Here is a 72,089-nt window from a genome sequence, read left to right as displayed (position 1 = left end):
TGACCAGCTGTTCTTTCCCTACCTACGTTGCTCCCCATCTGTCTTATCCAGCATTGATTTCTGTTGCTTTTCTTCCTACAGTTTTGAACGTTGGTCATGTTATGCAATTTGCCCTTCACCAACATTTCTCAGCGAGGAAAGTGAGCCTTGTTGTGTTTACTGAATGCACCATTTGTCTGTGCTCAATATCCCATTTGGAAGAACAGAGGACAGCAAGTGACGCAGATCCAGAAGAACCTACAGGCTATGGACATGCATGAAGCCTTCTTGTCAAGTTTTCTCACACAAAGAGCTCTTTCCACATGCAGATACTTGGCACTGCTTAGCACATACTGACATTCTGGTTCCAATTCTATAGAATTACACAGAACGTACAGCACAGGAATTAGACCCCAACTGGTCCATGTCAGTGTCTGGGACTCTGCTCACTTTAGTTCATCTCACCCTATCAACACATCCTTTTATTTCTTTCTCCCTCACATGTTTATCTAGCTTCCACTCTCTTTGCAATTCACCATCACTACTCCATGTGGTAGGGAGTCCCACATTCTCAGCACTTCCTGGGTAAAGAAGCTTCTCCTGAATTACCTATTGGATTTATTAGTGATTGTTAGTGAACCACATGTATAACAACATCATTACATAATAAATTACCACTAATCGTGATGATTTACTGATGTGAAGTTTTACTTGTTTAGTTACAAAAAACCAAGGGGGGTTCAAATGTGGAAATTCATCAAACAGATACACCCATTTAGAATACTTTCTAATAACACTTGTTTGTTTTAGATCAGTTTGCAAATAAGGGAATAAAAGCAAAATACTGTGGATGCTGGAAATCTGAAATAAAAACAGAAAATGCTGGAAAAACTCAACAGATTAAAAAAGGGAACTCTTTTGAACAGCGTTATCAGCCAAAACCTCAATTTTCAGCTTAGTACAGTTGGTAAGTCTCAAGAGACAGAGTGGATTGCTCCTGTTATTATATATCTATATATCTTGGTAGGACAATGAAATATTCTAACTTGTCCTGGTGAAAAGTTACTCATTCCTAACCTCTGTTGATGGGACAAAAACAGATTCTCAATCTGTGCTGGTGGAATGGGAATGATTCCTGTCCAGTGGGATGGGATCTTTCTGTTCCTGTGCCATTGCTTGGGCTGTTTGCCCCTGCCTATCTGGGCCTAGGATTCATGCATATACTGTGAATTTAACATTGCATTTACCAATTGCCAAGGATCAATGATAGGCACCACTATCGTGAAGTTGGGTTCTTTCCACAAGAAGTTAGATACATGCTTTAACTGAAGTCATATGTCTACAAACAAGCCATAACCAAGCAAGACGTTTTGTTTAAACTACTGGTCTTCCAGCTCCAGTTGCTTATATAGGACTTTCCATTGCTGTTGAGTAAGAAACAGAAAACATTTTTATAGTGGCTATTTGTTAAAGGATGGCCAAGTTGTAGTATTTGTGATCGAGTTGATCTGCAGGCACTTCTTGGGTGGAAACATTAAGTTTATTTACAATATACTCAGCAGCAACTACACATGTGCTTTCAACTCCAACTCCATCACTACGCTGACTGCTGAAGTAGCCCGCACTACTCTCCTATTGGTTACTACAGCTCATGTGATCTCTCCTAACAAGTATTATTCTTAAAGGTACATTACACACTAAATAAAACCATAATTACTACATTCCTCCCCTCATTCATTCCAGTGAGCAGGGCTTCTCCCTTGCCAGTGAACTCCTTGCACCAGCCTCAAAATTGAGGCTGGCCCACCCACACTCAGGAATCATTCCCATTCCACCAGCACAGATTGAGAATCTGTTTTTGTCCCATCAACAGAGGTTAGGGATGAGTAACTTTTCACCAGGACAAGTTAGAATATTTCATTGTCCTACCAAGATAACAGGAGCAATCCACTCTGTCTCTTGAGACTTACCAACTGTACTAAGCTGAAAATTGAGGTTTTGGCTGATAACACTGTTCAAAAGAGTTCCCTTTTTTAATCTGTTGAGTTATGTGGCCACTTAAAGGCTTCAGTTGGGGCAAGGGTGGGTGGGCCGCTCTTGGCCTCACCCGCACGCTATAGAATTGTGCAGAGGTCAGGGGCAGGAAGGAGGGTAGAAGGAAGGGAATTTTATGTGTTCTCTCATTTGCAATCCCACTGGCGGGAGGCATAAAATTCTGCTCCATGTTTTAAAGGGAGATCAGTGGTTACTGAATCTTCCTGTATCTTATTATTTCTTCTCAACAACTTTGGGTATGTGACTTAGCTAAAATGGGATTATTTAAGAAGTAACCCTTATGTACCTTGTTTGGATCTCCTTAGATCTGCTTCAGGTCACAAACGCCTGAGTCACTTTGAGGTCTTCTGAAGGTTTGAAATCCCTTATTGACATGAGCTGGCCTTAATTAGACTGTGACTGCTGAGTGCCTGAGTAAATAGATATTCCCAACTGAGCCAAAGCACACTACAAAACCCATTAAAACAGACCAGCATTTCATTGTGCCTCATATTTAATCACATCCAAAAAAAAAAACTTTTACAATAAATAATCCACAGACCATTGCAAACCGTCATCAACAGAAATCAAACACAGTACAATTAAATAACAGTGACAGACCTATTGCGACACTGGCCTTTTTAATGATAAACTTGACTGAAAAAATGTATAATTCACTGTTGGAAGGCAAGAGGGTGCATCATTGGCTGTTACAAAGACACAAAGGGCATTGTCATTAAGCTTAGGGAATGAGCATTCATGCTGATAGCAGTAGTAAATTTCTTCGGTAGAGGCCAGCTTGTCAAAGTTGGAATAATCAGCATAAAATGACTCGCTTTCTTTTTCTGATTTAGATTTGTTACACTTTCAAGTGTGAACGTGCGCGGATTAGATTCCTGATGTTGTACACGACTGGCAAGTCTCCTGTGTAGCTGCTCTTGGAAATGTAAAAGAGATGGGTTGCAAAATTCAGCTCAGCATTCATTGTATGAATGCTACAGGTGCCATTTTGGTTTCAAAATGGCATCCGCAGCCCTGCACACTTCTGGTGTGGGCCACACTGGACTCCATCCTGGGTTGAGTGAAAGCATGGCCTCAGGAAGCATGCATCAGAAGTATGCAAAGTAGGCAAGTGTTCAACAGCAGGGAGGAGCTCCACCACCTCCACCAGCATTATTTAAATTATCAGGTTAGTTGCTGATTGATTTCTATACTGACTGTTGCTGAGTTTGTGGCAGTTTTTGGTGGTTGCTTAAAGTTTGTTGTGGAACACATTGTGAAGGACTTTTTCCTGACTTTAATGTTCTGCTCAAAATACTGGCTCCCAGGTATAGGTGCAATAATTTGCATTGCCCTTGGACTATAGCATGCCAAGGTGAACAACCAGAGGTTACATAAAGCAGGACAAAATGATAAAAGATGGAGAGGGAGGAGGAGGAACAGAAGGAGGAGGGGGAGATAGACTCTAAGCAGGACACCATATTTGGCCAGGGTATTCAGGGAACAATTCTTCTTCCTGGATCTCACTGAGGAACTACTTGTCAGACAACTTGACTTCACTGAGGAGGCTATCACCGAAATCTGCCACCTGCTACAGTCACAACTATAGCCTCAGAGCAGGGTGAGGACAGCATTATCAGTGGCTGTGAAGGTGACCATAACCATGAACTATTATGCACCTAGCTCTTTCCAGGCTGGAGCAGGTGATATTTGTACCTTCTCCGAATTTGCTATCCACTGTTTCATTAGGGAGGTCATTGAGGCTCTGTATTCATTGACAGATGAACACATTTCATTCTCTCTATCCAGAGAGATGTAGGTGGAGGGAGCTCCTGGGACGATTTGGCTATTCTGTTCCCTGCAAAACAGTGGAGCCCTGCAGTACTCATTGGAATCTATGCCAAGATTCGACATGGTCAGCTGTATGCTGGACAACCTTGACAAAATGAGGGCATAACCCTTGCCACCAGCTCCATGGTGACCAAATTGAGGAGGAGGAAGAAGAAGAGGAGGAGGAAGGGAGGAGGCAACAAACTTATTTCCTTCCTACCTGTACTGTTCTTGATCAACTCATCCAATTGCAGTATCAGTGAATGTAACACCAATTTCCCTTTCACCAACACTCCCAGTTTATTTCCCCTCTGGCTACCACAGCATTCTCTTGACCATAATGCTGAAATAAAAGCTACCACAAAACAAGCTTTACAAACCATTATTATAAATTAACCTATCTAATAGTGCATAAAAAAGTCAAGGAATCACCCTTGTGCATTTCCATAGTGCCTGCATTCCATGTGCCTTTGCCTGTCCTAGTGATCCTATGCCATCTCCCCTGGTGGCTGCAGTATTGCTGCTGGAAGGCTGCTGACTCTCACTGGGAGGAACTGCAGGTGGCCCTACAGGATGACCTTGTGCAACTCTGGCTCTGGAAGGCTCAGCTTCGGACTGCAGCTCCTCAGTATGGGTGGCAGCAGCCTGGGCTGACAGAAAACAGCAAGGTTACAGGCAGAGTGGTAGTGGTGTGAAGACAAATGCTGCCATCCTGGGAGAGAACAACAGGTTTGTGCTGCATGGAGCCACACACACTCCCCGAGGGCAATGCCTCAGCAATCCGAGCAATGTATTGGAGAACAGATTGCTAGACTTCTGTGATACCCTGAAAGCCCCTTTGAATATGATATCCACAGCCAGCGTGGCAGAAGTCTAAACCTCTGTGTTACAGGTTGAACTTGAATTAGTACAGCCTGAGTTTGTGTGGCACCATGCTGAGCTTGCATGACTTCAGTCCGAGCTCCCACTGTAGCAGCCAGATGTTGGGTGGCTCCTGCTTGTGCTGTGATGGAAGCAGAGGCCTCAGCCGTCAGATACTGCATCATGGATGGGTCGACAAGTGTTCCTATGGAGTTGGTCATGCTTCCACACTGGAAAGGGTAGACTCTAAGCTCTCTGCAAAGCTTTCTGCCAGTTTGTTGCCAGGCTCCTCCATTCTCTACTCTAGATATTGACAACAGCCTTCTGGTGGGTCTGCCAATGCACCAGCAATTTCATAATGCATATTCAGCAACCGTCCTCTGATACCAACCCATCAAAGTCTTCATCTACGTCCTTGGCAACAGAACTTTGCCCCGGAGAGAATTGGCAGCTATGCTACTTTTGTCCTCAGCTTGGCTGAGGTGCACTTGTGCCCAGTGTCTCACCATGTGCAGGTCCCATCTTTGAACTGCTGTCTAAGTACGTGCAGCATCAGTATCTGAGCTAGCTGGTGGCCGTCAGTCTGAGAGTAAACAGCAGTATTTCTTCATCATCACTGTCTTCTTGCACATCCACCTCTTACTCATTTAAATTTCCTGGTCAAGTATCTGAATGGAGATAGGTCCAAGGGTAGTATTATGGTGAGGGGAGGGGGAGGGGAAGCAAGAGGTGCATGCTTACGCTACCTGCAGCTTGTAAATCTGATGAGATTGCAGGATGAAGGGTAGGTGGGATGTGAGAGGGTGGATTAGGTATGAGCATATTGCCATCTTTGATAGTTTTAGCCCTGCCACTGGACACGGCCTCAGTGATGGTTGCACCAAAGATGGTGAGCACCATCTCATCCATTGCCATAAGGGCATGCGGTTTATCTATCCCTCACCAGTTAGTTCCTGCAGCTAAGCACCATGTAGTTCTGCAAGAGAGAAGTAAGTGTGTCAATAAGTGTGGTGCAATGTGTTTGAGAGGTGTGGTTGTCATAGATGAATAACTGGCAGCGTGTGGAAGCTGTAAGATGTGGGTGTGGGTCCTGCAACAGTGCTAATTGTGTGAATGTTTTGTATGATTTGTGATTGATAGGGGTTGCTGGTATTTGAGTGAAGGGTTGTGGCGTATTAAGCAGGGTCTGAGACCAAAGGTTGAGTCAGTGGGGTGTGGCATTTGTAGATGAAGAATTCACTGACCTTGCCCAATCATTTGAGACCAATGAATTCCTTGTAATCTTGTTCTTCAGGGTTATACTATTGGTATTGACCACGACAACTACCTGTCTGGCTGAAGAGTGTCATGACCCCCTGCGTATGGATGATATTTCCCCTAATCTACACCTGCTGGACCTAGATCTCTAGAACTGTATCTGAGAACCTTGGAGCACAATATATCCAAACACAGACTGGGTAACTGATTTGTGGAACACCTCCGGTCTCTCCGTAAGCATGACCCAGACCTTTCTGTCACTAGCCATTTCAATGCACCATCCTGCTCTCATGCCCACATGTCGATCCTTGGCCTGCTGCAATGTTCCAGTGAAGCCCAATGTAAACTGGAGGAACAGCACCTCATCTTCCGATTAGGCACCTTACTGCCTTCTGGACTTAACACTGAGTTCAACAACTTCAGATCATGCACTCTCTCCTTCATCTTCACCTCCTGTTTTAAATCCCATTTCTTCTACATTCATTTTTATTTTGTATCGAATTATTTTATTTTTATTTTTATTCGTTTATCTGTATTTTTATTCAATTTTTTCATCCCATTTTCTAGCCTTTCTTTCCCCCCCACCACCACCCCCTCCCCCCAACCCCACCCCATCCCCTACAGGGCCCTCTGTCACTTGTTCCACATTGTTCTTTCACACAATGCTCCCCTTGTTCTGCTATAATGACATTCTGCTTTCTTACCTTTATGCCACTATTAGCACCTTTTTTTAAGCACTAACTACTGCCATTAATAATCTCTTTGTCCTTTAGTTCATGACATCTTTGTCAATCCCTCCTTTGTCCCCACCTATCACTGGCCTTCTAACCAGCTCCACCTGCCCCACCCCCCTTAAACGGTATAAACTTCATCATATTTCCACTTCTCTTCAGCTCTGAGGAAGGGTCATACGGACTCAAAATGCTAAATTTTGTTTTTCTCTCTCCACAGATGCTGTCTGACCTGCTGAGTTTTTCCAGCACTTTCTGTTTTTGTTTCAGATTTCCAGCATCTGCGACATTTTGATTTTACAACATATCCACTGTTGTGTCATTAGTTATTCTTCTGGCAGGTCAGGATCTATCTTCCAGCCACTTCCAGGATCTGCCCTAGCAGAATTCTCTTCCTCTTTTAGACGTGTGGGCTGGCTTTAAGTAGTTCAGATAGCTTGAAGTGGTACTAGCCTCCTTCAGAGCTGCCCCCTTTGTGCCAGCACAAAGTTTGCCTGCATTGGAAGTAAAAGGGTCAAGTTTATCTAGAACCAGGGTGCACAGTTTAAAAACAAGGGGTCTCCCATTTAAGATGGAGATAAGGAGAAATTTCTTCTCTCAGAAGGTCATTAGTGTTTGCAATTCTCTTCCCTAGAAAGCAGTAGAGGCTGGGTCATTGAATATATTCAAGGCTAAGTTAGAGAGATTTTTGATCTTCAAGGCTTATCGGGGACAGGCAGCAAAGTGGAGCTAAGGCCACAATCAGATCTGCCATTATCTTATTGAACAGAAGAAAGGCTCAATGGATCAAATCACCTACTCCTGCTCCTTCTCTCATAATTCTATGATCATGAGTTGCAATCCTCCTGTCTGTTTCTGGTAGCTATCCAATATTACCTTTACTATGTTTTAAAACCTTGAATATCATACTATTAAAAAATAGAGCTTTAATTTTGACAGTCGGGGGATCGATGAGCAAGGTGTGTGAGGCCGTTGTAATTCCCAACTCAGTTTAAATGTACGAAGTCTGACTCCTCCGAGCCCAATGTCAATGATGGGTGGGAATCAGCTGACCTGTGTGAACAGTCCTCGCAGTCAGGCAAGGCAAGTGGTGGGTCTGTCGCAGGTGGGGCAGGGGGTGGGAATCTTGCTTCACTGCTGCTTATCCTGGCCCACAAGTAAAAGTTTTAAGGAAGAAATTTGATGATCTTTCCAGCTTTCTTCCTGGTCTGCTACTCCCAGTGAGGCCGCTGCCAACCCCTGAACATGGCTGTCAAGAGTCATAGTATAGTCAGGGTCTGAATTACATCTTCCGACCCGGACATTTGTTCCTGAATTTGAATGAGACCTTAGTCTGGCTGGTGTGAGAGTCTCTAGGATGCTTAGAAGATGCTTTGTTAAAATGTTGAGCAATGTGAAGGTTGGGTGAGCAAGTCGCCACCAAGATCTTAACCCCTCATACATCCTGTTCTTATCAGGTGCAAGGAGTTAAATTGGGCCTTTATGTTTCTGTCTAAGGCTGCAAAATCTGATGCGGATAAACACTGGATGAGTTCACACCCAAGCTAATGAAATAGTTGCATACATTGTGGATTTTCAAATGGCAGTGCAGTTAGGACCTAGTACGGGCGCAATTTGAAAATTACAGTTCCAGATGGTGTCTCAGAATTCCAAGGCTTCAAAGTGCTGGTGGGGGTTGTGAGGGTCGGTGAGGGGTGGTGGGGGTGGGTGGAGGGGGAGCTGGGGGGGAGGCGAATGGGGAAACTACTCACTACCAATTTATGCTCCATTAGCCAATTAAGGGGCCTGTGAGGTCAAGAATAATTTTTAATGTTATTTTGGTGAACCCCCACATTACTCCACAGCTGTCGGGGTCACCACAGGGTCAAATAAAATGTCATGTTCCATTGGTGAACATTGTTGGGACCTTGGGTAATCTGCTCTAGAAGGTGTGCATTCCCTTTGTTTGGCCTGGTTTCCCTTACTCTGAAGAATATTCCTGCTGGCCCCCTGAGCAGTTACCTTCTCTCCTCGGCAAGGCAACAGCAGACCTCAGCATGGCTGCCGCCTGCCTTTGCTGAGGGACCAAGCAGGTAGCTCTCACCCCATGGAGGCGTTTGGCTCAGTTCCCTACCCCGGTTTCAAAATCCACCCCTGCAGTTCTGGTAAGCTTAGTTGCTAGAAGATATTAAAAATAAAAATGTATACATTTGATAATATATTTTGATTGTTGATGTCTGGTGTGATGGATTAAAAATGTGAGCATATGTGATGTTTTAGATTGCTGGCACACCTCCTGTGGTATTACATAACTGTGTTAAAGGATACATGATTTTGGAATAATAGGGCAGAATCTTGCCCTTGGATGGCGGGCGGGCCCCACCGGCTTGGCGGCGGGCAGGCAGCCGACCCCCACCACTGAAACGGGGCCTTTCACCATTTTAAGTGGGCAGGCCAATTAAGGCCCGCCCGGCGGCATCCCCGACGGGAAGCGCTATGTGCTTCCTGTGCGGGGGGGGGAGGGATTCCCCAGCTGTCAAAGTGCGCTCTGTCGCACATGTGCGCGAAAGATCGCACTTCTCCCTGAGGCAAAGTCCTGTCTCAGGGAGAACAGTGACATTGCAAAAAACTTTAAAAATAGAAACAATAAAAAATTATTAACATGTCCCCCTCATGTGACAATGTCACACGAGATGGGACATGTTAAAAAAGAACACATAAACTTTATTATGTTTGATCAAAATGGACATGAAACTTCATCCCGCCAGTGGATGAAGCTTCATGAATAATCAGAAGCCCGCTGGGGCTCCTGGCCTGCCCGCCAGCCTTAAGCTTGGCCAGGCAGGTCTTTAAGTACTTTAACTAGCCTGTCAATGGCCTCAATTGGCCATTGACAGGTTGGCGGGCGGACAGCTGATTTCGCTGTCCGCCCGCCTTCCTACAAATTTAAATGGCCCGGGATGACGTTGGGGATTCCTCCCGACGTCATCTCGCATCGTTTTTCCCTCGGCGACAGGGCCCCGCCCCCAAATCGCTGAGTGGAAAATCCTGGTCATAGAGTTGCTGTGCCTTTCAACACATAGGGAAGGATTTTACCCTCGTCGGGCAGGCTCCAGCGGCAAGCCGACCACTGTTCGTGATTGGGGCTGGACTGCGATTTCATGCTGGCAGCCCAATTATGGCCCACCCAGCATGAAATGGGAGTGACAGTGCTCAGCGCTGCCTGTGTTGTGGGGGAGAGGAGGGCGAGCACGAACTTTGCGCATGCCCGGGGGTGCATGCTGGAAAATCTCCCTGAGGCACAGAGCTGCCTCAGGGAGATGAACAGCTTAAAATATTAAAAATAAAGATTTTAAAAATGTTATAAAACATGTCCGCTCATGTGACTGTGTCACACGAACAGGGACATGCTATAAGTGAAACGTCAAAATTTTTATTTTAATTTTATTTGCTGTTGGAAACCTCATCCCGCCCATGGATGAGGTTTCCTAAAAAATGCAAAGGCCGCTTGGCCTTTTTGCCTGCCACCAACTGTGAGGTTGGACAGGCAGTGAAAAGCTTCTTTCAATTATAACTTTAATGGCCTTAGCAGGCCTTTTAATTGTCGGTGGGTGACTACGGCACGTGCCCGCCAACCAAAGGATCATGCGAGTGTGCAATGACATGGAGCTGCTCACCCGACGTCATCACACATGATTTTACACTTGGTCAGGCCAGGATCACACCCACCCAACGAGTGAAAAATTCTAGCCATAATATGCCAGCTCATAATAGAACAGATGCAGCTGTTAGGGTTTTACATATGAAACGTACCTGAAATAAAGCTTTGAGAATTCAATCTCCAGTTTTTTGGATGTCTTTTGGTGAGAAAGAAAGGAACTATAAAATTCTCACAGGACTAGGAGACATATTTTATTTTACATCAGGGAACTTTACTGGTGCAAACTGTTACGATCTCTGTGGAGACCAATAACTTTTAAAGAGAAATTCGAACTTCCAGTTAACAGCTGAAAGAATGACACATCAAGATTTCAATTTTTTTAACTTTAACTGTAACACTATTTTCTTTTGTAGTGTTAGTGAGGTGTGTTGATGTCAAATATTAAATTTTCATTTTACCGGCTGGACTCACATATGGAACCATGCAGTTTCAATTGGTGAAACAAAAACAGTGACCCAAGATGGCTGCAATAGGTCACTTGACCCTTCTGCAACTGCAAATTGGTCAAGCTCCTGGAAACTCCCAAAGTGGATTACAAATGGACAGGCCTAGACAGCCCTCCTGGGGCATTTCACATCTGCTAATGCCAAGGATTACTCCAAGAACACAAGAACAATACGCCCAGATGTCTTGACTCTGAGCTTGGTCCAGTAACCAAAGAGAGCTATCAAAAGTGCTTATGCACAATGAAGTGCTCAAAAGGTATCTATTACCCTCTATTGTCTTTCTGGTGTCTGGAGAATTCTACATCATTAACCTGCTGACTGTTAATTGCCTTCCATTGTGTATCAATGAACACTCATCATGTGACCAAGACTGCTTGCCACCTTTTGAAAGTATTTTAACAAAGACACTGCTTGTTTTTGAAACTGATTACACTAGCAACAGGGCAGAAAACTGCTTCTCACTTCTCCCATCTAAATTAAGTTTGGGCCCTGCCTGCTTATATCAGACTGTGGGCAGCAGACAGAAAAAATCTAAGAAGACTTCGATCTCCACAGCAGCATTCCAGGAAAGAAAAAGCAACAGTTACAACTTTGAACTTTGATAGCTGAGAATCAAAGCTGTGGATTGCTACAGTCAGACCAGCTAGCCACTTACGCCCAACTGACACTTTATATCTTTGTCTTTTCTGATTGAATCTTAATTTGGCCAAAAGTTAACCTCCTTTACATTGTAACCTGTATTTTTGCATGCCTGTGTGTTTGTGTGTGTGGCTGTGTGTGTGTGTGAGTGTATGTGTTGTGACAGTCAGAACATGTTTTTACCTTTATAAATATATTTTTTAACATCTTTACCTGTGTGGGTTTTGAGCACAATAAAAACCAACCCCTTACTTCTTTAAACTCAAGCAAACCTGCTTGACTGGGTTCTTTATAATCAGCATGTAAACAGTTAAGTACATGTATTGAATTGGTAGATTCATACTTTTTAATTTCAAAATCTGCTGCAATCAACCTAGGAGTTGGAAAAAGGGGGGAGTCCTTCCATCCTCCCTCACCTGGTTGTAACAGTAGGCAACTTTTACTTTAAACTACACCAATAAATTGTTCCTTTTTCTTATCACACATCACACTCTCATGGAATGACAGTTCTTACCGCAAACAGTTCACAGTTCCTCCCAGCTTTTTACCTTCCCAGTTGCGTAACATGTCATCCAAGAACTATCTTTCTCACTTTGAGGATTACATCATAGGTTCCTTCCTCTAGCTCCAAGCTAGGCCAATCTTCCAGCCTCCTTTAATTCCTCACAAACTTGGTCTTCAATCTGAACACAAGCCCCCACCCACATTTTGTGTTGTGAACGATAGAGTCAGTATTTCCTTTGTTTAAGATGCAGGCCTGGTTGATTCTACCTCTTGGCTTTCTACCTCTCAGTTGGCTAAAGACGACATGAGATTAAACTGCACCTGCAAGAGCATAACAACACAAGAATACGAGAAATAGGAGCAGGAGTACACCATATGGCCCATCAAGTCTGCCCTGCCATTCAATACGATCATAAATGATCTTGGGCTTCAAATCCATTTTCCCACCCAGTCCCTGTATCCCTTAGTTCCCGGAGAGACCAAAAATCTATCTAACCCAGTCTTAAATGTGTCCAATGCTGGAGCATCCACAACTCTCTGGGGCAGAGAATTCCAAAGATTCACAACCCTTTGAATGAAGTAATTTCTCCTCATCTCAGCACTAAATGATTGGCCTCTTATCCTGAGACTGTGCCGCTGTGTTTTAGGCTCCCCAACTGGCGGAAACAATCTCTGAGTGTTTACCCTATCAATCTCCCTCAGAATTTTGTAGGTTTCAATGAGATCACTTCTCATACTTCTAAACTCCAAAGGATATAAGCCCAATTTACTTAGCTTCTCATCATAAGATAACTCCCTCATCCCAGGGACCAATCGGGTGAACCTTCACTGTACCACCTCCAATGCAAGTATAACCTTTTTTAAATGCGGAGACCAAAACTGCACATAGTATTCCAAATGTGGCCTCACCAAAACTCTGTACAGCTATTGCAAGCCTTTTTATTTGTGTAGTCCATTCCCCTTGCAATAAATACCAATATGACATTTGCCTTCCTAACTCCTGCCTATCTGTGATATTCATGGGTTTATAGGGAACCTGTAACCTGATCTCAAAATGGCTTCCTCTACCCTCTTCCCATAGCTTTATATCTAGATTTTTATCTAAGTAGAAATGCTAATTAGTTATCATTGATCCCAATTCTCTTTCAGCCTAGAAGTAAATGGATAGTTTATATCACCACTGTTTACAACTTAATACTTATAACATCTTTCTGGGACTTTGAGAGAATCAGGGTCTACTCATTTTAGACTTAGAAATTGCTATCATTGTCTCCAAGTGTAAATACTTTGCTCCTTCCTCTTAGTAAAACAATCTGAGCCCCTTTGATTTCTAACAACTAAACCACACAGGCTTACTGTCAGACAGACTCTAGCACAGGTCACATGACCCCCTTCATCTAGCCTACCTTTAAAGCTACAGTCCCAAACTATAATAATCTTATAAATCAAAAGACACAGTCCTAAAACCTAATAACCTTATAAGCCTCATAATTGTAACAAAGCCAGGGGATTGACTAATTCATTTCAGCTGTTCTGGGAAGAAAATGTCCAATCGAAGGCCAGGCTTTTGAAGTAGAAACATTCATAAAACTATAGCTAGTCTTAAAATAATTCTGTGAGTGATTTTCATCATATTAGTCTCAAATATCTGAAACTTTTCAAGTTTCTGTAGTGCTGAACTCTTATCTTGACCTTTACATATTACAGCTCTTGAGAGAAAATATTGACAAAAGGATTTGGAATTGTTTTTGTGTGGTTTGCTTGTCTGTCATATAAATTAATATGAGTGCTAAATCCCAATGGATCCATATCCATGACATCCAATCAGCTGGAGAAAGTTTGCTCGAGTGAGATTAAGTCTCAGAAGAACTATAAGAGGTTAGATGGGTGGAAGGGAATCATCATCGCCTGAAGTCAGGGTGTTAGAAATCCTTGCTTACTGTGCTATGTCATGACACATGTTTCTATGTAATGTGGTTGTAGGACATGCCAATTACAGCAGAAAAGCTTGCTAATGGTAGACAGTGTCCCTCAGATTACTTTTCGCCATAACTTTGTCATATGTGGAGTGGAACTCCTATAGGTGCTAGTGTGGTTTCTGTCACATTCAAAGTTAGCCATGACAGCGCAATGGCAGAATGTCTGAGAAAATTCAGGGCCAATAAGTGCACGTGGAGCTTCTTATCTGGAAAGGAACATAGGAGCATAGGAACAGGAGGAAGCCATTTAATCCCTCCAGCCTGTTCTGCCATTCAGTGAGTTCATGGCTGATCAACGATATTTCCACCTTTGGCCCACATCCCATAATATCTTTGATTAACAAAAATCTGTAAATCTCAAATTTAAATTGAACAATTGATCTAGCATCAATTGCCTTTTGTTCATAAGTTCAGAAGTGGGGATTCTTGCTGATCATTGCATAATATTCAGCACCACTCAGATACTGAAACAGTCCATGTCCAAATGCAGCAAGAGCTGGACAATGCCCAGGCTTGGGCTGACAAGTGGCAAGTAACATTTACACCACACAAGTGCCAGGCAATGACCATCTCCAACAAGAGAGAATCTAACCATCCTCCCTTGACATACAATGGCACTACCATTGCTGAATCCCCCGCTATCAACATCCTGGGGGTTACCATTGGCCAGAAATTGAACTGGGCCAGCCATATAAATACTGTGGCTTCAAGAACAGGTCAGAGGCTAGGAATCCTGCGATGAGTATCTCACCTCCTGACTCCCCAAAGTCTATCCACCATCTACAAGGCACAAGTCAGGAGTATGATGGAATACTCTCCACTTGCCTGGATGAGTGCAGCTCCAACAACACTCAAGAAACTTGACACCATCCAGAACAAAGCAGCCTGCTTGATTGGTACTCCATCCACAAACATTCACTCCTTACGCAACCGAAGCACAGTGGCAGCAGTGTGTACCGTCTACAAGATGCACAGCAGGAACTCAACAAGCCTCCTTAGACAGCACCTTCCAAATCCACAACCACTAGCATCTAGAAGGACAAGAGCAGCAGACAGATGGGAACACCACCTGGACATTCCCCACCATCCTGACTTGGAAATATATCACTATTCCTTCACTGTCACTGGGTCAAAATCCTGGAACTCCCTCCCTAAAAGCACTGTGGGTGTACTTATACCACATGGACTAAAGCAGTTGAAGAAGGCAACTCACCACCACATTCTCAAGGGCAATTAGGGATGGGCAATAACTGCTGGCCTTGCCACCAATGTCCACAGCCCACATCCAATGAATGAATAATAAGAAAAGATGAGAGTTCCAGATATTTCCTGATTTCACTCCTGATATGTATGGCTCTACCTTTTAGACTATGGCCGGAATTTTCCGACGCTGTTCAAATCAGGTGTCATGGCGGGCAGGTGAAGGACAATATGATGAGATGGCCAAAAATCAGTTTCACGCCAACGTGCAGTTTGCAATTGTCCACTCCGCCCATCAATGGTGGGCCCATTTCCCACCGCCACACGTTGGGAACCTAATTTCAACACTTTAGCTTCTCATTATAAGCCCTACTCGCTGGAATCATCCCCCCACACTGGATCATCCGGACCCACGCTGACATGTTTCACAATTGTACATAAGCGGCGTCCACCTGACGAGCTGCACTTTGCTCGGGACTTCGAGATTTGTTTGCCTACCTTGCTTCGGGCAGCACTTACAGTTATCAGCACCAGGCTTCACAGGCAGCACCACATCACAGGCAGGTCTCTACCTACAAGACCAGGCATAAGGCAGGAGTGGCTTTTTAATGGCTGCAGGGCTAGGGCTTGTTTGGGGAAGTGGCATAAGTGGCAGAAGTGGCCTCAGGCAAGGGAAGAGGCTTCAGGGCAAGGGCTGTACTGGGGAAGTGGGGTATCAAAGGATGTGTGTGTGGGGGCATATGTTGATCTGTGCAAGTGGCCTCAAGATGGTGAGGGCTGAGGAGACAGTCTTCAGAGGAGATGAGGCCAAATGGAGGTGTGAGGGTATGTGTTAAAATGGGTGGTGAGTTGAGCTGGTAGTGAGTGAGATGCTAGTGAATGTGTGATTTTAGAGTGATAAGATGGTTGCCTTGACCTGGCGGCAGATCATTCATCTATTTTCTGCACTGGATGGTCGACCTCTTCTGAGCAGCATTGACACTGACCACCTCTACCACTACCTCCCAAGCTGGAGTGGTGAGACTGATGAGCCGCTTGCAGCCAGAATGGGAGCAGAGGATATCATGGCAGGCTTCCACAGTGTCCAAAAGGTGTCCCGTAGATGCATCACTGAATTGGGGTGCACTCGTCTTGGCTTTTGGGACCATGTCTTCACTGGAGCATTCCTAGGTTGCAAGCATTGAGAAGTTTGCACATGGCTGCAGTTTCCTGGAGTGAGGAAGCGGTGAGGTAACGGTGTGACGAGCAAATCGCCAGTGAAACCGAGTGTTTCCTGTGGCTGCATAATTATTGAGGCGGGAATGGGAATATAGGACCCAAAAATCCGCCATTGTGGGTGGCAGGCAAAATGACTTTTTTCTACCTGCCACCGCATTTTGTGCAAATCTGGGACGAATCCACCTATGCCTCCTGGTCCTAGGCTCACCAACTAATGGAAATAGTTTTTCTCTGTCTACCCTATCTGTTCTCTGTAATATTTTGAAAACTACAGTCAAGTCATCTTTTAACCTTCCAAATTTCATGGAGTACAACACTAATTTGTGTAACCTTCCAGTTCAAGGGAGCTAGAACAGCAGACTTGAGGACATGTCCATGATATCTGATCACCTGATTAATAGTGATATTCAATGTTATCAGCCCAAGCCTGAATGTTGTCCAGGACTCGCTGCATGCAAGCACGGACTGCTTCAGTGTCTGAGGAGTCATGAATGGTACTGGACACTTTGCAATCATCAGCAAACGTCCTCACTTCTGACCATATGATGAAGGGAGGGCCATTGATGATGCAGCTGAAGAGGGTTGGGCTGAGGATACTCCCCTGTTTCAGATAGTGCTGTGGGATCTTTTACATCCATTTGAGAAGGCAGACAAGGCCTCAATTTAAAATATCACGCAAAAGACAGCATCTCCAATAGCACTGGTGTGTCAACTGCAGATTATGTGATCAAGCCCCTGACGGAGGATTTAACCTACAGTCTTCCGGCACAGAGGTGAGAGTATTACCACAGATCAAAGATAACAATAGGATATAGACTGCTTTATAGTACAGTATGTGTATTAGAATGCCCTGAGCAATAACTGGCTTTAGTTGGCTCTTTTTGTGTCATCCAATTATAGATGGCACATTTTGTGAACTTCAGATTTTTAAATTCTCATCCCTGTTTTAAAATTTCTCCATATCCTCACCTCCTCCAGCCCTGCAACCCTCCAACCTCTCTGTGTTTCTCCAATACTGGCCTTTTGCACATCCCTGATTTCCTCCACCCCACCATTGACAGCCATGGCCTGGATTTTTGCCACAGTGGAAAGCCTCTCCATTGTATTGAAAATGGAGGCCCAAATCCCAAAGTCCTGACCCCAAACATGGCGCCTACCATTTTCACGAGGACGGGAATGGGCCCGGGTCAGGATTCGATTATATGCATTTCATGGAGGCAGCTGCCCATAATCATCAGCAACTGTTTCCATTCATATGTGGTATTGGTGCGAGAGGTGTCTGAAACCCAACAGACAGTAGGAGCTGGTCTGAACTTTGTGAAATTGATTGGATAGCCAGGGTACCTTTTTGGAGAGGTAAGGTAACCCTTTGGACATGGCCCCTGGACATCTTTGGACAAGGTCAGGTGCCCATTGCAGGAGGTCAAGTACCCTTTGAGATTTCTAAAAGTAGGCATGAATGTGCCTTAAAAATGCATAAACTCAGTTTATTGTGAAGCTCATTGGAACTGTCAAAACAACTGTCAAAAATATCAAAATGAACTGTCAAAGGTAGATATCAAGCTGTCAAGGCATTTAAAAACCTTGTACTTTATCTCTTTGAAAAAACTGGAGTGTTAAAAAAATGATTGAATGCTATTTCACCCTGGCCAGGGTTGTCCAGCCCTGCTGTGGCGAGACCCGCCATGGAAGATTTGACGGCCCAGCTAAAAGTCTATTGACTTTAGGCGAGACAGGATGATCCCAGTGGTGGGCAGGGCCAGAAACTCCAGCCCTCTGTCTGTTGACATAAGTCTTAGGGCTTCCATTACTGGATTAGTGCTGCATGCCTGACTTCACAACAGTCCATTATGACTGTAGGATGCCTGCCATTTCACAGCTTGATTGACAGCTCCAAGTGGCTAGAGACGCTCTAAAGTGGGACGACGAATTTCAATGCTTGTTTTTATAAGGGATTATGCAATCAAATGAAATGTTTGTTGTTATATGGGATAATGTACTTGAAGGAATGTAAATTAATAAATGGGTTTTATGAATGAAATTTAAAAAAAAAATTCTGCAATAGACACTTGGAGCTTCGTCCTATTTAATCACAGCATGGGTCCTGATGTTTGCTCGCTGTGGATACTAGGTAAGTTGGCATTGGTATCATTCTAGAATTCGATGCACTAGTTTGAATACAAATGTTGTAAGGGTGAATGGTGGTGGGTGGGGAGCATGGGTTGGCATGAGTTGGTGCTAAGTTGTTATATTGGCTATAAAAGGCCATCAGGGTTGGGCATAGGGGTATAGGTTGGCATAGGGGCTATAAAGGGCCATGGAGTGGACAGGGGGGCATGGGATTACTTAGGAGTTATAAAGGGCCATGGGGTGGGCAGAGGGGCAAAGGTTGGCATGGAGCAGTTTGAGGGGTCAAGGGGCATGAGCAGAGGGAATGAGGCGGTATGGGTTGACATAGATTGGACATAAGGATTATGTGGGAGGGTAAGTGGGTGTGAGGGGTGAGGGCTGGAGGGCAGGTCTTCTGCCCAGCCCACCTTTGCACTGGGAACCCTCTGCACTTGTTCTAGGATCTCCTAGTCCAACTCCCAAGGAACCTCACCACCCTGGAATGAAAACCTGACATTCTGTCAGATATTTTAGAAGTCAGGCTTGCGGAGCCTGGAATTCTCCTTACTGCGCACCTGATGCGCGGACAAAAATCAAGGCGTATGGCTTTAGCTGTCTAGGCCCTAAATTCTGAAATTCCCTCCTAAACCACTTTACATCTTTATCTCCCTTTGATCCTTTAAGACCCACCTTAAAACCTACTCTTCAACTGAGCTTTTAGTCACCTGTCGTAACATCTTCTTTTGTAGCTTGGTGTGAAATTTTGTTTGATAATCACACCAATAAAGTGCCTTGGAAATTTTTACAATGTTAAATAGGTACTATAGAAATGTAAGTTGTTGTAAAAGGGGCAGTCACAGTCTTAGAAAGGAATAGACATATGCTATACGATCCTGTTATTGGACATCTAACAAGCAGTCTGACTCATGGCAGGGGGAGAGCTTTTGTATTCTTGCCAGCTACACCGCACTGACATGATGAATAAAGTACTGTTGTAAAGGTTGAGTCTGTCAGTCATAAACACCAAACAAGACGTGTCAGATATGAAGTGTAAAGTCATTAAATGAAACTGTGGAGGCTATATTTTATGAGACAGGTCATTCCAGAGACTGCAAAGCTTCATGTCTAGTTTATTTATGCTGTTTAACGCAACAACAGAGAGGACATCAGGAGATACGAGCAAGTTTTTAATGAGAATGTAAATGAGGTCATCAAGGATTTGATCCTTACTGAATTCAATAGAAATTTAGCAAGGCTGTATTTTTTCTGACTGTAGTCCTCAAAAAGAAACACGTGCAATGAACAGGAAATTGGTTGCTAATCCTCACAGCATGTTCAGTTGCTGATGATTACTGTCACTGACTTTTCAGCTGGTTGCACCTGACTGCCTGAAGAGGCTCCAGTGCTGTAAATGATAAGGACATGAATGGCAGATGCCTCTGCCCGCAGGTTTCCTTTAATAAGGGTGGCGACGCCCAGGGACACACTGTTCCCAGAGAAGCCTCATGTTTCTGTTTTCAGAACTGATGTTTAGATGAGGTCTGTGGCACAGAATAATTGTATAGTGAGGGAAGGGGAGAATTCCTCCTCTGTGGAAGGAAGTAGTTGTTCGGAACTCAAGAGGAGCCAAAGCAAATTTCATCACCAGCTATTGGCTTATGGTTGTTGTTTTTACTTGCCTTCAGATAAACCATATCACACTGAACAGGGCCTCCAAAAACTAACTGTATTCTGTTGCAAGTATTTATAATTCAAAAGGCCAAGATAAATACCTTTCTTGTTAATACCAACCTGTCCAGAATACAGTGCAGGTGGTAGAAGACAAAAATCTATGCCAAGAGCATTTCTGGTTTGTTATTAAAACATTATAACAATGCCACACCCTTGAGGAGAAGTTAAACTCACCACATGGTTGTTCTTGGGAAAACTTTGTGCATCGGAGCCACTGTGAGTAGCACTGTGGTTCCACATTCTGAGTGCCACTCAGGAGCATCAAGTTGCTGGGAGATCTCCCCACATAGGCTGAGAAATCTGAATCTTTGACCAATAGCATTGTTGCCTGGTGTCCTGTTGTCTTGCATGACTTTCAGCTCACTTTCAAAATTGTTCCTGGCAGTTCCTATCTGAGTAGATGTCAGCAGTTCAGGTAAGAAGGCCCACCGGCACATTCTCAATGGCAGTGTGAGTGTCAAGACTGAAGTGTTCACAGCCATCTTCAGCTAGTGGTGCCGAGTGGACGATCCATCTTGGTCTCCTCCTGAGGCCTCCGCCATCACAGATACCAGTTATTCAGCCAGTTTGATTCACTGCACGTGATGAATGACTTGGGCATAACAGAGACTATGGGTCCAACAGTATCCCAGCTATATTGCTGTCGACCTTTACTTCAGAATTAGCCTCGCCTGTAACCAGACTATTCTAGTACAACTACAACATTGACATCTACCCAACAATGTGTAAAATTGTCCAGCTATGTCCTGTGCACAAAAAGCAGGTCAAATCTAATCCGGCCAACTTCCGTCCTATCAACCTGCTCCCGATCATCTGCAAAGTGATGGAAGAAGTTGCTAACAGTGCTATGAAATGGCACATACTCCGAAAGGAGGAGGGAGATGGAGATGCAAAAAAGGTTTGGGAAAGGACTTCCAGAACTTAGGATCAAGATAGCTAGTGGTGCAGCTGTCAATGGTGAGTTGGAGGAATGCACTGTTCTTACTGGACTGTATGGCTGGGGGAGCTTACAGAAATATAGAGGGATAAGGCCATGGAGAGATTTGAACATAAGGATGAGAATTTTATAACTAAAGGTGTTGGCGGACTATAAGACAGTCGACATTACACTACATACCTGTTTTTTTAGTCAAGCCAGAACTGTTCCTGTGAGACTGTCAGCCACTATTTGATCAGCAGCAAGGGAGTTGTCTCAATAGCCTGATCAATACTTATCGCTTAACCAATACCAGTAAAATAGATTATCAGCTGATTTATCTCATTGTTGTTTATGGGGCCCTGCTGTGCATAAATGACAGTGTGAGCTTTACCTCAAAAGTAATTCATTGGCTGTGAAGTGCTTTAAGATTTTCTGAAGATTTGAAAGGCGCTATATAAATGCAAGTTCTTTCTTCCATGTGCTGATAATCTCCTTTGATTTTTCTCCCCCTTTACCGATATATTTAATCATTTCATCTTTGTTACTCTTTTGTTAAAAAAAAACATTTTGTTTCCAAATCTAAAATCCCATGCTGATGATGAAAAATGATAAATTTGGTGAATAATGATAACTCCTGCGATGGCAATACTTATCTATCTGATAGGATGTAAATGGGAGATTTGTGACCAAACATTTTTGTTACATAGAATAATAAAATCATCGAATGGTTACAGTACAGAAGGAGGCCTTTCAGCCTGTCATGTTCATGCTGGCTCTCTGCAACGCCTACTCAGTTAGTCCCACTGTCCTGTCCCTTCCTGATAGCCCTTGTAGGGGGTGGTGGTGTGTGTGTCAGCTTCACCTCTGACTTCTGAGTGGTTCCAATCGCTCCCACTCCCTGGGTTCTAGACCTTGGACTTATTTGGGTGTTGTGACAAAGTGCAGCAGACAACTGGTTTTGGTGCAAGAAAAAAAAACTGGGTTTATTGAAGTCACAAATGAACTTATAACATTAGGATTACACTGAGATTATACAGACTTACAAAGTACACTTAGTTAAGAATGGGGAACACACGGCATAACGAGGGAAAATCACGTTAGTAATCCCCTTACCCTTGTCCCACCCCCAAAACCTAACTAAATTGAACTAGGAGAGGTCAGGGATCATGCTCACCAACCAGGGTTCCTTGACAGTTCAAAATCCAGCCAAGTAAGCCGGTTGCAGTTTTGGGGTACGCTCTTTGTGTACTCTGGGGCCTGCCGTCCCCACGTGGTCCTGTTCTGTGGAATCTGCGAAGGTTCTTCAGTTGGGTGGAGGGCGCGGTTGTGGGTGGTCGATCTTCGTGGAAGGCTGCGGCCTTGTTGTCTTCAGTTGAGCCTGCCACCCCGTGCCCCTCACCGTGATGTTGTCTGCAGGCCTGCAAACCTCCAGATCTCCTTCCTCTGCTTGGCTCAGCTCCCTGCTTAAACTCAGCTTCATCTACTCCCAACTGCTCACTGCCCAAAAACTGCTCACTTCAGATCTCCTGGCCCAGTTATACTGTATTTTTCAAATTTCTTATCTCAATCCAAATCAAGGTTAGTTCTTTGTTTGATTTTGGTGGGCTTCCCCAGGTAATTGTTGTCTCGTTGTTTTTAATGGGCTCACATGATGTTTATCATTGTCTTCCTGCCCCCATAACTAGTCTTGAACTGAAAGCCATTGTATATGTGGAGTATTGATGGGTTCGCTTATTGGAATTAATTATTGTCTTCCTGCCTAAGTAGTTAGTAGCGATTATTTATGCAAGATTTTGATGGGCTTTAGTTTCATGTATTTCTCTGGGTTGATTGTTTTAAAGGGAAGAATGTGTATTCTGTTTCCTCTCATTGTCTGGTTTCAAGTAAAAGTCCAAAAGTCATATCCTTGTTGATGATTTGAAAAATGTGGGAATTTTGAGAACCCTTCACCCTACATTTTTTATATCTTCAGAAATTATATATTCACTTTTTGAAAGCCACTACACTCTCAGGCAGTGCATTCCTGATCCACGTGCTGCCTAAAAAGTATTTTTCCTCATATCACCTTTGGTTCTTTTGTCATTCAGCTTAAATCTTTCCACTCTGATTCTTGATCCTTCCTCCAATGGGAACAGTTTCTCTTTATCTACACTGTCCAGGCCCCCTCATGATTTTGAACATCTCCATCAAATCCCCTCTCGACCTTCTCTCCTCTAAGGAGAACAGTTCTAACTTCTCCAATCTATCCATATAACTGAAGTTTTTCTTCCTTGGAACAATTCACATGAATCTTTTCTGTGCCCTTTCTGATGCCTTCACATCTTTCTGAAGGTGTGATGCCCAGAATTGGACACAGTACTCCAGTTGAGGCTGAACCACTGTTTTATTTCGGTTCACCAGAACTTCCTTCCTTTTTACTTTCTGCCCCTCTCTATAAAGTCCAGATCCTGTATGCCTTTTGAGCCACTTTACCAATTTGTCCTGCCACCATCAATGATTTATGTACATATACCCTCAGGTCCCTTTGCTCCTCCCTCTGCTTGAGAATTATATATTTTATATTTTATTGCCTCTCCTCATTCTTACTACCCAAAATGAATCACCTTACACTTCTTTGCATTAAATTTCATCTGCCATGTGTTTGCCCAATACCAGCCTGTCGTTGCCCTTCTGAAGGTCATCGCTCACTATCCTACTTACAGTTCACAGTACTTCAAGTTTAGTGTCATCTGAAATTTTTGAAATTGTGCCCTGCACATCCAAGTCTAAGTTATTAATGTAGATTAAGAAAAGCAGTTGTCCTAGTACCGACACCTGGGAACCCCAAAAATAACTTTGTCTAGTCTAAAAAACAACCATTCACAGCTATTCTCTGTTTCCTGTCACTCAGCTAACTTTATATCCATGCTGCCATTGTCCCTTTTATTCCATGAGCTTCAAATTTGCTAACAAGCCTGTTATGTGACATTTTACCAAATGCCTTTGGAAAGTCCATATACACCATATCAACCTCATTACCTTCACCATTACCCTGATCAACCCTCTCTGTTACCTCATCACAAAACTCATTCAAATTACTGAATTCATGGCTTCCATTAATTAATTCATATTTTCCCAAATGCCGATTACAGAGAGAGGAATTAAACACACCTTGTTTAGCGCTCGGAGAATTGATATGCAGTCACTACTGGGTTTACTTTAACCTAATCCACTTCTTTATTACTTAATTGGTTATTTTCTACTTGAATGGTAATGAGTAAATCACAGTGATGAATGCAACCAAGAAAAATGCTCAAGGTAGATTTAAAGTCAAAAAGAACAATAATTAATTGTGTGCCAATTGTGCAGTAACACCACACATGGATGATTTCATCAAGGATATTTTGTCTTTTCTCCTGTCCTGTGGTTTGAGTTCTAACTCACATTAGTATATAGATCCATGCACTCAATATGACATTATTTCTGTCCCTGTATACTAACTGAAATGTTTTTGGTTATGTTAGCACTGCTATCCTCATGAAAGCTAGGACAAGTAGTGACAAAAAAAGTAAAAGAAGGACATGTATTTTTATAGTTCCTTTCATGACCTCAGGAAGTCCTAAAGATTAAGAACTTTTGAAGTGCAGTCATTGTTATAATGTAGGAAACATGGCAGCCATTTTGCACAATTTTGCAAACTCCCACAAACAGCAATGTGACAATGACCAGGTAATCTGCTTTCGAGATGTTGATTGGATGGATAAGTAATGGCCAGGAGGACTCCTCTGCTCTTGTTTGAAATAAAGCCATGGAATATTTTATGTCAACCTGATGGTCTCATCCAAAAGAAGGCACCTCCTACAGTATAGCACTCCTTCAGCGCTGCACTGGAGTGTCAGGTTTGATTGTTGCGCTCAAGTCCTGCAGTGGACCTTGAACCCACAGCTTCCTCACTTAGAGGCAAGAGTACTATCATAGCTGATGTGGAGAGCATTTTGATAGGTTTATTGATATCGTCAAAGACTTCCTTTGCTCAGGGTCTGTCCCACTCCAACCCCTGCCCTTCAGGACTGATGTCTTCATCCTTCCCTATCAAAACAACCCCTTCAATATTTTTGTCCTCTCCAATTACTACCTCAACCTCCCGAAAATCCTCAAACATGTGGTTGACACCCAGCAAAATGCCAACCTCTCCCACCGTTCTCTGTTCTGATCACTTCAGTGGGGATTCCATCCGTCTCCTCATTATGTGCTAGAATCAATTCCATTGTGCTGCCTCCTCCCCTGGCCCCCTCCTTTTCTCGCCTCATAATTACAGAATCACAGAATTATTATGGTGCAGAAGGAGGCCATTCAGCCCATCATGCCTGCACTGGCTCTCCAAGTGAGCATTATGACTCAGTGCCATTCTCCTGCCTTTTCCCCATAACCCTGCACATTGCTTATATTTAAATCATCATCTAATGCCCTATTGAATGCCTCGATTGAACCTGCCTCCACCACACTTCCAGGCAGTGCACATCCACATCCGGAACACTCGCTGTGTGAAGGAAGTTTTTTCTCACAACACATTTGCTTCTTTTAAATCTGTGCCCTCTCATTGTCAATCCTTTTCCAAACATGAACAATCTCTCCCTATATACCCTGTCCAGCCCTCTCATGATTTTGAACACCTCTATCAAATTTCTTCTTAACATTCTCCTCTCCTAGGAGAAAAGTCCCAACTTCTCCAATCTATCTTCTGTGTGCTAAGTGCTGATTCTCGGTCACATTATTCATAAGAATTGAGTGAGGTAATACACAACTCTGTTACCGCCCTTCATTCCATGACCTTCACTGTACAGTTTGAGTGCTTATCAAGAATAACACCAGCTTGCATTTTTATAGCACCTTTAACCTTTTCACCTGCTTCATCAACCATCTTCAGCTGCTTCATCAATGACATTCCTTCCATCAGAAGGTCAGAATTGGGGATATTCAGTGATGATTGCACAATGCTCAGCACCATTCATGACTCCTCAGATACTGATGTAGTCCATGTGTAAATGCAGCAAGGCCTGGAAAATGACCAGGCCAGTGGGTAAAAGTATATTCGTAAGCATCTAGAATCAGTGTCACCTTTGGATGTGTGCTGAAGCAATTGGGGGTATTGCCTTATCTTCTCCAAACAAGCCCAGTAGTGGCTTGTGATTGGATATGATGGTGAAGTGGCGACCATGGATGTATTGGTGGAACTTCTTAATGCCAAATATGATGGCTAAGCCTTCTTTCTCTATTTGTGAGAATTTTCGTTCTGCCACACTGAGTGTTCTTGAGACGTAGCCAATGGGCTGTTCGGAGCCATCCGCCATCCGATGGGAAAGGACTGCCTCTACTCTGTAAGGGGATGCATTGCAGGTTAAAATCAATTCTTTCTTTGGGTCGAAATGTACCAACAGGGTCGATGAATGTAGTAATTGCTTTACTGCTGTAAAAGCCTGTTGTTGTGGAGCTTGCCAAGTCCACCTGTGGTTTTTCTTGAGTAAGCCGTATAATGGAGCCAGTACTGTTGACAAATTTGGGATAAAACGACCGTAGTAGTTAACCATTCCCAAGAAGGACTTGAGTTATGTGCCATTTTTCGGGACTGGCGCCTCACAAATAGTCTTCTACTGGGTGAAAGTCCTTCGAGTTGACTCTATGACTCAGGTAAATAACTTCTTTTGCTTGGAAGATACAATTTTCCCTTTTCAAGAGTGCTCTGGCCTGTGAGAAATGCTTCAATTCTTCCCAATTAGCCAGCTGTTCTTCATCAGTTAGTCCTGTTACTAGGACATCATCAATATAAGCCACAACATGGGGTAGACCTTGGAGTCAATTTTCCATAGCCTGTTGGAAATGGCACAAGCCAATGAGACTCCGAAGGGTAACCTGGTATACTGGTATAACCCACGATGTGTGTTGATAGTCACAAAATCCCAAGAGGCCTTTTCTAGCTTGACTAGCTGCTCAGTGTGGCTCATGTCGAGTTTCGTATATGCAGTTCCCCCTGCCAGCTTGGAGTACAATTCATCAATTTTCGGTATAGGATGCCTGTCAAGTCTGGCCACTTTGTTAACGGCCAACTTGTAGTCCCCACATATTCACACACTCTGGTCAGGCTTTAGCACTGGAACTATGGGAGATGCCCATTCGGAAAATTGTACAGGTTGTAAGATTCCCGACCTTTCCAGTCTGTCTAATTCAATATCCACGTTTTCTCATAATGCATAGGGGACTGGCATCACTTTCAAATGCCTGGGGCCTGCTCCAGGATCCATGTAGATTTTAGCTTACAGTCCCTGAATCTTCCCAAGCTCTTCCCTGAACACAGAGGCATATTTCATTCTGAGCTGAAATATCTCAATCCATTCCATCTTTATTTCCTTAAGCCAGTTCTGACCAAGTAGAGCTGGACCCTCCCCTGCTACCAATATCAGGGGTTTCTGGCTTCTATGTTGTACTGGAACCTTGTATATACATTTTACTCCTACGTCTTCGCCAGTATATGTCTTTAACCTGGAATCTGAGTTTTCCAGCTTTAGTGAGTGGCCTCCTCCATTCAGATACTTAAACCTGTGTTTCCCTATGACTGTCATGGATGTGCCTGTATCCACCTCCATTTGGATGGGTTTTCTGTTGACTTCTACTGTCATGTAGATTAGCTCTGTTTTACCCATTTTTAAGTTGTGTAGCTAGTAAATATCTGACTCTGTTTCTTCTGGTTCCTCTATTATATAAATTTCACAACTTCTGCCTTTTTGTTTGGAATTTGCCTCAATCTCTCTTTACAATTTCGCATATTGTGTCCATTGCCATGGCAGTAGAAATACTCGGTTTTTCTAAATTGTTGTTTGTTTGCAGGCTGTCTGGTTCCAATTCTGCCACTATTAATGTTGTTTTTATCCATTAAGCCATTGCTTTTTGCTGGTCTGTTAATGGCAACTGTTTCCTGTCTTTCCACAGAGCCCAGCACTTCCGTGCCATTTCTAACCGGTACCTTCCTCCCAACATGAAGGAAGGCGCCATTTTGTGCTCCCTTGATTTCCCTGAATCCCTGACTTCCATTGCGAGCGCTAACTCCATCACCATGCTGAAGTCTAAATTTGTTTCTGACAAAAACCTTTTTTGAATGGCATCTTTGTTAGTCCCACGCACTAAGCGGTCTCTTAACATGTCATTAATCGACATCCTGAACTCACAGTGCTCTGTCAGTTGTTTTAAGGCTGCTACATAACAAGTGACTGTCTCTCCAGGGGCACGACACCTCAAATTGAATTGTTACCGAGGGCTTCGGCTGAAAATGACTTTTCACTAGATTCACCAACTCATCAAAGCTCTTGGAATCTGGGGTGTTGGGTGCCATTAGACTACGAATCAGGCCATATGTTTTACTGCCACATGTTGATAAGAGGATTGCCCGCCCTTCTCCTACCCCGATATGTCATTGGCCAGAAAGAAAAACGCGAGGTGTTCAATGTAATGTGACCAGTCATCAGTATTCTGGTCAAATGATTCGATGCGGCCAAATTGTGGCATACTGGAGGGGGATAACTTTGACGACTATGGTGAGGGCTGTACTTACAATCGGCCTGCAAAGCATGGCTGATTCAGTTCAGTTGAGTTTTCGCGGCTTCCTTGCTGTTGTCTACTGGTCACGTTTTGCCTCATCGCCAGTTGTTATGTTCTACTATGGGTCACTTTGCTCGTGAATCGGTTGCACACTTATCTGTTGGCAGGTGAGTCGATTACAATATACTGCAGACACAGGAGACCAATATTAAATGAAGAACATACTTTTTATTAAGACAAACAACCGAGCACTAACGTGATGCGTGCTTCTCTAACTGAACCCTACTCCAGACTAACACTAATATGTAGCCCGCGCTACAAGCTATTGAGTCTTACAGTCACGTGGCTAATCCTTTCACATTTTCTTAAATGTGTATTACACCTCAGATTACCACACCAATTTAGTCTGAGCAACGCTGGATCCATCTTACTTAGGCGTTGCCAAGAAAACCTCCACATCCTAACCAAATTCGATCTAGTTGAATGGCTGTTCACTCAAGAAGAACTGACAGTGCTCCAACTTGGGCCAACTGTTCACAGGTCTGCCTACCTCCACCCTTTGTTCACTCTCAATGCCAGTGAAAGCCATAGCCAGCTTTGTCACATCCTCTGATCTCCTTGTTGGTCTCTGCGTTCCACTTTCCATAAAGTGTAATGTGTCCAAAACTCTGGTAGAATATTCCATCCCACAGTTACGTTGCATTTCCTTATCATCCCTGTCTCAGCCAACTTCCATTATTTCCTGCCCTCTTTATTGCTGCAAACACTATTTTGATAGTCAAGGGAGTCCAGGGTTATGCGGACAGACAGCAAAGTGGAGTTGAGATCACAACCAGATCAACCACAATCTTATTGAATGGTGGAGTGGGCTCAAGGGGTTGAATGGCCTACTCCTGCTCCTAAGTCCTATGTTCTTATGTAGTCACCTGATTCATTACATTTAAAGTCCATATCATTATCAGTAAAGCCTTCCTTGCTCTCCTGCCCTCTTTATCGCAGCAACCCCTTCCACTCCTGCGTGCCAGTGTTTGCCCTCTGTTCTCCCTTTCTCCATTTCCTCTTTGGATACATAGCCATCAGCTATCTGGGTCCCGTACTCTGGAATCCTTTCCCTAAACCTCCGGCTTATTATATCTCCCTGATTCCTCAAAAGCATCCTCAAACCCAACTGTTGAGCAATGCCTTTGGTCACATCAGTTAGCGCTGCTGGCCTCAGTGTTCCAGTCGCTGCCTCTCTGAAGTACGTATGAATCCTTTACTATGTTAAAGGTGTTTTAAAAAAATAGCTGTTGTCGACATTTACAAGACTGGAGTGTGTGGCAATATAGAGCAGGGGAACCCGCAAAGGTACATCAATATTTGCATGGGAATCACTGGGAGTGTTTGAATATAAAGTGCAGTGGGGGGAGGGGACCCTGAGAGTGTAGTCTGGGACTGTATCACCATGTAACAGCAGTTCAAAAGGAGTGTACCAGTGTTTGCAAGGTCAATATTATTTACCCAATAAAGCTGAAAATCAATATATTTGACAAATAATAAAAATAAAGCCAATATAAATTCCATACATAAAACACCAGTATAAATCTCAATCATATTTCTATAGGTGACAAAGCTACATAACAAAACAGTTTTTATAGACCATATCGACAAATGGCCAACAAGCTTCCTGAAACTTATTGTATTCTGTTAAAAGTGCTACAGATCTTATGAAGAGTATATTGTCACAGTAAGCTGTGTATCAGGAGATATGTAGCTCCACTCATGGAATAACTATATTTCACAAGGCAATTTGTCAATTGTGACTTATAGGACTCATTTGTGGAAATATTTATCGAGCAATAATGTATTCTTGGTTTCAGTCAAATGTTAGAACCGGAATATCAAAATGACAACATGCTTTATGTAAGTGAAGTTTCAATGGTTTAAAAAAAGAGGCCCAGAATGACCCGGTATAAATGGATCTGTAGTGGAGCTTAAATGCCTGTGGTGAGCATAGTGAGCCATTCCTGCTTCCCATCATATCTATTGCTTTTTTCCCATTGGGCAACCAAGGTAGAGCCTGAACCAAGTGGGAGCTTCATTACAATAAGCAGATCGGGGTTCTACATACATGAAAAAGAAGAAAGACTTGCATATATACATCATCTTTCACAACCTTAGGATGTGCCAAACTGCTTTACAACCAATAAAGTGTTTTTTGAAGCATGGTCATTGGTGTAGGAAGCTCAGCAGTCAATTTGTACACAGCAAGCTCCCACAAACAGCAATGTGATAATGACCAAATAACCTGTGTTCATTCTTTTAATTAGTGTTGTGGATTGAGGAATAAATATTGGGATAACTTCTCTATTCTTCTTCAAAATAGTGTCATCCACCTGAGAGAACAGATGGGGTGTTGCTTTAACATCTCATATGAAAGGCAGAATCTGAAGCCCTCTCTCAGTACTGCACTGGAGTGCTAGCCTAGATATTTGTGCTCAACTGTCAGGAGTGACATACAATTTTCAGGGATGATTGAGTGTAATTTGCTCAGTAAAAACTTCTCCTACGTGTAGCCAGCAGTGAAAGGGGAGATGACCCTCAAATAGGTAAGTGAAAGATTATTTTTCTGGGGTTCGGAAGGTGAAGAATTGCTGTTCTGGGTGAAACAGGAATAACAGACATGGGCCGCTGCTGCCGGCCTTAGGTTTCTCCCCCCACCCTGTACTGGGGTAACAGTTGGGTCACTACAATAGCCTCAACAAGCCAGTGTCAGGGAGATGCAGAAATTAGCCGTACTTCCCACTCTTAGTCATTCCTTAGTGATGTTGAATTTCACTGTCTTCACCTGTCATTAACAGGGCAGTGAAGGTTGTCCGTCACCGCATGGTTTCATTAATACCAGCGGAGCAGTTGACTCCATTTTGAAAGTGGCCTACCAACAGGTGTCCAAAGTGTCCGCTGGTTTCAAATGATCATCACTTTTATTCTGGAAATTGGGGTGCCTTGCTGAAAATAGGATCACAGTTGCCATTTTAGGTTGGAACTGGACGGACCCTGCGCAATGCACACTCTGACCAGCCTCACGGACAATGGAACTAAGAAGGCCATCAAAGGTAACTATCAAATTGCTTCAGGAGGAGAACAACCCCACCCCCAACTAACTAACCGATTTGAGGTGAATTCCACTAGAAAGTTAGTTTTGTGCCCTGCAGCTCACCTACCAGAGTGAAATGAGGCCAGGGCGCCAAAACCATGAAGGCCTCCTAAATGCCAGAGATTGGGCGCTGACCAACTCTGCCAGTCGATTGCTCAAAAGTCAAATTAAACTCCATTATGTGCTAACTAATATTACATTTCAATTCAAAAATGTGTGTATTCTAAATGCTCAAGTAGCTGCCAACATTCCATATCCAGGCTGGCACATCAAGGGTGCCACCTGGCGAAGGCATTTCAAGAGCAGCTGGTAGTCCTAGAATACATTCAGGAAAATAGAGGAGGAAATTTGTGGGGGTGGGGGTCGGAGTGGCGGGGAACGAGGAAGAAAATATAATGGAAGAATGTAAGTATAAAAATGACGGCCAGCAGTGTGATATGACACATATCTCCACTAATATGACCTCGCTGATGATTTTGTCACTTGTGAACTGTCTACTCAGCTGTGGTTACGGAGACATACATCATACCTCAGCGTTGGCCAGGACATATCCTCAATATATTCTGCTGTTGGTCTCATAAAATGTATTAGCTTGATTGTTGTGCTTTGGTCCTTCCAGCTTAGCACAGTGATGCATATTGATTTGAAAGCAATTTGATGAACGAGGTATCCATGGGCACATTTACATGCACAGGATGCTGGTTTGCTGGGACATCAATGAATCTTCCCAAAGGATTGAAGCTATTTACGTGGCGCTGCTTTAAGCATCTGTGGAACAGGCTGACAGGAGCAGACCCAGTCGAGACAGCTATAAGAAGGCTGCGCATATTGATAGACACTCACAGTTAGGGTTGCTAACTCTGATTGGAGACATTGATGGAGGAATAATCAAAAGGCATTCAGACCACATGATATTTGATCATGTGATGCCTGCTAATATGTCATCTGATCACGTGGCCCCTGGTCACATAACATCTACAAATGTTATTGCGTTCACCATGGGCAGAATTTTGCCCGCGGCGGGCAGGCCTGGGAGTGGTCGCGAAGCTGACTGCTGCCCGCAGTTGGGCTCCGACATGGATTTCACGCTGGCTGGCTAATTAATGGCGAGCCAGCATGAGACACGCACTGCACCGCTCAGCGCTGCCAGGGTGGGGGCGGGAGGAGCGCGAGCGCGCAAGTGTGTGCATGCGAGGGGCTGCGCGCAGTAAAAGCTCCCTGAGGCACAGGGAACTGAAGATTTTTAACAATAAAAATAAAGTTACTAAAAATAATAAAAACATGTCCCCTCATGTGACTCTGTCACATGAGCAGGGACATGTTAAATGTGAGTGTTTTTAAATTTAAATTTTGTTTTAATTGCTGGCCGAAACCTCATCCTGCCCGTGGATGAGGTTTCGCCAAAAATGCAAAGGCCGCTTGGCCTTTTCTCCCGCCCACCAACCGAATAGTTGGATAGGCAGTGAAAATTTTGAGTCAGTTAGTTCATTAAGGGCCTTAATAGGCCATTTAATTGTCAGCGGGCGTGCTGCTGACTCCCGCGTGCACCCGCTGAGCGAAATATTGCGTGAGTGCGCGAGGATGTCAGGATGCTCACCTGATGTTATCACGTGTCATTTTATGCTCTCTTGGGTCGGGCGAGTGCCCACCCAACGAGAGTAAAATTCTGCCCCATGGGTAAACCTGGAGTTGACCATATTGCTTGTGGTTTCACGCTTTTCCCTTTGAAATGATGTTTCACTTCATCATTTTATTGCAATAGTTGCAATAATCTGTGGATTTTATTTTTCTAATCCCCTGCATGGCATTGTAACCTCTGGAACTGGCCACTGAAAGTAAGGGCTATGGGCTGTAGTTTATGTGCCCCCACTGGGTGGTGCTTGTGTGGGGGCAGCACATAAAATAGGGCATGTGCCACCCACCACCTTCCAACACACCCATGAGCTCACCCCGTGATACGGGAGGTTGGCGAGCACGAAAATTGGTCGCCCACCCACCATATTTAAATAAGTAATCAAGGGTCAACTAGGGCTGTTACCAAGCCAATTAATCCTGATAATATGCTGCCCACGCCATAAAACATTTGAATTGTCAATTGGACCACATCAAGCAGCCCGATCTAAAAAAAAAGTTCTTCAAAGGTCAGGAAAGAAGGAGGAGTTCAATTTTTCGGGGTTTCCCTTTGCCGATCAGGGGGTAACCCCCTTGAGATGGAACCTCCCGCTTTCTTCCTACTTGCCCGCAATCTTATACACACCCCCTTCAATCCCCTGCCCTTGTCTCTGATTTGACCAATACTTCCCTGCACAAGACGCCAGACTTAACTGCTCCAGGGATCTATGAGCCTTCTTCCTTCTCCTCTTGCAGTCCCGGCAGCGGCCACTGACCCGCTGTTGGTGTTGCCGGCACTGTCGGAATTGTCAGCCAATCTGATTGGCTGGCAGCTCTAGAGGGTGGGACTTCCTCCCCGGTGAGGGGCGGAAATTCCACTTGGCCATCGTTCAGCCCGCCTGCAGCACTTTATGGCTACGGGGCAGATCTTCATGGAGCGGGTCGGTTTCACGCTGGCTTTGCTTCCAGAGGGGGCGATCTGTCTACCCGGCCCTATTCCAAACCCCATCCCCATATTATTCAGCCCCATGTCCAAAGAAATGTTTATACATCTGTTACTTATCTCTGAGGCATGATCCCAAATGCCCAATAATATCCTGCTGTTAGATTGGTCAATGGGCAGATAATGTGTATTGACCAGCCCACTTGCCACTGCCCATGACCGGGGCTATCAACAGGCAGACTGGAGAGGCTGGGAAACCTCACTGGGAAGGGGTACTGTGCAATTACTGGATATTTCGCTCACAATCATCAGCTGCAAATAGGATTGCCAACTGCGATTCAATGTATTCCTGGAAGTTTCATCACGTGACTTGCCCCTATGTTCCAGGCATTAGTCGGCCAACACATCCATCCTTGTGACGTATTGCCTTCCTATGCCAACTGGAAGACAAAAAGATTCATTACCCAATTGTATGATGCTTGACTGTCAGCCAAATAGCCATTATTTCCCCATTTTCAATATCTTTATATCTGGTATAGAGAAAATTTCAACAAAAATGACATAAAAAAGCAATCTTTTTAATGTCCCAATGATTTTTCTCCAGGGTTGCACAAGTACAACAGTATCCTGGAGATTAATCTTCAATTCCTGGACACTCCAAGCCAATCCTGGAGGGTTGGCCACCCCAGCTGAAAGCTTTCGCTTTGTTGGTAAACCAGTTGCCAACTGTGCTGCGTTTAACATATTCATACCCATTTATGACTATTCAAGTGCGTGATGATGTCATTAACCATGTGATCTGGTCATCTCGGTGTTTTTCTCCCTTTACAAGTTGCTCCTAATGTAGTAACAGATTTTAGCAACAAAATTGTATTAAAGTGCACATCACAGTAGAAGCTGTGATGAACAAAGTTAAGTAGCTCCCAGTGACCTACCTGCTAGGATGGTGAAGATTTTCCACTAGATTGTGTTGAACCTCATTATTCCTGAAATATGTGGCCGCTGCAGAATCCTTGTGTCCATCGGAATCAATTCCCAATGACACTTGCTTTGATTAGTTTATTCTAATTATGTTGATTTAGCTTTTGTATCACTGCTACAGACAGTCAAGTGTTTACTGGGTCACTATTACATTTGAAAACAGGACAATATGACTGTGCCCACGAGATTTATCGGAAGGCCAGGAATGTATCATGAAGCTCAAGAATCTTTCAGTTCATACATTGAAAGAATGGATAGAGCTAATATATTAGAACTCAACTGGTGAAAGTGAAAAGGTCCAAGCTCAGAATAAGGTAATTATTGAGCACAAGAAAAGCAATTTTATGAATGGAGATTGTTTCACAGGTGTACGGCATGTTAACAAATCTTCTTTCTCCCAACACGGCCAAAGACTTGTAAATCAAAATAATTATCACCAAGTTGGAGGAACATTTTAATCCTGAGCCACTAAAGATAGTAGAACGCTACTAATTTGGAACCAGAAATCAGAAAAGTAGTGAAATTGTTGTTGAGTACATTGTGGCACTGAAGACTTTATCATTTCATTGCAACTTTGTACATTCTTAGACTATGCATTATGAGACAGATTCATGTGTGAATTGGAGGACAAAAGAATCTGGTTGAAGTTACTAAATACACAAAATAGTACATTTGAGTTCCTGTGTACAATAGCTCTTACCACGGAGATGGCTGTTGTAAAATCACTTTAAGAGTGTTGTCCCTTTAAGAATCTCAACATGCTGATGAGCCAGGTAACTGGACGTCATTATGTGACCAGGAGCCATGATCTCTCTCTGCACTATAGTATCCTACACAACAGGATGTGTCTAGAGATTGCTCTACTGCTTGTACTAATTTAGCTGTGAATAAACCTCACCAGAGATTGTCAAGCAAATGGAATCCTTGTATCTCATTTGTGTTACATATACATAGCACAAGGATATCACTACAATGGCATCAAGGAATGCACAAGAATTTTGTCCTAAGCAATTGACCATCACAGCTTCTGTCCACTGTCAAAAGGCTTCTTCTGCCTTTTGGCAGTAGGAGACCTGATCAGATGAATGCTGGTGATAACAGTTTAGTGACTTGTAATCACTGTAATGGCAACCACGCAGCACAGGCATGTCCATACAGAAATGCCAAATCATTTACCTGTCAAAAAATTGGCTATATTGCAACAGCTTGCTAAAAAACTAAGAAGAGAACTCTTTGCAGTAGTAATGGGGAATAGTGCCATCACAAGGGTGGAGTTCATAATCTTGAAGTGAACCATGAGTGCCTAAGCAATGAGGAGACACTACTGGTCTTTGCACTACTAATAATGACTCAAATGACAGACACAGTTATACACATGTTGGTAAATCAACAGTACAGCAACATGCGCATTGATACGGCAGCAGATTGTTCAATTATGAATAGAGACACGTATGAGAGGAAATTCAATAATTAACCTCTAGCTGAGAGCTCAATTGAAAACCTACTCTGGGTGAGGTGTTAGAAGCATTTGGGCAAACAGGGGAAATTTTATGCCCCCTCTCGTAGCATGTTTGTAGGCAGGGAGGGCATTTAATCAGTTGGGGTGGTGACATGCGAGCACTCTGCTGCCTTCCTGCCTCTACCAAATTTAAGTTCAGGGCAGGAAGGCCCGTGGTTGGACCTCATGCCCAGCTGTCAATTATTGCTGGTAATAACCCAATGGCGGGTGGGGGGCTTGCCATCTGGGGGGCACGACAAGCAAACCTGTGTGGGCTGCACACATGGGGGAGGGGTGGGTCTGTGGTTCAAAGGCACTCAGTGCCTAATCAAGGGACCAGGCATCAGGAAGGGGGGCCCAGTGAGAGCCACCGCCCTGCCCTTGCTGCCGACCCCCCTCACTGTCATGACTTATCCCTGGCCTAGGTCACTCCTTGACCCTAGGCTTCCAGTTGCTGTCGTTCCCACAGCGGCCACTGGCTCCCTCATGACACTGGTGAGCAAAAGAGCTGCCAACCTCTGATTGGCTGGCAGCTCAAGTTGGGTGGGATTTCTTGGCCCAGAATCCTTGACCCTGGTGGTCATGTACCTGAGAGGCACTTAAACTTGCAGGCTGCCAGGAGAAGGCAACATGGGCCTCTCGCCGGTCCATCAGCTGGCAAGCGAGAGCCCCGACAGTTCCATAAAATCCCCCCCTTGGAGTGCAATGTCTAAAATAAGGGTTACCCATTGTTGTAGCAAGATATGTCAACAAATCAGTGTTAATGGGCAAAGACTGGCTTGTAAACTGAAGTTAGGCTGGAAGCATGTTTTTCAAGTTGAGATAACAAAAAAGCTTGATCATCATTGAATATCTACAAAAATATTTTCAAAAACAGTTATGTAGGTACAATTGGTGTGAAAGCATACACCCAAATCAGACTTGATAGAAGGCAAGTGTGTTTTTGAAAAGCTCACGGTTTATAGTTAGTAAAAGACTCAATACCTCATTGGAGGGCAATATATAAAGGTTAAGCCAGACCTTTATGTTCTAAAAACCCAATTTGAGGAAGAACTAAAGAGGCTTGAGAGAAATTATGTGCTAATGAAAACTAGTCACAGTGATTCAGCAACCCCAATTTTAATAGTGACCAAATCAAAAAAAACCATGGGACTATGTAGGGGTTACAAAGTCACACTCATGCAGGCAGTGGATGATGGAGCAGTGTCCAATTCTGACATCTCAGTATTTGTATGCAGAGTTAGCAGGAACCAAACTATTCATCAAGTTGGATTTGTCCCATGCTTATATGCAGCTCAATGTAGATCGAGAAAGGCAACAGCATCTTATGTTAAACACACATATGGGGCTATTCTCTGCACAAAGCTGGTGTGAAGTCTTCTCCAAACATCTTCTATGCTACAATGGATAAGATTTCATAAGGAGTATCACATTGCTTGTGTAATAATTGCTTGTGTGACCGCGCAGAGTAAGAGAATCTTCAACTGTTGGATGAAGTGTTAAGAAGGCTTAATAATAACAACATGAAGTTGAAAAGGAAAAAGTGTGCTTTTATGCAATCGGAAATAGTATTCCTTGGCCTGAGAATCAATGAAAAAGGGCTACATCAAGTGAAAGAGAAGATAGAAACTATAGTTGATGCTCCAAAGCCAAAAGAGGTATCCTAGGCTCAGCGCAGACTGGAGGAGTAGCACCTTGTCTTCCGACTAGGCACTTTACAGCCTTCCAGACTGAATATTGAGTTCAACAATTTTGGATCGTGGGCTCTCTCCTCCATCCCCACCCCCTTTCCGATTTTCCCCCTCCTTTTAGTTTTTTCCAATAATTTATATGGATTTTTCTTTTCCCACCTACTTCCATTATTTTTGGGTGTATTTCCATCCATTGTTTTGTCTCTACCTTTTAGCCTGTTTCGATCCCTTCCCCCCACCCCACTGGGGCTGTCTGTGCCTTGCTTGTCCTGCTTTCTACCCTTGATTAGCGCATTCCTTTAGATAATATCACCACCTTCGGCGCCTCTTTGTCCTTTTGTCTGTGACATCTTTTGGTTATCTCCACCTATCACTGGCCCTCTATCCAGCTCTTCTTGTCCCACACACCCCCCCTCCCCCCCCACTTGTACCGCCTTGTATTTCACCTCTTTTCTATTTTTACTTAGTTCTGTTGAAGGGTCATTCGGACCCGAAACGTTAACTGTGCTCCTCTCCACAGATGCTGCCAGACCTGCTGAGTTTTTCCAGGTACTTTTGTTTTTGTTTCAAACTATAGAGTTGGGGCAGGGATCAATCACATCAAGAGAAAGTCATAGCATTTGTGTTGTGTATACTGACTAAGAGTGAACATAATTATGCACAGATAGAAAATGAAGTGTTAGTAATCATTTTCAGAATCAAAATGTTTCATTTACTTTGGGGGTAGAAACTTCACACTAGTTACAGATTATAAACCCCTAGGTCCAAAATCTGCAAAACAGATAATGCACAGTCGAAGAAACAGTGGTGAGCTGAACTTCTCTCCCGGTATGACTACAACAGTGAATATTGCAGTTTAAAGGAGAATGCTATTGCTGATGCACTGTCACCTTTGCCGTATGAATACTTAGCTGTAGGTGCTAAAGGTCCAATCTTCACAATAGGAGCTATGGGTGAGGACATTCAAATCATTGCAACTAAAAGTGCAGCAAAAACTGAAAAAGAATTGGGCCTCTATTTTTGCTCCTAGGTTGGGTGCACAGAGGTGAGACAATTCCCTACTTTCCCAACCTGACCTGGAAAACGTGTCCAGGGTATTCTGAATTTTGGTCCGGCAACGCAGGGAGGTGGGTATGTGAAAATGGGAGTCATGGTGGGTGACCCCGGAAAGAATTCAGAGGCGCCCAGGTGTGGAGGCGAGCTGGGCTGAAGGCCTGCCTTGGCACTTTAGTTGAGGATTTCAAAAAATGAATAAAGCAAAAAACCCTCACCCCTCACACCCCTTCATCCTCCACACACACACCCCCATGCCCCATCTATGCCAACCCATGCCACCTCATGCCACCCCATGGCCATTTATAGCCTCTATGCCAACTGCTGTCCTCCATCCACCCTGCATGGCTCTTTATAGCCCCATGCCAACCTATGCCCTCCACTCACCCACCATGGTCCTTTATAGCCCCTATTCCCTCCATCCATCCCCAAAGGCCCCTATGTCAACTTAGTGCCAACTCATATCAACCCATGGCTCCCCCAACCAGTTGGAGCTGTCAGTCAAGCTGTGAACTAACAGGATTCCACTATGATAACAATAGGTTATAAAATCAGCCATGCAGCACTAATCATGTAATGATAACCCTCAGACATATATCAATGACAGAGTAGAATAGCTAACACTGATATTTTTACCACAGCTTCAGACATTTTTTTCTAATATTTACAGGGCGGGACATTTAAATGCCTTGACAGCTTTACATTCTATTGACGGTGCTCTTGACAGTTACAATGAGCTTGAGAGTCCAAATGCATTTATGCACCTTTTATGCACATTCATGTCTAATTTTAACAATCCAAAAGGACACCTCACCTCTTCCAAGTGGTCAGTTTACCTCTTTCAATGGGTGCTGACCTCTCCCAGAAATGCCCCAGGACCATATTTGAAAGGATACCTTTCATCTCCAAAAGGGTACCCTACCTCTCCAAAAAAACATGGCAGCTTTAGACCTTCTCCTACCAGGTTTAAAGTGCACAAGTTGTGTTCTGGACATCCCACCAGCCAATAACAGATCTGCTTCAAGCAGTTGCGCTTTAACATGTACAGTTGCCCCCGTGAACCACAGATTAATGTGCACATTAATACCTATCCTTATTCCCCATCCCTCTGCAAAAATGGCAGAGGCTGGACTTGGGGCATGAGACCCCTGGATCCAGGCCTCTGCCACCATTTTGAAAAAGTATCTCTGCACAAAAATCTTGGCCCTAGTTTTAAAAAGAGCTAGTAAACAGACATTGAATGGTTGGACTGAGTTTGACAGGTGTATAGGCAAGGAACTGAAACTGTTCCATTATTATCGTAATGTGCTGTCATGGTAACAGGGTGTTAAGTGGGGTCACAGCTTGGTGGTAGCTGGTTTTTTGAGAGACAAAATTCTGACAGAGCTTCACACTGAACACACAGGGTTAGTTAGCATGATATCCATAGCCAGAAGTTTTGGTTATTGGCCTGGTCTACACAATGATCTAGAATCATTGGTTAGCAGATGTATATTTGCCAAAATTGCAGAAGTAAGCCACCAAAAACTATTCTACAAACATAGCTATGGTCGAGTCAACCATTCCAAATAGTGCATATGGACTTTTGCGAAAAGGAAAATGATAATTTCTTGTTGCTTATTGTCAGTCACTCTAATTAGACTGGAATAAAGCATGGGACAAATTAGCATTGCTGAAAAGAGTTAAGATCCATTTTTGCCTGTCACGGTTTACTGGAATAACTTACCTTAGATAATGGCCCTCAGTTTTATTCTGCTTTGTTCTGGAATTTCATAAAACAGAATGGTACTGAACATACCCTTACTCCCCCTTATTATTGAAGGGTTCTCAAAATTCCCACATTTTTCATATCATCAACAAGGATATGACTTTTGGACTTTTACCTGAAATCAGACAACGAGAGGAGACAGAATATGCATTCTTCCCTTTAAAACAATCAACCCAGAGAAAGACATGAAACTAAAGCCCATCAAAATCTTGCATAAATAATCGCTACTATCAACTAAGGCAGGAAGACAACAATCAATGCAATTATGCAAACCCATCAATACTCCACACATACAATGGCTTTCAGTTCAAGACTAGTTACGGGGGCAGGAAGACAATGATAAACATCATGTGAGCCCATTAAAAATAACGAGACAACAATCACCTGAAGAAGCCCAAATCAGACAAAGAACTAACCTTGATTTGGATTGAGATAAGAAATTCAAAAAAAAAACAGTATAACTGGGTCAGCAGGCACAGAAGGGTGAGCAGTTTTGAAAGCTGACACAGGGCAGTGAGCAGTTGGGAGCAGTTGAAGCCGAGTTTAAGCAGGGAGCTGAGCCAAGCAGGGAGGAGATCTGGAGGTTTGCAGGCCCGCAGGCAACATCACGGCGAGGGGCACGGGGTGGCAGGCTCAACTGAAGGCAACAAGGCTGCAACCGCAGCCCTCCACCAAGATCGACCACCCACAACCGCACCCTCCACTCAACTGAAGAACCTTTACAGATTCCACATACCAGGACCACGTGGGGACGGCAGGCCCCAGAGGACACAAAGAGCATACCCCAAAACTGCAACCAGCTTACCTGGCTGGATTTCAAACTGTCAAGGAACCCTGGTTGGTGAGCATGATCCCTGACCTCTCCTAGTTCAATTTAGTTAGGTTTTGGGGGTGGGACAAGGGTAAAGGGATTAGTAGCGTGATTTTCCCTCGTTATGCCGTGTGTTCCCCATTCTTAACTAAGTGTACTTTGTAAGTCTGTATAATCTCAGTGTAATCCTAATGTTATAAGTTTATTTGTGACTTCAATAAACCCAGTTTTTTTTTTCTTGCACCAAAACCAGTTGTCTGCTGCACTTTGTCACAACCCCCAAATAAGTCCAAGGTCTAGAACCCAGGGAGTGGGAGTGATTCAGACCACTCAGAATTCAGAAGTGAAGCTGACACACACACCACCCCCTACATTACCTGGCATCAAATGGAGCAGCAGAAAGTTCTGCGAATAGTCAGGGAAACATTCATGAATGTTCAAGTTTCAGCATGAAACAGAGATTACTTAATTTCCTGCTGAAGTATAGAACAATCCACACTCCACTACAGGGTATATCCCTACTGAGCTCTTAATGAAGTATAGATTAAGAATCTGCTGGAGTTTTGTTCTATCAAACTTGACTGCAAAAGTTCAATGAAAACGGTTCAGTCAGAAATGTTAGTGTGACGAAAACAAAAAAAAAACACACTTTCAGGGGAAGCGCACATCTTTGTGTTCATAGCAACCCTCGCTAGTCACACAAGTGGGATATGGGATATATGATAGAAGTTTGTGATAGGAAGAGATACTTAGCCAAAGCTGAGAAAAGTAAGAAGTAGATAGCATTCTTCTAAAGAGGGATGATCCAAAGTTCGAGCATGATCTATCTGATGGCAAGGCTATGCCAGACTGTGAATCAATTCAGACTGCAGTGACTGAAGTACAAGTTTCAGTAAAAGAAACAAGGGACAGAATTTAATGCAGGCAGTGTTAAATCCTGCCCCACTTGCCTCTCTCCTAAGGCTCCAGTGATGATCCCTAAGCCCCAGTGCAGTACCGACTGTGGCCAACACTCCCAGTGTAGCTGTCGTTACTGGAGGACTACCAGCCTTTGATTGGTGGTGGAATATCCTCACCACACTAAATAGTATAGTGAATTAATGTCACCGGATGGAGCCAGGAGCCCAGCAGCAGTGTTCCCGCTGATAATTAGGCACTTTATTCTGTCAGGGCTCTGGGAGATCAGGTGGGTGGGTGTGCCACCAGTTTGTGTTTCATTGCCTGCATTAAATTCTGCCCAAGATGTTCTGTGAATCCTGAATTGAAACCAGTCAGCCCTGTCTCTACACCAAAACCTGTACAAAGATCAGGAAGGCACTGCATAATCCTTGTGAAGACAAAGTCCCATCTTCACATTGAGGACACCCCACATCATGTTGTGTGGCACTACCACCGTCCTAAATGGGATAGATTTCAAACAGATCTAGCAACTCAAAACTGAGCATCCATGAGGTGCTGTGGACCAATAGCAGCAGCAGAATAGTACACAACCACAATACTGTAACCTTATGGCCTGGCATATTTCCCACTCTACCATTACCATCAAACCAGGGGATCAATCCTGCTCCAATGAACAGTGCAGGGCAGCATGTCAGGAACAGCACCAGGTATACCTAAAAATGAGTGAAAACCTGGTGAAGCTCTCTTACAGGACTACTTGCATGCCAAGCAGTGGAAGCGGCATGCGATAGACAGAGTTAAGTAATTCCACAATCAACAGATCAGATCTAAGCTCTGCAGTCCTACCACATCCAGTCATGAATGGTTAAGGACAATTAAGCAATTCAATGGAGGAGGAGGCTCCACAAATATCCTCATCCTCAATGATGCGGGAATCCAGCACATCAGTGCAAAAAGGTTGTAGCCAATGCAACAATCTTCAGCCAGAAAAATGAGCAGATGATCGATCTCAGCCTCCCCCAGAGCTCCCCAGCATCACAGATGTCAGTCTTCAGCCAATTCGATTCCCTCTAAAGGATATCAATAAACAGCTGAAGGCACTGGATACAGCAAAGGGTATGGGCCCTGACAACTTTCCAACTTAGTACTAAAGACTTGTGCTGTAGAACTAGCTGTGCCCTAAGCTAAGCTGTTCCAGTACAGTTACAACAGTGGCATCTACACACAAGTGGAAAATTGCCCAGGTATGTCCTGTCCACAAAAAGCAGGACAAATCCAACCTGGCCAATTACTGCCCCATCAGCCTACTCTGGGTTATCAGCAAAGTGATGAAGAAGTCATTGACAGTGCTATCAAGCAGCACTTATTCAGAAATAACCTGCTCACTGTCGCTCAGTTTGGGGCCTGCCAGGGCCACTCAGCACTTGACTTCATTACAGCCTTGTTCCAAACACGGACAAAAGAACTGCACTCAAGAGGTGAGATGAGAGTGCAGCAGGTGCAAGGGAACACAACCACCTGCAAGTTCCTCTCCAAGCCACACACCATCCTGACTTGGAAATATATCACCATTCCTTCACTGTCGCTGGTTCAAAATCCTGGAACTCCCTCCCTAACAGCACTGTGGGCGTACCTACACCACATGGACCGCAGCGGTTCAAGAAGGTGGCTCACCACCACTTATCAAGGGCAATTAGGGATGGGCAATAAATGCTGGTCTAGCCAGCAAGGCCCACAACCCATAAAACGGTAAAAAAAGACTTTGTAAACCAGTTGTTACACTTGATTTATAGATATGGTTTAAAGGGGGAAGTTGTTATTTTGTCGTGTACATTTCTTAAAGATTTGTTTGTTTTTAATGTTGTATAGTTAGTGTAATTCTAAACAGTTTATGATAAAGAAATCTTTCTTATAGAATAGGGGAAGCAGTATAATGTATGTTATTAGCACGTTAAATGCATGACGACATCATTAAACATGTAATGTTTATCTCGGTGTCTGTCTTGCTCATCCCAATATATAACACTGTTCCCAGTAGCTTGATACCACGTAAACTGACACATGTGAGCTCGATTCTATGAAGTTCTTTCTTGGTGTACACTCTTTACAAGCATGGAATTTCAAATCGCGCAATTCTTGTAATTCTAAAATGTATCTCTTACATAAGTCACCATCCTTGAGTGTGTGTCTATGTGGTGCATATCTATGTATGGGGCATTTTTTTGTGAGGTTGTGTCTATATATCGCCACGTCTGTGTGCGCAGTGGATGTGCTTGTATGTGTAAGGGGAGGTATAGGAGGATGTGATTATCTATGCGTTTGTGTGACAATGCGATGCATGTGTGGGGAGTGGGGTAGTCATGTGAGTGTATGTGTGTGTGTGAGGAGAATGTATGGTGTGTGAGAATAATTAAGCTGCGTATATGAAACAATTTTTCACTTGGAGTACAACAGGTCAGAATGCTAAGTGCTTCCAGTGGGATATACGTCAACATATCTCTATGTAGGATATTGCATAGCTTGGGCAATATATTGGTTCTATCCTGGTTAGTTCTGCACCTGAATATTAGAGAAAGTAACAGGTAAAATTGGAGTTAAGTCATTTATGACTGAAATTAGAAAACACTTTTTCATTCAAAGGGTGGCTGAAATCCAGAAGGCTGTGGATGCTGAGACAATTGCAGCTATCGAGATAGATCAATAGATTTTTGTTAGCTAAGAGTATCAAGGGATATGGATTAAAGGCGAATAAATGGGGTTGAAGTGCAGATCAAGCACGGTCTAATTGAATGATGAAACAGACTTGATGGGCTGTATAGCCTCATGCTGTTGCCAAGTAACTGGTCACCCCATTTCATAACATGCAGTAATACTAATATGAACCTTCTACAAAGAGATATAGAAACTCCAAACAGATAGTCAGACACTGCTAAAGCACAGCTAGCAATTTCCTAAACAGGATTTCAGGATTACATTAAATCTTCTCACTGCAATAAACAACAAAATCAGTGTTTTACACTGAAGAGAACTCACTGCAAAAATACTATGGAAACAAGTATTACCGTTAGTTCCAGATTAAAAACTTCTCTTCATCTCTCAATATGCTCTGAACTTTCATTTCAGTTGCAGGAAGATTTTTAATAAAAATACACAGCAATACTTAAGACACAACCACAAACTTACAACTAGATTGGGAAGAGTAGTGGTGTAGTAACGGGAGCCCACTGAAAGGATGAGTTAGACAAGGTACTACTGGGTAAATCGGTTAGAGCAGTTATGAATGTATCTGCAGTAAAACACAAGGCCGCATTTGATCGAGTGTGGCATCAAGGAGCCCTAGCAAAACTGGAGTCAATGGGAATCAGGGGGAAATCTCTCCGCTGGTTGGAGTCACACCTAGCACAAAGGAAGACAGTTGTGATTGTTGGAAGTCAGTCATCTCAGTTCCAGGACATCGCTGCAGGAGTTCCTCAGGGTAGTTTCCTCAGCCCAACCATCTTCAACTGCTTAATCAATGACCTTCTTTCCATCATAAAATCAGAAATGGGGATGTTCGCTGATGATTGCACAATGTTTAGCACCATTCACAACTCCTCAGATACTGAAGCAGTCCATGTCCAAATGCATCAAGACCTGGTCCACATCCAGGGCTGACAAGGCAAGTAACATTTGTGCCACACAAGTGCCAGGTGATGACCATCTCCAGCAAGAGAGAATCTAACCATTGCCCCTTGAAATTCAATGGCATTATCATTGCTGAATCCCCCACAATCAACATCCGGGGAGGGTTACCATTGACCAGAAACTGAACTGGACTAACCATATAAATACTGTGGTTACAAAAGCAGGTCAGAGGCTAGGAATCATGCGGCGAGTAACTCACCTCTTGACTCCCCAAAGCCTGTCCACCACCTACAAGGCACAAGTCAGGAGCGTGATGAAATACACCCCACTTGTCTGGATGAGTGCAGCTCCCACAACACTCAAGAAGCTTGACACCATCCAGGACAAAGCAATCCGCTTGATTATCACCACATCTACAAACATTCACTCCCTTCACCACCGATGCACAATGGCAGCAGTATGTACCATCTACAAGAAGCACTGCAGGAATTCACCAAGGCTCCTTAGACAGCACCTTCCTAACCTACGACTACTACTATCTGGAAGGGCAGGAGCAGCAGATAGATGGAAACACCACCTGGAAGTTCCCCTCCAAGTCCATCCTAACTTGGAAATATATCGCTGTTCCTTCACTGTCGCTGGGTCAAAATCCTGGAACTCCCTTCCTCACAGCACTGTGGGTGTACCTACACCACATGGACTGCAGCTCACCGGCACCCTCTGAAGGGCAACTAGGGATGGGCATTAAATGCTGGCCCAGCCCATGATGCCCACATCCCATGAATGAATAAAAAGAAAAATTAAATGTAAGCAGACCATATTTGTGAGGTATCACTTGAATAAATGCTAGACTACACGAGGAGCAAGTTGTGAGCAGCATCTTTCCATCTTTATTTTCATTCTGAAATGGAACATATTTTGAAGTGTACTACAGATGGTTGGAACACTTCACCTGAAGCACCTTAAAAACAGGACAATCCACTTGGACATACAACGGCTGCACTCAGCACATGGTTCCGTAAAAGGAATATTAGTAGATGTTGATAAAATGTTTCCCCTACAATTATTTTTTAATTTGTAAAACATAACCCAAACTTGGGAACTACCCACACTGACAATAGTTATGACGTGTTCAGGACAGAAGGAGACCGTTCAGCCATCACACCTGTACTGGCTCGCTAAAAGAACCATACACTTAGCCCCATTTTTGCGTAAACTGCTAAACTTTCATTTGAAAATATTTATCCACTTTCCTCTTGAATGTTTTTATTGTGAAAAGTTGGGGCTTTTTTCATTAGAACCAGATTTCAGCGAGATAAGATAGAAATGTTTAAAATTATGAAAGGGTAGGAGAGAACAGATAGAAGTAGGTGCTTCCAGTAGGACTGGAATCTGGAAGTAGGGGCTGGAGATGTAAGGTTAAATCAAGAGATTTAGAAAAAAATGGCAGGAGAAAGCTCTTATTTTTCCCCATTGCTTTTTTCTGTGGCAACACCTCAGCCAATCAGAATGGACTTGCCAACCAATCATCACCCTTTTCTCCTTTAACATAAACTGTTGTGATCATTTGAAATTTGGCATTCCAGCATTTTTCCTGATGAGAGCAAGGTGGAAAGTTTGGGAAGCATGTCACAATTTTCAGCAATAATCAAGAAACCACTTTGCACAACAATTTCTAAGTCTATGGAATTCAACTCCAGGGTGAGTGGTTAAGCCCGAATCTGTGCCAACGTTCAATGTCGAAAGATGGATGATGGAAAAAGAGGATGAAGGCACATGACAATAGGGTGAGTAAGTTTGGTTTAAATTATTTGCTCACGTGTCAGGTTAGCATTAAAACAGACCAATTGGGCTGAATCACCTTTTTCTTTGTTGTAAATTCTGTAACAAGTGGCACTATTAATGGCTCCTCAGGCAGAAGCCTATACTGTGTTACTGCCTCTGCAATGGGAAAGAACTGATGACACAAAACTTGGTGGGAATGTGAGTTGTGAGGAGGATGCAAAGAGGCTTCAAGGAGATTTAGACAGTCTAGGCGAGTGGGCAAGAATATGGCAGATGGAATGTAATGTGGAATATAATTTGGAAAAATGGGAAGTTATCCACTTTGGTAGGACAAAATGAAATGCAGAGTATTTCTTTAATGGGAAGAGATTGGGAAATGTTGATGTCCAAAGAGACCTTGGTGTTCTTGTTCGTAAGTCACTGAAGGCTAACATGCAGTTGCAACAAGCAATTAGGAAGGCAAATGGTATGTTAGCCTTTATTGCAAGGGGATTTGAGTATAGGGGTAAGGATGCCTTGCTGTAGTTGTATAGAGCCTTGGTAAGACAACGCCTGGAGTATTGTGTGCAGTTTTGGTTTTCTTACCTAAAGAAGGACATACTAGTCTTAGAGGGAGTGCAACAAAAGTTCACCAGACTAATCCCTGAGATAGTGAGATTGTCCTATGAGGTGAGATTGAGTAAATTGGGCCTGTATTCTCTAGAATTTAGAAGAATGAGAGGTGATGTTATTGAAGTGTACAAAATTCTTAAAAGGCTTGAGATGGTGGATGCAGGAAGGATGTTTCCCTTGGTTGGGGGGTGTCTAGAACCCAGGGACACAGTTTCAGAATAGGTGGTCAGCCATTTAAGACCGTGATGAGGAGGAATTTCTTCAGTCAGAGGGTGGCAAATCTTTGGAATTCTTTACCCCAGAGGGCTTTGGAGGCCCAGTCATTGAGTATGTTCAAAGCAGAGGTTGATAGATTTCTAGATATCCATGGCATCAAGGGATATGGTGATAGTGTGGGAAGATGGCATTGAGGACATCACTGCAGGAGTTCCTCAGGGTAGTATCCTTGGCCCAACCATCTTTAGCTGCTTCATCAATGACCTCCTTTCCATCATAAGGTCAGAAGCGGGGATGTTCCCTGATGATTACACAATGTTCAACACCACTCGCAACTTCTCAGATACTGAAGCAGTCCATGTCCAAATGCAACAAGACCTGGGCAATGGCTTGGGGCTGACAAGTGGCAAGTAACATTTGCACTACACAAGTGCCAGACAATGGCCATCTCCAACAAGAGGGAAGCTAACAATCGTCCCTTGTCATTCAATGACATTACCATCACTGAATCCCCTACTACCAATATCCTGGGGTTACCATTGACCAGAAACTGAATTGGACTAGCCATATAAATACTGTGGTTTCAAGAGCAGGCCAGAGACTAGGAATTCTGTTGCGAGTAACTCATCTTCTGACTCTCCAAAGCCTGTCCACCATCTACTGGCACAAGTCAGGAGTGTAATGGAATGCTCTCCACTTGCCTGGATGAATGCAGTTCCCACAACATGCAAGAAGATCGACACCATCCAGGGAAAGCAGCCCGCTTGATTGGCACCCCATCCACAAACATTCACTCCCTCCACTACCGACACACTGTTTGCAGCAGTGTGTACCATCTATGAGATGCACTGCAGGAACTCACCAAGGCTCCTTAGACAGCACCTTCCAAACCCATGATTGCTACCATCTAGTAGGATGAGGGCGGCAGACAATACCACCTGGAAACACCACCACTTGGAAGATCCCCTCCAAGCCACTGGGTCAAAGTCCTGGAACTCCCTCCCTAACAGCACTGTGGGTATACCCATACCACATGAATAGCAGCAGTTCAACAAGGCAGCTCACCACCACCTTCTCAAGGGCAATTAGGGATGGGCAATAAATGCTGGCTTAGCCAGTGATGCCCACATCCTATGAATGAATAAGAGAAAGGTAAAAGATCAGCCATGATCTAGCTAAATGACGGAGCAGTCTCAATGGACCATATGGCCTACTCCTGCCCCTATGTTCCTCTGTTTCTAAATCAGAGTGTTTTAACTGGAATAGAGATGGTGCTTGAGGCTTACAGAGGACCTTACAATGGTTGATAATTATACAAGAGGGGGAAAGAGGAAATGACACAGAGAAGGAAGGAATGAGTGAGAAAGAGTGATCCAGAGCAGTGGGGGAGGAACTGAAAAAATCCCAGAAAGAGGGAATGAGAAAAAGGGATGGAGGAAATGAGAAAAGAGCATGAGGCAGATATTACATATTTGAGTCTGCCATCGCTGCTTTTCTGGTTTGTGTGGTGTCGGTCTCCCCTGTAAGCAGTCTTAATGTCCTTCATGAAAGTTGATCCATACAACCAATGTTGACTTGCATAACAATATAACTCTGGGGTATAACTACACCATTCCTTTGCAACCTAGACTTGATTCCTGGGTCTTTTGCATATGCACGACAGATAAAGTGAGGAAAAAAGGAAAGTGAGAAAATTAAATGTGCTTGAGTGCACACAATCTGGGTTTTAAGAAACTACTTGTAAAATTAGCAAATCAAAAGTCAGGTGGATGCATTGGGTTTCAAAGTTTCCTGTAGCAGGTGTCACATAGGAAACTACAAATGCAGATAATGTCAATGTACTTCAGTTAGGGTGTGGGGAGCCTCCTCGGGAAAGATGGGCTATGCAACTCCTCACCCACTTTGTACATTGGCTTGGTGCATTGTTGGGTCTTCTCATGTATATCCACCATCTCCGCGCCCGCCCTCAGCCCCACTCTCAACCCCACCCCCATCTCTTACACTGTTGCTCTCATGGACAGTGTATCTGGATCCAGGTCTAACTTCTGCCACACTTTCCCTTTAGTATGCAAGAGACACCAAAGATTTTCAGCTCCAGACCTCCTGTCTGATTAGAGACATCTTACACTTTAACTAGGAAATAGTAAACGACCCTGAACAGAACATGGGCTAAAAGTTATGTCAACCCTGGACAACAACATACATAAAATGGTTAAGGTTGATATGATCTGAAACTCAACTCCACCAATGACTAATGTCCAGCTATGTAAATTTAAAAAGGCCAATTTCAAGGGAATGAGGGAATGCCTTGAACAAATTGACTGAGCATATTCGTAGTAACACATCAGCTGAGGAATAATGGGATAAATGTAATGCTGTAACTCTAAGCATGTTGGAAAAATATGTACTTTGGTATAATAAGTGTTGATTAAATAAATATGAACCTAAATGAGTCAAAAAGGAGTGAAATAAGAAGAAAAGGAAAATCTCTGTAATGCCTATAATGAGATAGTTGGAGAGGTACCAGTAGCAGGAATGCATGAAGCTTCAGTTGAAAGAGCACAGTAGACCACTGAAAATTCTAACAACGAGCTGCAGACACTAAACATAAAAGCAAGATTTTTTCCAGTACAATAACACCAGGAGGGCTTTTGTAGGAAGTGAGCTGATGGTAGCAATGTACAAGGCAACAATTCACTGTTGTCTGGCTCTGATTGATGCCTGTACATCATTTGTGTTTGCATGCTGTAAACTGGCTAACATATGCATGGAAAAGCAGAGTTACTACTACTTAAGAGAAAACAAATGTACTACTGATAGAGTAGCTTCTATTGATCTGGAGTCTCTGAGACAAACATCTTCTGTGTGACAGTTGTTGTGGCTTGACATGGTGATAATGACATAATTACAAACATAAAGCTACACAGTAAGGCAATATTTTAACGTGCAGTGAAAGTGCACCGTTCAATTTTTTTTCATTCTTTCATGGGTGTGGGTATTGCTGGCAAGGCCAGCATTTGTCATCTATCTCTAATTGACCTTGAGAAGGTGATGGCGAGGTGCACTCTTGTATCACCACAGTCCCTGTGGTGTAGGTGCACCCACAGTGCTGTTGGTGAGGGAATTCCAGGATTTTGACCCAGTGACAGGGAAGGAATGGCGATAGAGTTACAAGTCAGGATGGTGTACGGAACGATGTCGCCATTCCTTCACTGTGGCCCAATCAAAATCCTGGAAGTCCCTTCCTGACATAACTGTGAATGAACTGCATGGACTGCAGCAGTTCAGGATGTGAATAAAAACACAGTCCAAAATAACACTGGGCTACGCAGTCGATGTAGTTCTTAGATTCGAGCCCTGGTCTACGCTGAATCAACTGATCTCAACTGGGAAAGCAGTTGGGGTCCAAAGTTGTTCTGAGCATCCTTTGCTAAAGAAAGGGGAAAATCATCCTTGGTCCTCACCCTTGATTATTGTCTGCTGACACATGCTGGGAAGTGCATGTGCTGACCTGATGTGTCAGGACAGAACAGAGCTGTTATAAAGCCCTCCCCAAGGTAGCTGACACTGATTTAATAGGGTTTCACTTTTAGAATGGCCACTTAAAACAGAGAGCTGTGAATTCATGGACAAGCATGCAGGGTACTTAGGAATGGAACAAAGGCAATAGTAAATGGAAGTTTCACTGCACAGTGTGCCATACCAGATGCTGCAGGCTCTGAGGGAAATCTTCACAATAAGGCAAAGCAGTGCCAAATCCTTATTTCACCAAATTGGACTGTAAGATATAAATAGAAATTTCTGTCTTTACTTTCATCTGCACTGAAACCCATATAATGGGACTCCCCCAGCAATGGGCATCACAAAAAACAGGTACTTCCTGATAGTCCCAAATAGCTTACATTGTAAACAATACAAACACGATACTCAGAAACCATAGACACTCACAAATTACAACTATTGACAGCCTTCAATGTACCGCACCTTTTTACACGTTAAAACGTAGGACGTAGCCTGATGTTACATTTTCAAATGTTCAAAGTACTTAAGCATTTATCCCCCCCTCCAACCCCTGCCATGCCTATTGCTCCTGTCTGCCCCTGGAATTATACTGCTGAGCTGCTATCCCTACTGCTCCCAGGGTTTGAATACCCCCCCCATCCCACCCACCTACCCTGCCTATAATTCACACTGTTCCAAAAGACAGCTGATGATCATTTTTCTGCCTCACATAAGCAAGGAGATTAGAGAAACACTTTAAACAAAGTCTGTCAATAGATTTAGGAAATTGCTTCGAGAAACACGCCAAGGGCTATCTATTCCATCTGCAGTGCTTTCTCATGGAATGTCACTACTGTACATTGTTCTTCAACTTCACACACTTAAGTCATTGTCATTTTAAAAAGTATGAGACTGGTCCCTGGGGTTTGAATAAATTTGGGTCAGGCACCCAGGGTGCTGGAGCCCATTTAAGACAGAGATGAGGATTTTTTTTTTCCCCCAGAGGGTTGTGAGACTTGGAACTCTCTTCCTCAAAATGTAGTTGAGGCAGAGTCTTTGAATATTTTTAAGACAGAGCTAGATAGATTCTTGGTAAGCAAAGGGGTGAAAGGTTATCAGGGATAGACAGGAATGTGGAGTTGAGGTTAAAATCAGAATTGAATGGTGGAGTAGTCTTGAGGGGCTGAGTGGCCTACTTCTGTTCCTAATTCATATGTTTGTATTTTACAGGGGGGCATACTGCTCACCTCTAACTTAAACGTTGGTTAGAAACCTAGCAACAAAGAAAATGTCTGCCCTGCAGCAATGACATACTGCAGGTGGCAACAGCAAGGAAAGTGTGGAACTTCTGTCCCTTGCTGGGAGGAAGCCCCGCCCTTGAGAGCCTCCAGCCAGTCTAATTGGCCGACAGATCTTACAGTCCTTGCAGTGTCCACTGCTGAGCTCTAATGCTGCCAGGACTGCAAGAAGGGCAAGGACGAAGGCTCCAATGGATCCCAGCCTCAGGTAAGTCAGCGATATTGGGTAGGGAGGGTTCGGGCACCTTTGGTGGGGGAGGACAAGAGGGGTGGGGGTGTGGGTTTTGCATTGCAGTTGGGGAGGAAGGGAGGGGGTACTATCTTCAGGGCATGCCCCTGATGTGTTAAGGGCAACCCCCAAAGATTGAACCCCACCGCCCTTCCTTCCCGTCCTTTTAAAAACTTTTTTGAAAAAACGGGCTGCCCATTCCTGTCTGCCTGCCCACACCAACTGTGTTATTGCATGGGCAGCATAATATTGGGATCATTTGGCTTGTAAACAAGCTCAATTGACACTCATTATTTATTTACACATGGTGGGCAGGCTGCCGACCCTCCCCACCCCCGTATTATGGAGAACAAGCTGGCTGAGAAGGTGGTAGGCTAGCCACCCCTTGTACTTATGTATATCCCCCCACCACCTCTGAAAGCACACCTGGCGAGGGCCATAAAATCTAGCCCAGAGGCTGGCTAATACCCATGAAATCATACTCCAGCAGAGTTTGTTGCCTTTAGCAGGACAAAGGGACTTGCCAAGTTACTAAAGAAAATAAAGGCCAATTTCATGCTGGGATCCAGCAACAATGTAATGTTGATGGGAGAAGGTACCAGCACCCTTTTATCTACAAATGCTTAGATTCACGGATGCAACTAGTGGTGTTGCAGTGAATCCCTATGCTAACTGTGCATTGTGGAGCAGCAATAGTGGGGAAAGAGGAGCTGTCCCTGGCAGTCCATCAGGGTATGAATCCTCTCTGTAGGAGGTGAATGGTTTTGGAGTTTCTCCTCCTCCTCCACTGCAACTTCAGCTTGACAGAAGCTTCATTTACACATGTAGATGGGTTTTCCAATGTAGTTATGGCGGAGAGAAAAGTCTGAGGAAAATTTACCTCTACGGTTGAAGCAGTCTAATTCTGAGGAAGGTGACCTGGGTAACCCCTTATGTCAAAGGGCTACAGACTATATACCAAAGAAAGAGAGGGTTCTTTTCACATATTCAAAAGCAGTGTGACAGTCTAAGAGGCTTCAGGGGACTGGCTTACTAAAAATGATATATTAACTGGTGGATTCCAGTTGCCCCATACAGCCTTAGGATGATCAGCAGCTTCCTGGCTTATTTTTTACTTCAGTGCATAATTTTGCATATAAATAAATTGAATTCATGACTTAGCCTGTGTAAAGTTATCTAGTAGTGCAACTGTCCCTTATCTGATGTTCTAAGAGAAAATGTGATATCCTATATAATCTGGAGTAAGGAATTAACTGGTGCTGGACTGCACAAACTCAAATATGGCAAGAATAAAGATACTGGATGCAATTCTTTCTTTATAGCTTGCCCTTCCATCCAAGCTCCCTTATAGGATATAGTGGAACAATCTCTATATCACATCCTGCAGAAATAATAATTTTTTTTCACTATTTGCCTTTCCACTGGCATAAAGAAACTATTAACAAGGTATGCTTTTCCCTCTTTTTTTTCTATTAATTGCATTTCAGCTGTTCATTGACATTAGCATATTGAGTTTGATTATGGAATTTATCAACAAGTCATTTACATGGAGGAAAGATGCAGAAAAAACCCATTAAACTGTAAAGCTGGGCTTGATCTGACTCCATGGGAGCAACAAAAGATTCACAATCTGTTCTTATGCAGAAGAGTGCAACAAATTAAAACAAAATTATTCTCATCTTTATAGAGCAATGTCAGTAAATGGCTCCATTCAGATTAAGGTTTACAAGTTTAGGGCTTCTGTAGATATCAGTCAGTCACTCCCTTAGGTGCTCTGATCTTCTAATGGAAGTTAACTCCTGCTATCTTGTGTTTGCAGTACCCAGGAGAGTAACAATGAAAATTGCTTGTGATGGGGTGTGGATTGCTGTGTCTTATGCATGTACATTATTTCAATGTTCCCATAGGTGGATTGAGAAAACTCAGGGTGCAATGAGGCTCAGTTTGAATCACAAGCTATTTGACAGAAGGTTAATGACAGGGAACAATGGCAGTCACTGGATACAATCAATACATTTCTGTCTCAGTATCGTCACAAAAATAAAGAGCACACGTAACCCAGTCCACATTAGAGAGTTATCTAATGCAATTAAAAGAGCAATCTCTACCTTGTCCTACTAGGCAGGAATGCGGTTTGCTCTTTTCACAGCCTGCTGTTGCTCATTGCCCAAGTGGCTGCGTTATCATTCATATAAATGGCTCCAACAGGGTCCACAGTGATATCGAAAGGTTTTCAAAATCGCGGCATGAAGTGTCATTCTGTTAACCAATGGTGAATGAATTGTCCATTGTTTGGGTTCATGAGAGAAGCAACTTCCTATTTTGCATTGTGATTGCTACTTGGCTGCCGACACATCTACATCTCAATGTGGGACCATCTTGGAAAGGTAACTCTATTTTCGGTAAAGTTGTGCTAAAAGCAGAGCTTGCATTCAAGTCCTTTCCATACAAACATGGCTGATAATTATGAGCCATCACATCAAGACTCTACAAACTGAAATATCTTTTGCTGTACAGACGATGTGTTAGGTATCCTCCTTTTTTCTCTTTCCAAAAACATACTTTATTCATAAAACTTGTATGAATTTTATACAAACTATAACTGTTCAAATAACAGTTCGAATTCTACATTACATAAGGTGCAATACACATCAGTTTCTTCCAATACAATACATGAGGAAAGGATCACTATATTTGCCACTACAGGTTACATTTGCAATGTATGTCATACATTCTCTGGTGCATACAGCTCAAGGGATTTTACACAGTTCCCAGCCTCTCTGTGTACTATGGTGGGAGGCCCTTAAGCCGTAACCTTTCCCCGGTTAGGTTTCCTCTGGTGCTGAAGACGTTGACTCTTTGCTAAACTATAATTCCGCATATTTCAGGTGAGCCCCTGTACCTAACCTGAGTGGAGTTCTTCACTGTGAGCCAGAACAATGATTTCTTCAGTCCCCAGGCAGCTGTTCCCTGCCACCTGATCTTCTGCTTTACCTGCCCTGTGGTCAGTGCTGCTTCCTGCCACTTTCAGTAGAAATAAGATTGTATGACGCCCCGTGAGTTAAGATCCTCCAGACCTCCAGCTGCTGAGGTTGGAATGGTTAGCAGCCTGCCTCACTCCTACCGCCCTGTCAAAATGTTAAATCTTTGATGCAGTCTGTTTGAACCCACACTTCTATATCCATTTTCTCTTTGCATTGCACAATCTTCTAAAAATAAATAATTCCCACATTCCTATGCCATATATATTGACATGTCTCAAACAATTTCCCACACAAATCCTTGGAAGTGCAGTGATTATTATGTAGGCAATAGAAGAGGTCTCTTTTTATTTATGGTTACTTCAGTTCCTCTCTGTTATTACAGTAATAATCTCATTAGGATTCTTAAATCCTTCAACCAGCAGTTTTAGCTCCCAGATGACAAGCATGCAAAAACCTAGCTCACTGTCCCTACAGCAAAAGATGTGTCAGTTCATGTAACTTCCAGGGCTACAAATTTGTTCAGGTTGGGGAATTACTATTCGCAATGTGCCCATGCCCCTTCCCATTGGGACAGGTAAACCCTAGGCTGCCTCCTCATTTGAATGATTTCAGCACGCAGCCCAACATGATTCATGCTGCTGCCTGGCTGCCCACTCAACAGTGGGCATAACAGCTTGTGAGCCTGGCATTTGTTGCAGCTAGCCTTCAGCTCTCAAAGGCAGCCTGTCCCTCTTAAAGGGAAGCTGTACTCAATGGGAGGACGCTGCTGCTGACTGTCACAGTACAATTAGAGAGAAGGGAAATGAAGCATCAGGGCAGAAAAAAAAATTTCACAGTTCATGGATTCAGTGCAGGAGGCCTTAGTCATGGAGGGTGACAGGAGGAGTATGTCAGGTTTCTGTAGGTATGTGGAGGGTTCCTTGGAGGCCAGGAGGCCTTCAAGGAACACTCTCCAAAAAAAATGGGAACAAATGCACAAGAAGATGAACTTCTGGAGCCTGGACCAGAAGTCCTGTCAGCAGAGCTGGAAGAAGTTTAATGATCTCATGTGGGTGTTTAAGGTCAGTGAATTAATCTACAAAGACTCCCTCCTACCCACACATGCCACCTCCATGCCTCAGGCTATTTAGCTATCGCCGGCACATCATCCCAACATAGTGCAACACACTCACTGGGCTGAATCGCCCCAGATTTGCAGTAAGTGTGGCAGCAAGTGGAAAATAGGATGTTTTCCCGTCGGCCGCAATGGCAGCTTTTCACGCTGTCCCATTCCTGGTGTGTCCCGCCTCATTAATAATTCATTCCCGGGAAACACACCAGGTCGCTGGCAGGGCAGCGTCAGATTCACCCGCCCCATCGCCACCTCAGGCCTTCAGTAAACTGGGCACCGTATTTAAAGGCCGCCCCTGCACAGAGCTAACACTCTTCAAGGGATAGGAAGCTACTGGGAACTGATGGCTGCCAAAGGGAGGAAACATGCTGCCCCCAGATTTAGTGACACCTCCCTCAAGTACCTACTGGACGCAGTGGAGAGCTGCCGTGAAGTCCTCTACCTCCACCCTGGGCGAAGACCAGCAAGCAAGGTCACCAATCCAGCATGGGAGGTGGTGGCAGTGGTGGTCAGCACCAACACCCTGCAAAAGAGGACAGCCAGCCAGTTCCGAAAGAGGATGAATGATCTCCTCTGTTCCACCAGGGTAAGTCACTCTTCTCATCACTCTCAACTCACACACTCACAAACCCATCACAGAGTCGCAGGGATCTCATTCACTGCCAGTTCAAGGGACATCACCATTCACTCTCTCACACACACCTTCATCTGCCCTGCGGATCATCCCGTCCTTGGCAGCACTCGCCACCCACACACATGCCTGGCTTCCTTGTTATCTGGCCTGGCAGGCGTCCCGCTTACACTCTCTCCATCTGTATTCATGCAGACAAGCTGGCGCAATAAAAAAGGGAGAGGTGGCAGATTGGTGGAGGAATGCCTGACATCAAGGTTCTCACAGACGTTGAAAACAGAGCCATCCAGCTGGACGACATCAATCTGGACCATTCCTGTGCTGACGGTGAGGTCGGCAGTGCTCAACCAAGTGAGGATCCAATGGTGCAACATCCATTAGACACCCATGCTGTGAGTGAGTTCCCCTGTTCCGTAGTCCCCTGCCATGCACTAATTATCTCTCCTTGCTTTTGCAGGCACATCTTGGAAGCAGCCGAGGGGGTCCATGAGCCAGTTCCTCGAGACAAGCCCTGAAGAAACCTCGGAAGAAGAATCTGATGACACCCTAATTGAAGACCCATCACAACGCTCACCCACACTCTCCACCAATGTAGAGACACGCACCTCGGTGGGACCTCGCTCTAGAGTAGTCTCAGGATCACAATCTGGTGAGCACATTGCATTATCTGATCCACAGCATGCGGCAGCAGGGACTCCCCAGGCATCCGGCACTCGGAGGACTGCTGGAGACCAGAAATTTGCTAAGTCCGAGTAAGATGGAGAGCCTCTGGATTCGGTCATGTCTCAGCTGCTGGAGCTGTAAAGGCAAGCTCGGGAACATCAGGAAGGGATGTCCGCCGCACTCCTCAGATTGCAAAGCACGATGGGGAAGTCCATCTGTCTTCAGGCTGAGGTGATAGCGCTGGCATGCCAATGCACTGAGGTCAACACTGGCAGGATGGCAGCTGCCATGGAGACCTTGGTCCAGGACATCGGTCCTGCACTGCTGCACGGGCTGAACTCCATCACTGACACCATAGTTGGCCTCCAACAATGTAAAGGGGTGTGGGGCAGCTCGATCTCACTCCAGCTACACCTTCTCCTCAAGCAGTCAGCCAGGGGCCCTCAGGCACCCATAGGAAGGAGGATCAGCAGGTGCACACCCCGGAGCCATCCACCCAGGTGACTCTGGGAGTGTCCGGCCCATCCAAATCTCTTCCTGTGACCCCAGCAAATCCAGCTCTACAGGCTGAGGAGGGTGCCACTGACACACAACAACACCCTGAAAGCAGGCCGGGGCCCTCCAGGTCTCAGCCCTCCAGAGGATACCTGCCAAAGTCATCATAGACAGGGTGTCGCAGTCAGCAGGCTCTCTTCACCTCAGCTGTGGATGTCTGGGGAGCATCAAGACATTGTGGCAGTGTTAGGAATGTTAAGAAAATGTAGTTGCACAGCCTGGGCATGAGCGTTAATCACTTGTACAATATGTTGTAAAAACACTCCCAAGAATGTCTTGTAGCTTATGGTTCCTTGTTCTGATGAGCAATGTCGTGTCACTCAGATGTGAAACCTTGGTCCCTGCACAAGATAAAGGCAAGTGTCTCAGTCCAGGCCTCTTCCCTGTGCTTTGTCCAACCTTCCCAGCACACTGATGGTGGCCTCCACTGTCACTGGGCACATCAGTCATGCCTGCCCCTTGATGGTGCTTGTCATTGCTGCCAGAATGTCATGGGCCGGCAGTACAGAGATCCATCATTCTCTCTGTGTGCTCTCAGCAACTTTGAGTTGTGGCTGGCCCCCATCTCATCAGCATCTGTGTCCGGTGACGGTGTGCTTCTGAAGAGTTCAGCTCATGAAGGATGCCATAGGATTAGGAGAAGTTAAAGTTTCCCCACTGCATCTCCATGATATGACCCTGTTCACAGAGTGCAAAGCGATCTTCCATAGGCCAGACAGGAGTCAGACATTCACATAAGATATGTGAGGATATATGGAGTGTCCTCACTGCATGTCATCATCATCCTCCTGGAATGTAGGAACTATGGGCATCCTCTGCGTCTCCATGACAGGAGCCTTATCACAGAGGGTATGTGCACTGCCATCAGCAGATAGGAGTCAAACGCTCACAGATGCAACATGAGGATCTATCGTGTCTCCTTACTGCATGTCATCATCATCCTCCATGAACCTATGAAGGCCTCCCGAGCTTGCCTGCCTCGTCTGGCCAGCACAATGATCTCATCACCGTCATCCTCGCCTTTGAGGACCTCATCACTCTCATCCCCATTGACGTCCTCCTTATTGGAGGAGGCGTGCAACTCCTCCACCTCCTCCTCAGCCAGCGACTCCCCGCGTTGCAGCGCCAGGTTGTAAAGGCGCAGCAGGCATCAGCGATGTGTGACACCCTCTGTGGACTGTACTGCAGGGCTTTACCAGACCGGTCCAAGCACTGGGATGTCATTTTCTTCACCAAATGTCATTTGCTTCACCAAAGTACAAGTTGCAGCATGAGCCTCATTGTACCTTCTCCCTGCTGAAGTCTGAGACCACCGCATCAGGGTTTCATCAGCCACATCCTCCGTGGGTAGCACTTGTCTCCAAGGAGCCGACCCTGCAGCCTCTGTGGACCCTGGAAGACGTCAGGGATCTGAGACCGACAGAGAATGTAGGGTTGGTGCACGCTCTCTGGGAACCGTGCACAGACCTGCAGGATGCATTTGTGGTGGTCACATATCAGCTGAACATTCAATGAGCGGAAGCCATTGCGGTTGACATTATTGGCTCCTTGTTGTCACGGAGATCTAAGCACCACATGAATACAGTCGATGGCACCCTGCACCTGTGGGAAACCTGAGACCTGTGCAAATCCCAGCGCTTTTGCTTCCTGGCTTTCCTGACCCCGGGCAAAATGCACAAAGTTGTGTGCCTTCATGAATATGGTATCCGTCACCTCATGGATGCGTTTGTGTGTGGAAGTTTGCACAATTCTACAGAGGTTACCTGTGGTGCCCTGAAAGGAGCCACTGGTGTAAAAATTGAGCACCACCTTTCACTTTCACGGCCACTGGCAGTGGATGCCTTCCATGTCCCCGTGGCACCAAACCATGCAGCAGCTGGCAGATGTGGCTGACCGGTTCCCTGGACATGCGCAGTCTTCGGCGACACTGGTTCTCGGTCATCTGCATGAATGGCAAGCGCTGTCTCTAGACCCTGGGTCTAGCTAGGCACCGACCTGTGCAGGCTCGCTGTGGCTCTTCAGTGGCTTTTGCAAGAGCCCCAGCTGCCCCTTCTTGGGGTGCTGGCACAGGACCCCGGCCAGGCACCTCCGTCACTCTCTTCTCCTTCATCTCTGCTCCCTGAATGCCATGAGGCATACAGTTAGGTCACCAGGCTCCATGCTCCTGATGTACTCATCCTGCAGGATGAAAAAGAGAGATGCGTGGGTTAACATGGGTGTCCTAAGAACCTCTCTTGGTTAAGTCTGAAGGCCCCATACAGCATTCCGGAGAGTACTGGCCACCACTTGGATGGCCAGAGTTTAGTGCGCAGCATGGCTGCCTGAAACCCCAACCACCTCCACCCCACTCCACCTGACCAACTGGCAGCAGCTTTGCCCACTGGACTGCATGCTGTGCTCTCAGCTCAGGCACAGGCATTCTCCTAACCCGCACTGCAAGGCTGCACTGTTAGCTGGAACCATGGGGGAGACTGGTCCAAACCGGGATGATGACATTGCAAGGGGCTGTGAGTGTCTCCATCAGTGACTGCTCCATGGCCAGCTTTAGCAAGGAGATTGTACAATGTGCCCTGTCGTCCAACTGCAGTCCACTAACACGCTCACTAGTTTGCAGTCTGGGCCTGACGGTTAAAAAGTTCAGGAGTATTTGGTGGCAGTTTTATGCCTCTGCGTTGCTTGAGTGGGTAGATAAGCTAGAGGCCCGACTCCAAGCATGTCAATGTGGCTGCACCTGAACTGTCTCAGCTGCGGTGGAATGGTCAATTTATATAAGGTTTTCCTAATGTGTGACCATTCCCCTTCCTCCGCACCACTACCCCACACCCCCACATTTGCTTGTGCACTACCATCAGATCGTGCTGAGTTGCTCCCCCCAACTCGCATCAGACTGTGCTGCCTTGCTGCCCCAACAGCAGTGCAGCCCTTGCCCCAGCACCACACTGCCAGCCAGCCAGGAAAAAGCGACTTGCCTGTGCCCTCACCTGAATGCGCGGCGCCTCTTCCTTGAAGTTGAATTGACAACTCTCACGAGCGCTGCGCAACATTAGTGCGCACTCACCTCCGAGATCCCCTCGAAGTTCAGCTCGTCAGGAGCACACCTTTTAAATGCTGTTATGAAACACGTCGGTTATGATGCCTGGATGATCCAGCATGAGGGGATGATTCCAGTGAGCAAGGCTTACAATTATATGCAAATGTGTTAAAAAAGATGTGCCCGATGTGCAAAGGCGGGAAAACGCGGCCCGCCATTGACGGGTGCAGCAGATGATCGCAAGCTAGCTTCACAATGTCATGAAATTGGGCTTCTCGCCATATTGCCCACTCACGTCCTCCATGACACCCATCACCAATGGGGATGGAAAATTCCAGCTACTGACTTTCTGCCCTCTGTCCTGCAGGACAATGTTGCCCACAATTGGAAGGAAAAAGTCAAACCAGTAGGGTACCAGCACAGCTTCATTGCTTGAGCCTGACCGAGGAGGTGATGCTGTGCATCACGAGGCTGGCTGCAACAGAGCCCAGACCATCCTGCATCATCGACAGCATTCAGAATGATGGTGTGTTACTGCCTTCTGCCCTTTCTCAACTCTCACTTCACGCTCATTCTGCTATCTGGCAAAATGTGCAAGCAGTATATGGTGTGTGTTCATATACTTCCAGCTTTACATCCCATCCCCTCCTCCTTCCGCCCAACCCACCCCTTCAACCCACCCCTTCAGATTTAATGTTTATAGATACCGGGGACAATTGAAGAGGAAGGAGGGTGGGTGGGGGGGTGGACTCTCCACAGAAGGCCCTATTCAACATGGATTTTCTGAGGGTTCTTCTCATAACTCAATCGAGGTCAGAAACAATGTCTGAGGTGACTCGCCCACATGAAGTCATTAGACTTCTTATAGTCCCTTGGGGCCAGACTCCTGGAGTTCACACCCCTGGACGCCTCCCATTCCCTTTGAAGGGTGGCCCTTGAGGGCTTCTGGCTTCTGGCCCTCTGCAGAAAAATAGGGCCAGATTTTTGTGTCCCATCAGGGGCAGGAATGGAGATGGACAGGCCCTGAAAAAAAGTTGTGCCAATCGGTGTGTGGTGTTCTCGATGTCACTTCCAACACTGGCCATTTTTGTGGAGGAGGGTTTGGGGTCACCAAAGTTACATAGCCCCACATGGCAAATAACCAAAGATGCTCTCTAAGGGCCTAATTAAGGCCAGTTAAGGACGCTCACAGAAATTTTTCAATTGGCCCCTAGCTTCCCTCACTGGCAGGGCCAGTTAGATAACTGGAGACGGGCACCTGGTTGCAGGATGGGAGCAGCCAGTGCTCCAGAAAGACCTAGAGATCCTTCCTGTCTGCCTCTGTGCAAGACCAGCCACAGGCCAGCCTGTAGATGGATTCCCCCCCAGTAGTGGTTACCTGGCTGATGTATCTATGTTTTACTTAAAGATTGAAAAATATTGCAGAGAATAGATTGTATTTTTTATCTTTTCCTAGGAACTGTTATTGCTTTCATTGATGGTCTCGCTAGCTGCAAGTTGTGTGTTCGGTTCTTTAATAAGCCTCTATGTAATTTAAAACTTATATTGTCTCTCATAGTCTTCTGTTTCACTAACTCATGAACCACATCTCGTGCACTGTTTGGTGAAGAAGTACATTACTGGGGAGAGGCCCCCAGACCCTTACAATATTTGGGACATTATAATCTGGCTGTAACTTGCTATAGAGCCATCTGGAGGAAGGTAATATTCTTGTTTAGTTCCTTTCCTTTGGGAAGAGTTAGATCAGACCTTCAGACCCATTCAGTGTCATTAGAATTTGGCTACCTTAAACACAAATTGCGCATGAACATTTGATCCAAGATAATCCCAAAGGAGCTAGGATTATAATCTACCACATCCAGAACTCAATCCATGAATTGTGGAGCCCTCTGAATGCCTGAATGGTGCTCATTTCCCTGGGCTCCAGAAAGAAAAAAAAGCAGTAAAAACTGGGAAATAAGAATACTGGTCCGAACTGGTCTATTATATCTTAAGATGGAACACCAATAAAATTGGGAAATAAGCGTACTGGTCCAAACTGTTTTTTCCTTCTGGGCTGCACATTGAGAGCATTCAAATGAGGAGGATGCATGAAGTTTTTGTGCTGATTGCCTCACTGGGAATAGGCATATCACACGGGTTTAACACTGTGCAAATGGGTGCAAATAAATGTTAAGCCTCATTGTTGCTGCCAAAATACTGCTCTTTTTTCCCTCCTCAGCGCATTTTGTTCATAATTAAACACACTCACTCTTTCTCTTGCTATTCCAGGTTTTCAAACTCTGCCTGTCATTTGCTATTTTACAGCATCTATTACTGTGCTTCTTTTCCTCCCCTTCATTTGTGCATGGCACCTTTTATCCAAATGCTGTGTTCCTTGGATACTCTAAAAGCAGCTGCTTACAGATACCCAAAAGCTGCAGAGAGGGGACACTCTGTGGAGAGAAAGGAGTGGGATGACATTTGACAGAAGGCTCTATCCAACATGGATTAAGCTGCTCCAGGCCCTGGATCAGTCAGGTGTAAGTAATAAACCCTCATACCAGTGCACAGCACATAGTTGTAGAATATAGAAATGTTAACTTGGAGAATGAGCATTTGCTCTTATGTTGCCAAATATTTGGATGACTTTATTTTACATCAAAAGCATTTGATGTAATTGTGAGCTACACAGAGCAGTGAGAGGTAGCTATTCCACTTCACTTAACTGGGCTAATGATATAGGCAGGAACTTTAATACAATAAGTGTTTTGTACCACATAATTTCTTGGGCCACTGTAATATAAAACTTATTACCATTTATTAAATCATCAAAATGAATCAAGAAGTGGTTAGTTTAAGCTGTTCTATTTTTAGCCTTTGGCAATTTTATTTTTTGAAATGATGTTATTGTGAATGCAAAGACTTTGAGCAGAGCCCCATTACAATAGTCAGATCTAGAGAAAGGTATAGCTGATCTTCCAGGAAATGTTGTGCTTGGATCAGGATTTCAACAGACTGCTAATTATTTTAAAAAAATCCAAAACAAAATTACTTGTATCCAGCCCAAAGACTCACACTACAACTTAATCTATATTAATGCTAGCCCTGCTGAATTGAAAGGAATTCTTTTTATTTTCTGTCTAGCTCTCTCCCCGCTGAAGTTTTGTTTTATTTATTCACCCTCAGGATGTGGATGTCACTAGCTAGGTCAACATTTATTGGCCATACCTAATTGCCCTTGAGATACAGGGTGCTGACTTTTTGCTGTTTTATTATTCAATTTATTTCAGGCAACCTCCTGTACCTAGTCAGAGTGTACGTTCATCACATGCGAATTCCTCCAGATTCCGGCAGTGTCCTTCTGTCGCTCGATATTCTCCTCCACCTACAATTTGGTTAACTGTTGCTTCTCACTAGTTTCAGGGGGAAGTCGGACCAGGCCTATGCAGGGGTGGTTGTCGTGCTCCCTTATGGTTTGCTGCCATCATATATGTTGAGGGTCTCGATATGTTGAGGGATCTGTCTCTGTGCTATGTATGCTAAGCAAGATATTGAGACTGATTAGGGTGCTAGTTGAACACAATTCCATAAAGTTTATTACTAGCAACAACTATGTACAGCTGTGCACAGGCCTTGATCTAGCCTGGGTCCTAACTGTTACATAGGCTGATTACTTGACTATATGCCTGACTCATAAGGAATACATGAAGTCTTACTGATACAGAATCACAGACAGTAGTGAACATTTGCAGTAGAGATCACAGGCAACAGTGAACACCTAAACATGAAGGCTGTACCTTTTATCCTCCAGCCTTACACATGGTGATATCGGGGCGATGTCACTATGCAGCATTTTAAAGTACGTCTCTGTCTGCATTGGCATGCATACAATATCACAACAGCCCCAGGAGTTCAAGTCCATCAACTCCACTCTGCGAAGGTCAGGGTGGTCTGCTGTTCCCCTCACTCCCAACTTCTACAATTTGGCTGCCAAACTGAGTTGCACTGTAACTTTAGACTGAACTATGGAGTGTAACGAGCATCAGGACCTATTCTAATCCATTGATAAATTCCTGAAGTGTGTTTAACACATCCATCTTTTGACATATTGTGTCTCTTTTGTGATTACAGGTGAAAGATACTGAAAATACAATGAGAGCTTTATTAATAAATTGAGGCATATTAACTGAGGTTGGAGGGAGTTAGGATTAGCTTCTGGGAAGCATGGGTCATCCTGTGAAACAAAAAACTAATGCCACTTGTCTAAAAGCCCCATAATCTGCAAGAAAGAGTCTTTGACAATACACATTGATGAGGCAAAAATACAAAAGAACAATTGTACAGTCCTTGGCTTCTGAAACAAACTACACCAATTACCAGCAGCAGCTTAGCAGAAAGAGTGGAGTGTGTTGCACATGACACGATGACCTGGATCTTTCGAGGAATAGTAATCATCATCGGATTGCCACTTGGCTTGAAATTTCCTGCACCCCAATGCTACTCCACATTTCTTGCAGGGTCTTCTGGGCCCAGCTTTACCAGAAATGCAGAATGGGGCGTCCTTCTGAGAACTCCATTGGATTGCAGTCCAGTAGCGCCCCCTTTTTATGGCACTGGCTGCTGTATGGTAAGTTTGAAGGTCCAGTGTGAATGTTGCTGAATGGGTGAATGTTTGTGAATGGGTAGCGTGGCAGGTGGGTAGGGTGGTAGGTGGGTAGGGTGGGTACGTGGTAGGGGAACTGATAGGTGAGGTGATAGGTGGGTGAGGTGGTAGGTGGGTAGGGTCGCAGGTTGTTGAGTTAGTAGCTGGTTTAGGGGTAGTCATTTTGGGTTGGGAAGGGTAGCCTGGTTGGGGTGGCTAGTCAAGTTGGGTCGGTGGGGGGTAGTCGGGTGGTGGAGGGTAGTCTGGTCTGATCTGGGAGAGTAGTCAGATGGTTGGGGGTGAGGGTAGTCTTTTTGGGAGAGGTAGTTGTGTATGGGGTGGAGGTAGGTGAGGATTCAGTGGTATTCAGGAGGTCAGGGAAGATATTCAAGGGGTAGGGGAACTCAGGGGGTCATGGGGGTGCTGTATGGTGGGGAGGATAGTTGGGATTGGGGGGTGGAAGGGGGGTTGGTGTGTAATCTGGGGGTTAGGGGGTAGTGGGTGGTCAGGGAGGTGGTTGGTGGTCTTAGGGGGTAGTCGGGGTGGGGGAGGGGTCAAGGGGGAAATGGGGGCCAGTGTGAATGATTAGGAGGGTCATTTCGGGAGTCACCATGAGTTAGAATAGGTTTTAATCAGTCTAACATTTCCTGGGTAACTATCCAGGTAATTAAATCGAAACTGTCCAAATTCTCTGACTCTAACCCAGAGTCAGAGACATTTGTGGAGGGTCCTGTGGAGCAGGGCAATTGCCCATCTGAAATCCAAGCTTCCTGGCCAATTACCACAGGGGTCAGCACATCAGTACTTCCACAATGTCGGATGTGCATCTTATGTTGTACATCCGCACTCTGATGACCTGGACATTGGAAGATTTGGGCCAATATTACCGTTGATAGCAGTGTTTACATGCCTGCTAAAGATGAACTGCAAAAAGGGCAGCCGCAGGAACTGGATGTGGATGATATGCAGGCAGACCAGACCGAGCCCATATAGCACAGTACTGTTACTCATCAACAATTTATTCCACTGAAGCCTCCAGTTGATGGTGACCATTTGAAACTTTTTTTAACTAAAGCATTCACACTTGCTTGTGTGTGAGAAACATTTTGTCACTTAGATATTTATGTGGAGAGAACTCTGCCGGATACAGTGCCTAGCAGTGTGGAAGCTAATGGCCATTTTTGTATCAAGCTATGTTGTTTTGAAGCTGTAACAGTATCTGGTATTCTGGGGTAACTCAGTGTTCAGTTTCTGCTGTGAGCTCAACCAAATTCTGCAGGTGGGAATACAGATTATGTCCGTTTTTTAAATTCATTCATAGAATATGGGGTTTGCTGGCAAGGCCTACTTGTATTGTTCATCTTTAATTGCCCCTTGAGAAAGTGGTGGTGAGCCACCTTTAACCGCTGCAGTCCATGTGGCAAAGATACACCCAAAATGCTGTTTGGGAGGGGTTTCCAGGATTTTAACCCTACTAACAGCACTGATACTTTTCCAAATCGTGATAGTGTATGACTTAAGGGGACTTGGAGATGGTGGATTTCCCAATTGTCTGCTGTCCTTGTTCTTCTAGTTGGTGGAGATCACAAGTTTGGAAGGTGCTGTCGAAGGGGCCTTGGCAAGCTGTAGCAGTGAATCTTGTAGTTGGCAGGCACGGCAGTCACAGTGCACCTGAAGATAGAAGGAGTGATTGTTTTCTGGATTTCAGCTTGATTATTTTTAAAATACTATATAAAAGCATTGCTAATCTAGCAGCTTTAGTTTAATAATAGCTGTGTGTTTTGTGCTGTTTAAAAATAGAATATTGTGTCTTTGAGTCCACATGGAATACATAACCATTTATAATAATGGGTGAGCCCAAATGTATTAGTTGACACCAATGTTCTAAGCCACATTGATTTACAGTTCCTACATTTAACACCCTGCCTACTTGACATTTTGGATTGGATTCAAAACTTCTTAAAAGCCACCTGAGATCAATTGGGTTATACAATTCCTAACCATTTTACACCAAGCATATCAATCATGAGTAGAAAATTGGTGTCAATGCCATTTGTACTTTACAGTCAATGAAGCACTTTAGACATGTACCATTGCAGCAAAGTAGGAAATGCAGCAGCTGACCTGCGCACAGCAGACTGCCCAAAACAGCAGTGACCTGATTATCTGCTTTTTTTGAACCAATATTGGTAAAGGGCTAAATATTGGCTGGGACACCAGGGAGAACTCCCCTGGTCCTCTTAGAAATAGTGCCACAGGATTGCTTACATCCACCTGAGAGAGCAAAGGAGCCTTCAGCTCATCCGATAGGCTTCGCCTCATTACTGCACTGGAATATTAATGGCAATTTTTTTCCTTAAGTCTTTGGAGTGGAATTTGAACCCATGACTTTTTTACTGGGAGGCAAGAGTGTTACCAACTGAGCCACTGCATGTAGCCAAGATCTGATCTGACTGTGATTGATGATTCACTTTAGCCTGTTGATAATTACTGCCTATCCTCACACACCAAGACTTTTCATATGGATTACAAAGCAAGGGGTAGCAGACATTGGAGGAAGTACCCAGAATACCAACCTCACTTGGGGAAAAAGAACATTACAGGGTGCATCTTTACTCCATCCACTGAAATCAGTGAATATAAGAAGCAGAGAACCACCACTCTGATGTAAATCGTTTCCATATGAATGGAGAGAAGTTGATCCAATTAAATTAAGCAAGGATCCCCATTAAGAACCGTGGAAGATACCGATCCATAATGTAGGGAGATTCAAGGAAAATGTAATTTCTTTGAGCAGTACAAGCTGGTGACTTGGAGAGTCTTGGCTATGCCTGGCCAGAAACTGCTTAGAACTACAATTGAATGAAGAAATAAATTGAAGTATGAAAAGTACAGACTAGGAACAGAGATGATGGGGTGACATAACAACATGAAAGAAATAAATACTTGATGACAGAAAGATACGTAAGAAAGCATGTTGAAAAGAGGACGCAAAGAGGCTACAAAGGGATATAGATAGGTTAAGTGAGTGGGCAATGGTCTGGAAAATGGAGTGTAACATGGGTGTAGGGGGTGGTGGTGTGTGTGTCTGTTTCACCTCTGACTTCTGAGCAGTTCGAATCGCTCCCACTCCCTGGGTTCTAGTCCTTGGACTTATTTGGGGGTTGTGACAAAGTGCAGCAGACAACTGGTTTTGGTGCAAGAAAAAACTGAGTTTATTGAAGTCACAAATGAACTTATAACATTCGGATTACACTGAGATTATACAGACTTACAAAGTACACTTAGTTAAGAATGGGGAACACACGACATAACGAGGGAAAATCACGCTACTAATCCCCTTACCCTTGTCCCACCCCCAAAACCTAACTAAATTGAACTAGGAGAGGTCAGGGATCATGCTCACCAACCCAGGGTTTCTTGACAGTTCAAAATCCAGCCAGGTAAACCGGTTGCAGTTTTGGGGGACGCTCTTTGTGTCCTCTGGGGCCTGCCGTCCCCACGTGGTCCTGGTCTGTGGAATCTGCGAAGGTTCTTCAGTTGAGTGGAGGACGCGGTTGTGGGTGGTCGATCTTTGTGGAGGGCTGCGGTTGCGGCTTTGTTGTCTTCGGTTGAACCTGCCACCCCATGCCCCTCACCGTGATGTTGCCTGTGGGCCTGCAAACCTCCAGTTCTTCTTGCTTACACTCTGTTTCAACCATTTCAAAACTGCCCACCCTCCTGCTAGCTGGTTTCCCTCTCCCTCCTTCGTTACTGACTGGGCCAGTTATACTGTTTTTCGAATTTCTTATCGGAATCCAAATCAAGGTTAGTTCTTTGTTTGATTTTGGTGGGCTTCCCCCGGTGATTGTTGTCTCGTTGTTTTTAATGGGCTTGCATGATGGTTATCATTGTCTTCCTGCCTAGTAACTAGTTTTGAACTGAAAGCCATTGTATGTGTGGAGTATTGATGGGTTCGCATAATTGATTGTGCCTTCCTGCCTTAGTAGTTAGTAACGATTATTTATGCAAGATTTTGATGGGCTTTAGTTTCGTGTAACATGAAGTCTTTCTCTGGTTTGATTGTATTAAAGGGAAGAATGCGTATACTGTCTCCTTTCGTTGTCTGGTTTCAGGCAAAACAATCC

Source organism: Cetorhinus maximus, chromosome 13, assembly GCF_964194155.1.
Source record: "Cetorhinus maximus chromosome 13, sCetMax3.hap1.1, whole genome shotgun sequence".
NCBI lineage: Eukaryota > Metazoa > Chordata > Chondrichthyes > Lamniformes > Cetorhinidae > Cetorhinus > Cetorhinus maximus.
Note: the sequence above shows the minus strand (reverse complement) of the source record.